This window comes from Megalobrama amblycephala, linkage group LG1 (assembly GCF_018812025.1).
Source record: "Megalobrama amblycephala isolate DHTTF-2021 linkage group LG1, ASM1881202v1, whole genome shotgun sequence".
NCBI lineage: Eukaryota > Metazoa > Chordata > Actinopteri > Cypriniformes > Xenocyprididae > Megalobrama > Megalobrama amblycephala.
The window spans coordinates 45,400,545-45,470,830 of NC_063044.1; the positions used below are offsets into that span (position 1 = coordinate 45,400,545).

General features: G+C 37.0%; 6 protein-coding genes across 12 annotated transcripts in view; 3 read left to right on the forward strand and 3 right to left on the reverse strand.

Annotated features, from left to right (window-relative positions):
- Positions 1-2,200: 2,200 nt before the first annotated feature.
- dus1l (dihydrouridine synthase 1-like (S. cerevisiae)) lies at positions 2,201-15,225 on the forward strand. 3 transcript variants are annotated; one of them, XM_048195647.1, is made up of 14 exons: positions 2,202-2,308; positions 2,632-2,897; positions 3,023-3,131; positions 5,813-5,863; positions 5,945-6,057; positions 6,315-6,397; positions 6,480-6,583; positions 8,610-8,757; positions 11,104-11,200; positions 11,308-11,393; positions 11,591-11,757; positions 13,004-13,041; positions 13,193-13,268; positions 13,951-15,225. In XM_048195647.1, exons 2-14 carry the CDS (start codon positions 2,637-2,639, stop codon positions 14,082-14,084), a joined length of 1,467 nt encoding a protein of 488 aa, XP_048051604.1. In that variant the 5' UTR covers positions 2,202-2,308; positions 2,632-2,636; the 3' UTR covers positions 14,085-15,225. The 3 variants fall into 3 exon arrangements, with proteins under 3 accessions (XP_048051619.1, XP_048051604.1, XP_048051611.1); XM_048195654.1 differs by having other exon boundaries at positions 2,213-2,308; positions 2,656-2,897; XM_048195662.1 differs by lacking the exon at positions 13,951-15,225 and having other exon boundaries at positions 2,201-2,308; positions 13,193-13,273.
- Positions 15,226-15,529: 304 nt separating this feature from the next.
- On the reverse strand, positions 15,530-30,247 carry gps1 (G protein pathway suppressor 1). Of its 2 annotated transcripts, XM_048195623.1 has the most exons (15): positions 30,097-30,245; positions 28,770-28,973; positions 28,432-28,524; positions 27,390-27,571; positions 27,141-27,305; positions 26,917-27,052; positions 20,906-20,983; positions 20,751-20,811; positions 20,512-20,597; positions 20,300-20,394; positions 20,072-20,177; positions 19,872-19,952; positions 18,439-18,576; positions 17,999-18,133; positions 15,530-15,954 (listed from the first exon to the last, which is right to left on the reverse strand). In XM_048195623.1, the coding sequence occupies exons 1-15, from the start codon at positions 30,127-30,129 to the stop codon at positions 15,880-15,882; spliced, it is 1,668 nt and encodes a 555-aa protein (XP_048051580.1). In that variant the 5' UTR covers positions 30,130-30,245; the 3' UTR covers positions 15,530-15,879. The 2 variants fall into 2 exon arrangements, with proteins under 2 accessions (XP_048051580.1, XP_048051591.1); XM_048195634.1 differs by lacking the exon at positions 28,770-28,973 and having other exon boundaries at positions 30,097-30,247.
- A 1,924-nt stretch (positions 30,248-32,171) lies between these two features.
- On the reverse strand, positions 32,172-38,376 carry rac3a (Rac family small GTPase 3a). Its single transcript, XM_048195676.1, has 6 exons — positions 38,154-38,376; positions 35,017-35,088; positions 34,776-34,893; positions 33,437-33,499; positions 33,172-33,331; positions 32,172-33,016 (listed from the first exon to the last, which is right to left on the reverse strand). The coding sequence occupies exons 1-6, from the start codon at positions 38,186-38,188 to the stop codon at positions 32,886-32,888; spliced, it is 579 nt and encodes a 192-aa protein (XP_048051633.1). The 5' UTR covers positions 38,189-38,376; the 3' UTR covers positions 32,172-32,885.
- Positions 38,377-39,662: 1,286 nt separating this feature from the next.
- On the reverse strand, positions 39,663-50,168 carry prkar1aa (protein kinase, cAMP-dependent, regulatory, type I, alpha (tissue specific extinguisher 1) a). The gene is made up of 11 exons (XM_048195689.1): positions 50,022-50,168; positions 47,871-48,058; positions 47,606-47,773; positions 47,397-47,488; positions 47,241-47,302; positions 47,113-47,159; positions 46,181-46,339; positions 45,952-46,012; positions 45,312-45,433; positions 43,722-43,803; positions 39,663-42,789 (listed from the first exon to the last, which is right to left on the reverse strand). Exons 2-11 carry the CDS (start codon positions 48,042-48,044, stop codon positions 42,617-42,619), a joined length of 1,140 nt encoding a protein of 379 aa, XP_048051646.1. The 5' UTR covers positions 48,045-48,058; positions 50,022-50,168; the 3' UTR covers positions 39,663-42,616.
- A 2,184-nt stretch (positions 50,169-52,352) lies between these two features.
- On the forward strand, positions 52,353-57,122 carry zgc:86896 (uncharacterized protein LOC415190 homolog). Its single transcript, XM_048195703.1, has 10 exons — positions 52,353-52,508; positions 52,943-53,023; positions 53,300-53,404; positions 54,912-55,134; positions 55,245-55,352; positions 55,448-55,654; positions 55,853-55,928; positions 56,179-56,372; positions 56,495-56,585; positions 56,713-57,122. Exons 2-10 carry the CDS (start codon positions 52,960-52,962, stop codon positions 56,716-56,718), a joined length of 1,074 nt encoding a protein of 357 aa, XP_048051660.1. The 5' UTR covers positions 52,353-52,508; positions 52,943-52,959; the 3' UTR covers positions 56,719-57,122.
- A 1,422-nt stretch (positions 57,123-58,544) lies between these two features.
- The window catches only part of wipi1 (WD repeat domain, phosphoinositide interacting 1), a 12,537-nt gene continuing 795 nt past the window's right edge, over positions 58,545-70,286 (forward strand). Inside the window, exons 1-12 of one of the 4 annotated variants that reach the window (XM_048195712.1) lie at positions 58,545-58,903; positions 60,130-60,212; positions 61,682-61,851; positions 62,026-62,122; positions 62,226-62,323; positions 62,469-62,561; positions 64,792-64,862; positions 65,005-65,112; positions 65,221-65,385; positions 65,480-65,587; positions 67,656-67,786; positions 67,866-67,966. In XM_048195712.1, the coding sequence (XP_048051669.1) occupies positions 58,830-58,903; positions 60,130-60,212; positions 61,682-61,851; positions 62,026-62,122; positions 62,226-62,323; positions 62,469-62,561; positions 64,792-64,862; positions 65,005-65,112; positions 65,221-65,385; positions 65,480-65,587; positions 67,656-67,786; positions 67,866-67,966 (1,299 nt within the window). In that variant the 5' untranslated portion in view covers positions 58,545-58,829. The remainder of the gene's footprint in view (positions 58,904-60,129; positions 60,213-61,681; positions 61,852-62,025; positions 62,123-62,225; positions 62,324-62,468; positions 62,562-64,791; positions 64,863-65,004; positions 65,113-65,220; positions 65,386-65,479; positions 65,588-67,655; positions 67,787-67,865; positions 67,967-70,286) is intronic. The other 3 variants (XM_048195722.1, XM_048195716.1, XM_048195732.1) reach the window with 3 other exon arrangements.

Here is a 70,286-nt window from a genome sequence, read left to right on the forward strand (position 1 = left end):
AAACCAAACCGTTTCTAATTGTCGCAAATATTGATAACTCACACGACATGAAATACACAAGCAAAGCATCATTGTGCAGATGTGTTCTGAAAGAAACAAGTAGTTGTGCATGAACATATTATGATATTTCATAACAAAGAAAGCATACAATTGTACAAGCTGAATATATTGACATATTTACTTGATTATTTAAAATTAACACCTAATATGACCCAATATGAAGCCTATGTAAGAACAAATATAAATGCAGTAACATTTATTTAAATGACAGATTCTATTTAATAGCCGTATTTTAGTCCAAATGTAAGCTTTATGTAATTCATATTTCTTAAAGTGATGTTTCGAGATGCTGTACAATGTGACAAGCTGTCCAAATGTGTTTTTCATAATTACAAAACAACCAATATAAACACACAGTTATGTTTTCTTGGCAGTTAGTCTTGAAAAACAACTTTTCTCAGTATTTTGAGCCCTCTTTCTGAAGCCTGATCATTTTCGAAGATAACGCCCACAGAAGCTGGTGTTGTATTCAGTGGAGTATGATTGGTCAGAGCACAGCCAATGCTAGAGGCTGAATAGGTGAGAGTCACATGACTGAATTACTCAGCTTTCCATTGCATGTGTGGAGTCACGTTGAGAGCAATGCGCCAGGAAAGCCTGTGAACGCCCACTCTAACAGCCAAACCAGATTTCTAAAAGAGCTCTAGCTCCAACACACCGTATTACTGCAGTGATAAACAGCACTTTATAAGAATACAAAAAAACTTCCATAACAAAGAGTGTGTGTTCTTTTGCAGCTACTTGATTAACTGGTATTTTCACCATTGATGTGTCAACACAAAGGTCCTAAAACATGATGAATTGCCTGCTTGTTGATATTGTATTAATAAAAAAGAGAAGTGTCACAATAACAGACAGTCTATATTAATGGACAGCCACAAAAGCAACACCCCTCAACGTGCTTCTTAATATATGATGTATTCACCTCAGTACAAAGAGATTGATTACAGAACAACTGCTCTTAAAGACCAAAGGTATGATAGAAAAATACATATTTTTAAATGGAATGAAAAGGAATAATTTTGCCCCTTTTTATATAATGTCTTATGTATTTTATATTAACTTCAGTCTTATTTTGCTATTATTTAATGAACGTGTAGGCCTGCAGTAGAGCTGCAATTTTAGTTCATGTGTATCTCACAAATGAACCTAAAAATTGTGACTGAAGCAGTCAAAGTTGTATTCCTCCCTACTTATGCAAAAATGTTTGTTGCAGGACTTACAGCCCTTATGAAAATTAACCATGATTTTCTAATAGTAAAACCATGTTTTTTGGTAGTCATATTGACTACCATTTGTATAACCACAACAAAACCATATTAAACTATAGTTTCTGCAGCAAAACCATGGTTATTCGTGGTTACCATGGAATAACTACAAGAATCATGTTTTTTTGGTTTTATTCGCAGTAAAACCATGGTTATTTTTCGTAAGGGAAGTGTTTAGCTGTTTTTGCAGCCAGATATTGTCGTAGGGGAAAATTACATCCAATTTTATGCTATCATAGAGAACTGTATTTTTTTGAAGGATTCAATTCTAGAAAATGTAAAATATTTTGGAGAAATTTTATTTTATATATTAAAAAAATGCTGAGATGGAATACTTTAGTGCAATAGTTAATATAATAAATAGTATAACATAAACCTTTTGTAATGCTTTCCTTATGTATCTTCTTAAGTCATGGTTGTATTGTTAAATAACTAATGGTGAATTCATGTCAAATTAAAATGAAATCTAAAACACCAAACCAAACTCAACATTCAGCTTACAAAGGAAAACACACTGGACATATGGAGCGTATCCCTGTAATATTATTTGGTTTACATTGACATCTAGTGGTCGATTATGGTGCAGACCTAAATGTATTATTTCACTGACAATCTTTAAATAATAGTAGAATGAAAAAAACAGATTTTAAGGTTGTACATTCTTGATTGCCTTACTGAATCCCTCTCCATTAACCCCTGAATCCCTCTCCATCAAATTATGGATATGCCGTATATACGAACACGATCATATACAAAAAATGTGTCTATACATTAGAAAGATGACATGACTGATTTTTACATTTCAACGAAAAAAACATAATTTACAATCCACAACAAGCTACGTATTCCGTGTTTATATTGTGCACGGAATAAATCGATAAGTTTATTGTTTCCTCACGGATGTATTTCAGCGCGACACACACACACAACAGTTCATGTGCCGCACAGAGCTGCAGTCTGTAGCTGGACCATAAGCTACTGTAAGTATTCTGCTCTCATCAGGCTGTTTTAAAACAATGACAACTAACGACAGCTCGTAGTTAACATCATCTCGGGCAATGTGTTTGACTTTCATACGCATTATCTTCAGATGAATAGCACAAATCATTGGGTGGTCTCAGTCTCTTAGTTTCTTTTGCTCAAACACATTTCAAAATGTTAGTAAAGAATTCATTGACAGATCTTCTAATACTATTGTGTTATGTTAATGTTCTCTCAGGACGTACAGTTAAGCTAATTGCTATGCTAATAAAGATATGCAAGTGAATAGCATCCATATCTGTTATCTTATGATTTAATGTAGTCATTATGATCGCATCCCATGAAGGCAGCATGGCGAAACCTCGTGGGTTCGAGTTCTGGAGGAGCACTCTGAAGGGCGCGCGCTACGTGGTCGCGCCTATGGTGGACCAGAGCGAGCTCGCGTGGAGGCTGCTGAGCCGCAGACATGGCGCAGAGCTCTGCTACACGCCCATGCTGCACGCTCAGGTCTTCGTCAGAGATGCCAACTACCGCCGCGAGAACCTCTACAGCGACGTCAGCCAGGAGGACCGACCCCTCATCACACAGGTGGGTCTCTGTCCTGTTTGGCATCAGTGAACATCATCCTCAATGAGGTTACAGAGAGGATTGTGTTCATATAGTTTGTGAATTATTCACTAGAGTATCACTTTTGTGTCGGTGTCTCCATACAGTTCTGTGCCAATGATCCTGAGGTGTTTATCCAGGCAGCTCTACTTGCCCAGGATTACTGTGATGCCATCGATCTGAATCTGGGTTGCCCTCAGATGATTGCAAAAAGAGGTACCAAAACTCAGCTGACAACTCATTTCTGTTGTATGCATGCAAGATATGCACTATCTTTCAAAAGTTTTTTTTTTTTTTTTTTTGATCAAATGTAACAATGAAGACATTTAGGATGAATTCAGGTTGGTTGGGACACTTTTTGCCACTGAGATGACTGGGCAAAAGTGTCCCAATCAACCTGAATTCACCCTTATATCTTGCAAAAGATTTCTATTTCAAATCAGTCTTTAGGTTCATCAAAGAATCCTGAAAGAAATGCATCATAAAAATATTAAGCAGGCACTGTTTTCAACATTGATGATAATAACATGTTTCTGAGCACTGAATCATCTTATCAGAGTGATTTCTGAAGGATCATGTGACACTGAAGACTGGAGTAATGATAAGGAAAATTCAGCTTTGCCATCACAGGAGTAAATTACATTTTAAAATTAGGGCTGTCAAAATAACGCGTTAATTTCGATTAATTAATCTGAGAAAAATAACGCGTTAAAAAAAATAACACAGATTAATCCATTCCGTATTGACATTTGAACCTGGAGCTCTCTTCTTCTTCAAAGTAAGCACCATCTTTGCACTCTCTCTACCTCACACATAATAATCTAAATCAACTGACACAATGCTAAAAGTTCGTAAGACCCAATCCATGTTTCACGAGGAGCATTCGGAGAATGTTTTTCCTGAATAACTGTTGGGTGTGAGGAGCCGTGCCGAGGCACAACCCACATAAAGATTATAATTCCACAAATAATTGCAATTGCAGGTTTCAAACAGAGATGGTGACTAAAAGGCAAATCTTACGGATAGCAGCTTTAAAACAATCACACAGTCATGTCCTTCATACTAGTAGAGTTCAAAAGTTTTAAAGCCAAATGAAAAAAAGAATTCTTATAGCGGTTGTATCTGGACCTTGGGGTGTGGAAACGTTGACCAGATGGGAATAGTCTGAATTCTGGATAGAGCACAGGAGAAGGGTCCAAATCATTTTACTTGCCTTGTTGATCAAATGCGTTGATGAGGTTAAAGGGTTAGTTCACCCAAAAATGAACATTCTGTCATTAATTACTCGCCCTCATGTCGTTCCACACCCGTAAGACCTTTGTTCATCTTCCGAACACAAATTAAGAAATTTTTGATAAAATCCAAGAGGTTTTTTATCTCCCATAGAAAGCAACGAAATTACCAAATTCAAGGTCACAAAATTTGACATGGTTAAAAGACTTAACGTGACTGCAGTGGTTCAACCTTAATTTTATGAAGTGACGAGAATACTTTTTGTTCAAAAAAAAAAAAAAACGACTTAATTCAGCAATATTTTCTCTTCTGATAGATTGTTTTTTTTACAAGATGTAATATAAGTCCTAGGTGTCCCCTGAATGTGTCTGTGAAGTTTCAGCTCAAAATACCCCATAGATTTTTTTTTTATTAATTTTTTTAGCTGCCTATTTTGGGGCATCATTAACTATGCACTGATTTTTTCAGCGCGCCGCCCCTTTAAGCGCTCTCTCTGCCCCACGAGCTCTCGGCTATATATACATCGCATAAACAAAGTTAATATAACCCTCAAATGGATCTTTACAAGATGTTCGTCATGCATGCTGTAATTCGAATTATGTAAGTAAAGTATTTTATTTAGATGGTTACGTTTGATTCTGTGTGAGTTTGAGGCTATGCTCCGTGGCTAAAGCTAACATTACACACTGTTGGAGAGATTTATAAAGAATGAAGTTGTTTATGAATTATACAGACTGCAAGTGTTTAAAAATGAAAATAGCAACGACTCTCGTCTCCGTGAATACAGTAAGAAACGATGGTAACTTTAACCACATTTAACAGTACATTAGCAACATGCTAATGAAACATTTAGAAAGACAATTTACAAATATCACTAAAAATATCATGCTATCATGGATCATGTCAGTTATTATTGCTCCATCTGCCATTTTTCGCTGTTGTTCTTGCTTGCTTACCTTGTCTGTGCACAGATCCAGCCGTTAATACTGCCTTTCCTTGTCTAATGCGTCGAATGGGCTGGCATTATGCAAATATTGGGGTCATACATATTAATGATCCCGACTGTTACGTAACAGTCGGTGTTATGTTGAGATCCGAGTGTTTTCCGGAAGTCTTTCAAACAAATGAGATTTACATAAGAAGGAGGAAGCAATGGGGTTTGAAACTCAATGTATGTCTTTTCCATGTACTGAACTCTTGTTATTCAACTATGCCGAGGAAAATTCAAATTCTGATTCTAGGGCACCTTTAAGGTTGAACCACTGTAATCACGTTGATCATTTTAACGATGTCTTTTGTACCTTTCTGGACCTTGAATGTGGTAATTACGTTGCTCCCTAAGTGTGGTTTAGAAACCTCTCAGATTTCATCAAAAATATCTTAATTTGTGTTCTGAAGATGAATGAAGGTCTTACAGGTTAGGAACGACATGAGGGTGAGTAATTTAATGAAAGAAAATTCATTTTTGGGTGAACTAACCCTTTAAGAGATTTCTTTCAAAAACATTAATAACCCCAAACCTTTGAATGGTAGTGTTTCATCATGAAATGATCCTGACAGTATTTGCTCAAGGAACAAATTTCTTTTGTTTACTAAATTCACTGAAATTTTAGCAGAATGCATCCCTGTAATTAATAATTTTAATGTTTTTGAATCTCTCCTAGGCCATTATGGTGTGTTTCTTCAAGATGAGTGGGACCTTCTTGAGAAAATGAGTAAGTGGTTTCATTTTAATAGCTCAGCAAATGCGAATCATGTAGGGAATATGTATCTTATTTGGGTGCTGTTGTTTACAGTTAAATTGGCTGATGAAAAACTCTCCGTGCCCATTACTTGCAAAATCCGGGTCTTCCCAGAGATCGAGAAAACAGTGAAGTATGCAAAAATGCTGGAAAAGGCTGGATGCCAGGTAAAGTGTTCCATATACCAGATACTTTTATCTAAAGTGACGCCTAGAAGGGTAGTGCATATGGAGTAACCTGGGATTACATGCCTTTCTGAGGAGCCCACTGGTGGATGGGGATCTCTTGGGTCTCTCTAACCTGGAATTGATCAGTCAACATGTGTTACCAGCTGTAACCACAACATTACCAAAAATCTCAATGTAATGCCATTTCATATTTTCTTGAACCAGCTTCTGATGGTTTGGTATCTATTTTTTGACAGCTCCTCACAGTTCATGGGAGAACCAAAGATCAAAAAGGGGCTTCAACAGGCATTGCAAGCTGGAAGCATATCAAAGCTGTACGGTAAGGGATACAACACTTGCTGCTGGCGCTAACTATTCTTAGTGTTTTGTCCTGATGATTAGCTTTTATTATACTCCTGAAGGGAGGCTGTAAACATTCCTGTTTTCGCCAACGGAAACATCCAGCACCTGAGTGATGTTCAGCGCTGCATGGAGGAGACTGGAGTACAAGGTGTCATGAGTGCAGGTAATACAAAGAGAAGATTCATAAACGTACTTGTACAGAAAGACTCCAGGGTATCCGCAGGGCATTAAAAAGCATTAAAAGTCGTTAAATGGATTTTGCGAAAATTAAGGCCTTAAATAGCATTAAAAAGTATTAAATTTTATTCCTATAGGCATTCATTTTTTTAGATAGTTTCGAAGGAAAATAATACCAGTTTATATTAATTATGAAGGCTATATTCAATAACTTTGATTTGCAAAATATGTACATTGGTGTGATACACACACGGAACCAGTTTGGTAATTGCCTCCGGCCGGTGCAAAATTGCCGTAACGGCGTTTTGGACAGCGGCTGCATCAGTGTTGCCAACTTAGCGTCTTTTCAGGCCCCTTTTGCGACGACTTTTCCAAGAAAGCGCATTGTGACGAATATACTTGTTAACCTGATCTAGCTTCCGAGACCCCCCGATACTGCCGCACAAGCGCGAGATCTTGCTTTCCTGCCGCAGGCGTACCTGCGTCTGCTCTGTTCAGTGAGTGGCTGAGAGGAGCAGCACATTCAGTTGAGGATGTGTGCTCTGTCAGAGAACAAATAAAATAGATACTATTGCTTCTAACCTGAGTCATCATTTTATGAGTACATATTGCCAAAATCACAGCAAATGTCTTTATCTTATGTGTATGGTGATTTTGTCAGATAATAAATCAGGATTTTAGAGCTGGTTTAACATGTCAGGGCTCGACACTAACGCTTGTCAATTAGTCCGGGATAAGTGTATTTTTTGAAGGGGCAAGTGAAAGAGAATTTTACTTGCCCGGCCGGACAAGGACCTGGTTAAAATGTCAATACAAAAAAAAAAAAAAAAAAAAAACGCGAGAATGACTGATTTTATTACATTTAGTTTAAGTGGTGATCCATAATGTAGGCTACTGACGATAACAAGGTTGCGCTGTTGAGGCTTACACAGCATCTCAAGGAGAAATGGAAACATGAGTGAAGCACACACAAATAGAAGTTTTTATAACTTGATACAGGTAAGCAAAATCACATGACCAAGAATGCTGTTTTCCTAAATAGGCTACCGTCACGATTAAAAACATGACAAGATTTCATACAACTGTTCAGTTAACAAATAGTTAATATTAAGTCACTTACATTTTAGAAGCAACATTGACTGTTTTTGTTCTATTTTAGCAGCAAAAATAGTTTCAAACAAAGATCACAGCAGAACCATAGCGTAACACTCAGCCTTGTTTTCATTACTGAATGATTAAGCGTTTTGAATGAATCGGTTAAATCAAAGATTAAATGACCCATTCATAAATAACTGCCTCATTCTTGAATGAATCAGCCATTGGAATGAATCGTTTAAATGAATGACTCACTTATTAAGACGCTTACTTGACGCCACCTACTGGTGGTTTAGTATAATTTTTTAAAAGTATCATTTCCCCCCAACATTTCTTACAATCCCATAACATTATTTAATGCAGTTGTAATTTTTTTTATTGTAAATTATTTAATTTGATTGGTAATAGCCCTTAGTGTCTTATTCTAATTAAATTTATTGATCAAATTTAATAATTTAAAATGAAAGATGAATCATACTTTTTACATTAATCGTACAAGTGAATGAAAAGGCTTAATTTCGAGCCCTGTATGTAGTCTTAATGGGCCGCGTTTCAGTCACCGTTTCATATTGTCTGACAACTAAAACAGAAAAATATATAGATGAAACAGTTTTATGGGGAATTTGGCTGTATTAAAATATATCTTGTGAGCAAAAAGGGTAGCACCAGAGAAGCAAACAAATGTAAAGGGCTGACACTTGACAGAATGTGAATGCAACAATGACATGATGAATATTCTAATTGCCTTATGACGTCATCTATCAACATTTACCGACATATATATGGCATTAAAAATGTAAAATTGGCATTAAAAAGGCATTAAATTAGATTTGATGAAACCTGTCGAAACCCTGGACTCATACTTTTATATATTGTATTTTATCAGTAATATAAAAATGGACACATTCCATTCACAGAAGGGAATCTCCACAATCCTGCCCTGTTTGAAGGCCGTAGTCCACCTGTGTGGGAGATGGCTGAGGAGTACCTGGATGTTGTGGAGAAACACCCACCCTGCAGTCTGTCTTACGTCCGTGCCCACATCTTCAAACTATGGCACCACACGTATGTTCCTTCACATTTGACTTTTGACACAACGATATTGTGCTGTGGCTTGAGATTTTCATCTCTTAGAATGGAGAGAGCTCATTAAATACACTACTGTTCAAATGTTTTATTAAGTAAGGTTACATTAAAATTATCAAAAGTGACCTTAAACAAAAGTTACAAAAGTTTTCTATTAAATAATCAAATATCCTGAAAAAAGTGTCAGTTTCAGAAAAATATTAAGCAGCACAACTATTTTCAGTTTTGATCAAAATGTTTCTTGAGCATCAAATCATCATATTAGAATGATTTCTGAAGAATCATGTGACACTGAAGACTGGAGTAATGATGCTGAAAATTCAGCTTCACAGAAACAAATGAGTTATTAGCGGTTGAAGCACCAAAGGTGCTGGAACCCTATTGTGTTTGCAATGTTGTTTTTCTTCTTGAAGTGAGACATTTTGAAATTGGCTCATTTTGGATTTCATGAGAGCTACACATTCCAAAAAAGTTGGGACAGGTAGCAATAAGAGGCCGGAAAAGTTAAATGTACACATAAGGAACACCTGGAGGACCAATTTGCAACTTATTAGGTCAATTGGCAACATGATTGGGTATAAAAAGAGCCTCTCAGAGAGGCAGTGTCTCTCAGAAATCAAGATGGGCAGAGGATCACCAATTCCCCCAATGCTGCGGCGAAAAATATTGGAGCAATATCAGAAAGGAGTTTCTAAGAGAAAAATTGCAAAGAGTTTGAAGTTATCTTCATCTACAGTGCATAATATCATCCAAAGATTCAGAGAATCTGGAACAATCTCTGTGCGTAAGGGTCAAGGCCGGAAAACCATACTGGATGCCCGTGATCTTCGGGCCCTTAGACGGCACTGCATCACATACAGGAATGCTACTGTAATGGAAATCACAACAGGGGCTCAGGAATACTTCCAGAAAACATTGTCGGTGAACACAATACACCGTGCCATTCGCCGTTGCTGACTAAAACTCTGTAAGTCAAAACAGAAGCCATATCTAAACATGATCCAGAAGTGCAGGCATTTTCTCTGGGCCAAGGCTCATTTAAAATGGACTGTGGCAAAGTGGAAAACTGTTCTGTGGTCAGACGAATCAAAATTTGAAGTTCTTTTTGGAAAACTGGGACGCCATGTCATCCGGACTAAAGAGGACAAGGACAACCCAAGTTGTTATCAGCGCTCAGTTCAGAAGCCTGCATCTCTGATGGTATGGGGTTGCATGAGTGCGTGTGGCATGGGCAGCTTACACATCTGGAAAGGCACCATCAATGCTGAAAGGTATATCCAAGTTCTAGAACAACATATGCTCCCATCCAGACGTCGTCTCTTTCAGGGAAGACCTTGCGTTTTCCAACATGACAATGCCAGACCACATACTGCATCAATTACAACATCATGGCTGCGTAGAAGAAGGATCCGGGTACTGAAATGACCAGCCTGCAGTCCGGATCTTTCACCCATAGAAAACATTTGGCACATCATAAAGAGGAAGATGCGACAAAGAAGACCTAAGACAGTTGAGCAACTAGAAGCCTGTATTAGACAGGAATGGGACAACGTTCCTATTCCTAAACTTGAGCAACTTGTCTCCTCAGTCCCCAGACAATTGCAGACTATTATGAAAAGAAGAGGGGATGCCACACAGTGGTAAACATGGCCTTGTCCCAACTTTTTTGAGATGTGTTGATGCCATGAAATTTAAAATCAACTTATTTTTCCCTTAAAATTATACATTTTCTCAGTTTAAACATTTGATATGTCATCTATGTTGTATTCTGCATAAAATATTGAAATTTGAAACTTCCACATCATTGCATTCTGTTTTTATTCATAATTTGTACAGTGTCCCAACTTTTTTGGAATCGGGTTTGTACATTTTAAGAACAAAAGGGGCCTTAAGATAAATGCTTCAGATAAAAATAAGGTTTTTAGCTGCAAATGATATCTTCTCATTGATTTGTTATTGTCCTGTGACAATCCCATGACATGCAATTCATCTAAATTTAAATGTTGAATATGAGTCCACACATACATTATGGTCAAACCTTAACATTCACTGAAGATTCATGATGGATTTTGCTGTAAAAACCACATAAGATACATTTCAGTTGAATATCCACATGGGCCATTAGTGCTTGGACCTCAGTGATTGCTGCTGTATTTTTAAATCGTAATAATATTTCACAATCTCTGTTTTGACTATATTTTTGATCAAATAAATGCAGCCTTGATGTGAGCATTAAAGAGTTCTTTCAAAAACATTTTAAAAAACTAACTGATCCCAAACCTGTGGTCACTTCTGTAATAATAAGTATGTATTTGTTTACAACAGCCTACAGATACATCAAGACCTGAGGGAGGATTTAGCCAAAGCGAAGAATGTAGCTGGGATTGTGGAGGTCAACAGACAACTGAAACAACGTTGCCAGGTAAAGGAACATTGTTGATCAGTTTTAGTCTATCTTTATTCCAAGACAGAAAGATTTACATTAGGCTTATGATAGAGCAAGATGACTTATTGCTTTTTACTGTTAAGGAGGAGATGGCTAAAGATGAATCAGAATGGAATCAGACTGGACTTCCCTTTCCTCACTGGATCTGTCAACCCTACGTCAGACCACCGTGAGCATGCGTTTTCTGATCTTGTGTGACACCATCATAGTCATAGTACTTCTGTGTGTTCTCAGAACAGTATAATATTAATCATAACTCTCACTGAATGGCCCAAAGTTCAAGGACGTTAATTTCTGTTCATAAAGTAGTTTGAATATAGCAGTGCATATGCTGGAACTTGTATGTGAGGATGGTATATTTTGCAGGCCCAAGGATCCAAACACTGAAAATGGGCAGAAAGCACTGGAAATGAAAGCTGTAAGTGTGAAGAGGGCACTGGAGGACAGTGATGGAACCAACGACTCCCTCTCCAAGAACAAGCAGAAGAAGAAAGCCCGTAACCCCCATAAGAACTTCTGTCCAGAACTGAAACGTAAGACCAAACCTTTTCGCAATGTTTTCTAAAGCCTGTAGACCTGATTGGGGTGCGTTCACACTTGTCATGTTTGGTTCGATTAAAACGAACCCTGGTGCGATTGCTCGGTTAGTGCGGTTCATTTGAACATATGTGAACGCTGCCATCCGAACAAGCAGATAGAGACCGCTGAAAAGATGGGTCTCGGTCCGCTTCCAAACGAACTCTGGTGCGGTTCGAATGATATATGAATGCAACACGGACCAAAGACATGTAACCGAACCAAAAACAGGAAGACGAGACCCTAAAAAGGACAGAATCCTCACGCATGTCGGTTTTTCTTGTCGTAGTCGAGAGTTTGCTCATCACAGGCATCAGACGCGCATCTCCACGCAGCAGATCATTTGTGTGTGTGACGGATGGATTCCCGCTGCTTTACACATTTACACATTTTATAAGCTCTTCACAAGTTCCCAGCTGGCCAAAATACCATCACATGCAGGCTACGCACACACACAACAAGCACATTTACCTCAGAAAACAGCACTGTTTTGGATGTTCGGTAAGTTCCGTCTCAAAATAGGCAATACGTCATAAAATCCGACCAATCACGTTATGAATGTATCCCTATGCCTTAAGGTTCGGTATCTTTTGGTTCGGTGATAAAATTGCCAATCTGAACGCTAACCGGACCAGGACTAAATGTTTTTTTTTCTTCTTTGGTCCGGACCAAACGAACCAAACGAACTGAACTACAAGTGTGAACGCACCTTTAGTGACATTGATGGTGCAGTGCACATTATTGTAACCTACTAATTTCTTTTTCTACCTTTTTTTCGGAAAGAAGTCTTTTATGCTCACCAAGGCTGTATTTGTTTGATTATAAATACAAAAAAACAGTAATATTGTAAAATATTACTATTATTCCTGTGATGCCAAGCTGAATTTTGATGATCCTTCAGAAATCATTGTAATATTATGATTTGCTGCTCAAGAAACATTTCCTATTGATACATACATACATTTTTTTTTTTTCAGGATTCTTTTAATAGAAAGTTCAATAGAACAGCATTTATTTTATTGTAACATTAATGTCTTCACTGTCACATTTGATGAATTGAATTTCATTCAGAAATAAAAACAATACTGACTCCAAACTCTTGAATGGTAGTGGATTATGACTGAGATATCAGCTAGTTTTTTTTTTTTTTTTTTTAATTAAGGTCAAATAACATACCTTCGCTTCCTTGTCTTTGTTCTGCAGCAAAATACATCAAGTGTGAGCAATGTGGCAACCCTAAAGTAAGACACTTGATTATCTTTTAACTGTTATTTTAAGTTTTAGTGTACTCATTTTCATAGTGTTTTACAGAAACATTTTTATGTGCTTTTTAAAAAATCTTAAAATCACAAATTTACACAAGGGGAATTTGTTATTTCGCTCCTTCAACAGGGGAATAAATGTGTCTTCAACTTGTGTCGTGGCTGCTGCAAGAGGAAAGCTTTCAAGGAAGTGGCTGATTGTCCTGGTTAGTATATCAACCAGCTGTTTCACTGTGCATCAACCACAAAATGACTTGTGAAGCTACTGCAAGTAATACTGATCAAGTTGCTCATTGCACAACTATGAAATTAAGTTAGTTTTGAGATGTTTCGTGATTTAATACTATAAAAAATGGTGCATTATGTATTAACCCTGCTAAAATATAATTGTGTAAATATTGAGTCTAATACTTAAAGGGTTAGTTCACCCAAAAATGAAAATGATGTCATTAATGACTCACCCTCATGTCGTTCCAAACCCGTAAGACCTTCGTTCATCTTCAGAACACAGTTTAAGATATTTTAGATTTAGTCCGAGAGCTTTCTGTCCCTCCATTGAAAGTGTTTGTACGGTATACTGTCCATGTCCAGAAAGGTAATAAAAACATCATCAAAGTAGTCCATGTGACATCAGTGGGTTAGTTAGAAGTTTTTGAAGCATCGAAAATACATTTTGGTCCAAAAATAACAAAAACTACGACTTTATTCAGCATTGTCTTCTCTTCCGGAATCCTTTCCATTGAATTGACTAACCCTTTAATGTAACTTTCTCGTAAAACTAATTTTAACTGTAAATGTTTAAAATTAATTTTTATCATGATATAGTACAATCTAGGTAAGTTCTTCCACTTCTACAAGACTAACTTTGTGTCCATTGTTGGGTTTCAGGCCATGGATTGAGATTCAAAACCAAGGCTTTGAGACAGTGTAACTCCGATACAGGTGGTGGGCTGACAAACGGGAAACCCAACAGTCAGACAGTTTCCACTGCAGTCCATGATCCAGGCCATCCCCTGACCTAAAGGAGGCTTGTCCTGGATATGGGCAACAGTGACATCTGAAGACTCATTGAACTGATTTACCACTTACCATTGGGAAGTTGCTGCACTGAATTGGAAGCTCAAGACTGCAGTTGTGGCCAAACCTGGTTATTCTCTCTTAATATGTAATTTGAATCGTTTTTGCACTGATGGAATTGTGGATGTAGATGACGCCAAATTAATTTAACATTCAAAGAAACAGACAGAGAAAAAAAAAAGTTAAGCTCAAGGTACATCTGCTGTTGAGGCATCCTCAGTGCTGCTGTTACTTATGCTAATCAGTCTCTTTAATGATGCACCATTTTCCGGACTGCTGCTGGGTGAATAGATCCATATTCTTATAATGAGACTGCTTATTAGAATAGAGTGTTTTGATGATCACTGGGAACGTGATGTATGAAGCAGCCACTCTGAACGCACAATCCTGTACTGCTACCTGCTCGGCCAAGATAAAAGGCCAGATCTTCTATCTCGGGACATTTTGTGGAAATACACTGATGGACATCTTCATGCAAACATTATTTGAACTTTGCATTTTTACTTTATTGTCTTCCGAAATTAAAGATTCAACAGATTTGTATGTTGCAACAACAGAGAATCAACAACTTTTAATGCGTTTTTACATTTTTTGGAGCATGTATATAAGTTCACTTTTACTCAGAGAACTCAAACTACTTTCCTTTGCTGCCGTGATCATGTATGATCACACATTTTGACATTCATTTTAGAGGTGAGGACAGTTACACTACAAATTCTCATTCAGATGCCTTACCCTATTTGCTATCATTGTGTTGCCATCTTATTTTCTGTTATTTCAAGAAAGAATGCAGTTCTAATACAACTCAAGTTCAACAATGACATTTTCTCTTTTTATTATTATAGCCAAACAAAATGCTTATTTTTCCACAAAGTACTTCAGATCATCAGGACTCAACTCAGTGCCTTATCCTAAAGAATGTGGGTCAGTTCTTTGAATGAAACCCATACTGTCCATAAATGTAAATGTGTTTACAGAGCTGTGGTTATTCTGTGTGGATGGAGGGTTTTTTGCTTATCAGTTTCTTAAAGTATTGTTCAAACGGTTTGGAAATTTTGGTCAAATAAATTTTGAAGTTGTAAAAGATGTAGTTGCCCTTCTCCCTTTCTAATAATATGACCACCCCCCCCCCCAAAAAAAAGTTTCTGTGTATAGTTTATTCAAAGCCATAAAACCGAGTAAAGTCTTTGTTTAATGTCACTGACCAGCTCATGATGATTCCCTGGAGTAACAATCAGAACACAATAAAAGAGATAACTAAATGTTATTAAACAGATGAGGCTGAAATCTAAAGAGTGTAAAAGTCAGCGTAATTGCATTTCCATCTGTAACACCAGCACCTAAATCTGACCAGAAATGGATGGAGAAAGAGCCTTTCCAGGTTGAAGCATCTTTTTGAATGTATGTTTATTTTAAAAGCATGTTTTGTGATGAGGTTTCTCAATGTGTAATCAAGGTTTTGTCACAAGATACAGAGGAAAGTGCATCCTTTACAAAGAACAACAGGCCAGTACAGCTTAAGTGCCGCGTTTCTCTTTTTATCTATTTTTCCTTTTCATTTGAGCAACAGGGTGTGCTTGTCTTTAATACAGACAACAGATATCTTCTTCCCAACTTAAATAAAGTCTTTAGATTGTGATTTTTCTCTCTTCAGCAGGGAAATAATTGATTTCTAAACAGGGGCCTAAGATGCGGCAGTGGCCCCGTGTACTTTCCTTGGAGAGGCATCTGGTCGAGTCTTCACATGTTGGTGCTCATTCGTGTTTGGCTGTTGGCAGGTGTGAGCTCCCCTTGACTGCCTTCTCTTGGAGGGGACTGCGAAAGGAATTAGAGGGATCGGTGAGAAGCATCACGTGGAGCGAGAATAACAGACTGAGAAGGAAACGCATGCTGATGTTCATGAAGAATGAGAGGGTGACCGAGAGGAATGAAGACTAGGGGTGAATGTTTCTGTGTCTCTGATTATTTTAGCTCCTTTTTTGGGAACAGAACCTCAAGAGACCTGAAGAGAGCTCACAGTTATTCTGTTCATACTACAGGAACTTGCATGTAGTTGAACAACTGAATGCTAGACAGGTAATAGGGCAATAACGGGCTAGAGGACTCATTTAAAAGGAATATTCCAGGTTCACTACAATTTAAAGCTCAATCAACAGCATTTGTGACAATGATGATAAAAAAGACTCTTGAAGGCACTTACAGTGGAGGTAAAGGGGGCCAATTTTAACAACAGAAATGTAAAGCTTTTTTTTTTTTTTTGTCAGACAAACCTTGGCAACAAAACTGTATATACACTACCATTCAAAAGTTTGGGGTCGGTAAGATTTTTACATTTTTTGTAACAAGTCTCTTAGTCTCACCAAGGCTGTAAAAACAGTAATATTGTGAAATATGATCACAATTTAAAATAACTGTCTATTTTAATATATAATTATAAAATGTAATTTATTCCTATGATGCAAAGCTGGATTTTCAGCATTACTCTAGTCTTTAGTGTCATATGATCCTTCAGAAACCATTCTAAAACACTGCCCAGCCAAAAAAAAAAAAAAAAAAGAGTAGCTGTTTGGATTTATATAGGTAAAGAGTCTATGATTGGATCATTATTGCTGTGATTATGATGTTTCTAGCATGTTATTTGTGACCCTGGACCACAAAACCAGTCATAAGGGTCAATTTTTTGAAATTGAGATTTATACATCATCTGAAAGCTGATCTGCTTTCCATTGATGTATGGTTTGTTAGGATAGGACAATATTTGTTCGAGGTACAACTATTTAAACATCTGGAATCTGAGGGTGCAAAAAATAAAAAATAAAAATATTGAGAAAAATCGCTCTAAGTTGTGAAGTCCTTAGCAATGCATATCCACTCACAAAAATACATTTGATATATTTACAGTAGGAAATTTACAAAATATCTTCATGGAACATGATCTTAATATCCTAATGATTTTTGGCATAAAAGAAAAATCTATAATTTTGACCCATACAATTTTATTTTTGGCTATAATTGCTACAAATATACCCATGCGACTTACGACTGGTTTTGTGGTCCAGGGTCACACATGTTTGGCAACAGTTCTTCTAACCCTAAATTGATGGAGTGTGTAGCTTTTTATTTCTTAAACTACCATGTAAGAAGACACATCATGACCATATTCCAGGATGACAATATCAAGATTCATCATGCTCAAATTGTGAAAGAATGATTCAGAGAGTATGAAAAATCATTTTCACACATGAATTGGCACCTCTGAGCCTTAATTTCATTGAAAATCTTTGGGATGTACTGGAGGAGACTTTACAGAGTGCTCGACTCTTGCATTGTCAATACAAAGTCTTGTGCAAAAAATTGATGCACCTCTTGATGGAAATAACCTCACATTTATTTCCATCAAGAGGTGCATTATTTTTTGCTCAAGATCTTGTACTGACAATGCAAGTGCCATTTCACAAAAAAGGCAATTTTTTCATACTAAAATCACCTTAATGCATACTGTCTACTTCTTGTGATTATACTTTTGAAACAGTGAGCATTTTAACATTTATATGGATTGGTCCCAATCATTTCTGTAAGTTGTAAGTGCCTCACTGTAACCCTGATTTCTGCTTTGTTTAAAGAAAAGGAGGAACAAAAACACTGTTGACTGAATTTAATTAAAATTGAACCTGGAATATTCCTTTAACCTTTGCTTACCACAACAGAGCTCAAGCCGATCACTTACTGCCTTAGAATTACAGAGGAGCGTAAGTGCTCGGAGATACTCATGCTGAAGGGACGGGGAAGGAGATGGTCAGGGGATGTGAGGTGAAGAGCAGAGCAGAGCGAGGACACATTACCCTGGGGACCCTGTTACCTTGACGTGTATCTGATTACGAAGCACAGCTGCCCGCAGGATCATGGCTTTCGCTCGTCTCTGGAACTCTTTGCCCATCTGTAGAGACTTCTCAAAAGTTGTGCTTCTCTGATCCACGTCCCTGGCATACAAGATCTACAAACATGGAGATAACATTTTTTAATTCACAGGTGTAACTCATGTGGCAAAGTTCTAATGCATTTTAATTACCAAAAGCTGTTTCTAAAAACAGTCCCTAAGTTACCTTGTTTTAGCCAAAATAATTTAGCATGTTTCATTCAAGGTCAAGCTCAATGACAAAGTGAGAAAAATGGCTGTCAAAATGGTATTGATAAAAAAAAACATGTTTTTCTGGTGTATTTTATATTAGCAACAAGCAACGGGAACATTGTTCCAGAAGAGGAAGTATCAGAGTGACAGATGAAAGAACGCAGCCCTGCCTTGCTGTGGGAGTCGATACGAGCATTGATCAGGCCCTCCAGGATCAGCTGGGTCAGTTCATCCTCCAGATCTGCCACTGTGGTATTAAAGGCCACGGCCATTTTGTTCATGTCTGCTGACACATAGGGGCTAAAGTACTGCCCACAGGAAATAAAAGACAAAATTCATCAATTAGTCATGCAAGTGCAAATATCAGGATTCCTACAAATTTTCCATTTCAAAATTCCATACTTTTCCAGACACAAATTTCCAAACCTCTGCAGATTTTTCAGACCATGTTTAACATTAATGATTCATACAGCATTGTATCTGGTATATATATAGTATAATCAACTGTAAATATTTTCTGTTTTATTCATTTGGCTTACATGGTGAGAAAAAATAAACAAAACACTTTGATTAGCAAAGTTCAAAAGAGACTCGCTTTTTAGACATTCTTAATATTATATTTCAGAAAACTGAATAGGGGAAACAAATATTTTTCCATACTCCTTTGTTTTTTCTATACTTTTCCAGACCAGGAAATTACTCAAATTCCATATACTTTTCTAAACTGCATAAGAACTCTAAAATATTATCTTATGACCATACCATGTTCTACTTTAACTCAAATTCTGCATTTCAAATCAATATAACTATGCCAAGCAAGGATCAAAAACAGGGATGACCTGCAAACTTAAACATTTCGATTTGAGAGATATACTGAACACTGCAGGGTGTGTGTGTGTGTGTGTGTGTGTGTGTGTTTTTGTGACATCAGGACACAAATTTGTATAATGACATGGGTATGACAAAGGTATTACAAGGAGAGGGTGACTTATGAGGACATTACCCCATGTCCCCATTTTTCAAAAGGCTTATAAATCATACAGAATGAGTTTTTTTGAGAAAGTAAAAATGTGCACGGTTTCCTGTGATGGGTAGGTTTAGGAGTAGGGGTAGTGTAGGGGGGATAGAAAATACGGTTTGTACAGTATAAAAACCATTACGCCTATGGAATGTACCCACAATTCACAAAAACGTGTGTGTGTGTGTGTGTTTTTTTTCATTGGGAGGGGAGGGGATTTAACTATAAAGTTAAACAGTTTTGTTGAAATTGCCAGGTCTGAAAACTACACAAATGATTAATGTTTCCACTATCTGTCATTGTTTTCCAGCTATTATTGCAATAATAAAATGAAAACAAATTTAAAAATTTTCATTTTTATGAAAAAAGAAACATTGTTTTTTTCTTAATCACCACATTTCTACAACAAAAACAACCAAATGACCCATAAGGACAAAATGTAGGGCAATAGCTTTTTCATTACAAAAAAAAGTTTCACACAATCTTGTATCAAAGAGAAACAAACATTAAAATCAAATTAAGCAGAAGTCAAGTTGAGCATCTAAATCAAATGCATAAACCAAAACCTCATATCCCTTTACATACCTGTATGAGGGCTCTGTTCCTGATTTGTGTGTACAGTGTTCTTACATGAGGGGCCAGATACATGTCTAGGAGGAGATTATCCTATAAAACAGTGATAAAACACTTATTAAATCACAATAAACTAAAATGACATCAAAAACAAATCAGTGTCTTGAAATTCTCTAAATCAAAACCTAGCAATCGCACAATGTCAAACTTACCTTCATTTCATCCAGCATTTTCAGACAAGATGCATACTTTGACTCGTAAAACTTGAAGATAATATCACGGACTTGTGGTTCCAACTCTAAAAATAATTTAAAGGAGCTAGAAAATAAAAGATAAGTAAAATGAAATAAGTGATTTTTTTTTTTTTTCACACATGTAACCAGAAACAAAATAACTCTCATTAAGGCACCTAGCATGAACATGCTAAGAAAAAGGTTCACCTGCTTGAGATGACATTTCGCTGCAGTTCCTGTCTGTCAAATGTAGCCAGGGCACAAAGCCCCCCGTACACCGCTACATTACTGGGGGAAAGTAGCTAGAGAGCAAATAGAGCATCTCATTACCAATTGTAGGAAAACACAGCATCTTATTCTGGTAACATTACTAGAAATATCTGCTGTAGCATTAGAACAGGGCTAAGGATGACACCAACCTCAGGGAAGTCGCAGTGGTCAAAGGAGGCTTGCAGGAAGCACTTAGCAGCCGGTTTATACTTTCTTGAGGCAAGTTCTGCTAATCCTAATGTGACCAAAGAGAGATGATGATGATGATATCAAATCACATGCCCAATTAAAAATGTTACTAAAAGAAATGACTGATTACTGATTATATACTCACACACAAATAATACAAATACACTTAATATACTTGAAATACAAATAATGTACTTGCCTGCAGCACATTTTAGTTTGGTTAGAACAGATTGGTTTTGACTATCTCTCTCTCCTCGTTGCTAGATTGCAGAGACAAACAAAAATGAAAATTTTAGAGTAATTTTCTATTGTTATCTCACAGGAGAGTAAAGCAGAATGGAAGGTTGCTCCTACCTCTGCTATCTCTGGAGTGGATTCAGCCTTGCTGACGTAGCTAAGTACATGGGACCAGTTTTGGAGGTAAACGCTAACCTATAAAATAGTCAAGTTGTTAGAGATTGCCTGAATTTTTAAGCTATAAGCATCAAAAAGATTCACAACTGTGAAACAGAAACTTCTATAAGCAGGCAAAAATTGTAGATTTTATGCATGAAAGTTATCATTAAGCAGAAATAAAAAAAACTGTATACCCTTTCATAATACATAATATCCAGGGCCTAAAATTAACACTCGCCAAGCGCCAAATGAGAGTAATCGGGGCAGGCGAGTATATGAAACGATGTCAATCGCCAGTTTACCGGTAACAATTTTATGAATCCTAACAATGCAATGTTATGAGAACATAATTGTGAACTAATGTGAATGACGCTCACAACAGTTGACAGGTCAGCACTGCATCGTCACAAAAGTTTAAACCTTGCCAAGCTAGTCTAGCTGGTCGCAAGAAGACGCGTAGATGAACTCAATTTGTTACTCGCACACAGTGTGGAAAGTTTTCTGTATTTCCAACATTTACTAACACGCACAAATACTGAACTGAGTTCTCTTTCACATCTTGTGCTTGAACTGACAAATTCACACAAAATTATGTTAAAAAATGCCCGTCTCATTAAGTATTCTAGTAAGCTGGCTTAAGTAAATGTAAACAGTAGAAAAAGACAACTCGTGTAACAGTATCAGTATATTGAATCCGTGCATTAGCGCTTAAAGTGACAGTAGCCTAACATTCCTGCTGCTGTCTGTTTTTAATGTCTTTTCTACAAATGCATTTTCGGTAAATGATATGATCACAGATCATAACCTACATGTGTAGACTAGGTAAACCCAGCCTGATCTGCGGGTGATTTGATTTCGCCCGGCAACTCAGTCTCGAGACCCGTACATTCATTTCTACTGCGTCTGTTACACTTTTGCGGGAACCAATCACAGACTGGCTTATCCACCTTGCTCGCTTTTGGCGGGTATAACACGATGACGATAGAGAAGCGACGGCAAGCACGGCCGTCAATCCAATTCCTTTTAACCTCTCGACGATGCTGAATGACTTCTTTAGTTTAGCAACAAATCGCTCGAGTGGGTGTAAATACCACTCACTTTCATGTTTTTTTTGCAATACAAACTAAACCTGTCTGGAGTTTTCACGTCGCTCTGCAAAGTACGTCACCCGGATCGTTGATCTGATTGGTTGAAGGACTATCCAATTGCGTGAATAATGCTCGTTGATCACACCTCTTGTGCAGTAGAAAACATATACAGACTCTCCAGACCAATGTTCAATTTTAAATTGAGCTTGGTCTGGTGATAGCCAGACAACTACATGTGCTGTGTTTGACAGAAACCTGGCTAATAACCAGATTATTACATTACTTTAAATGAGTCTACCCCGCCAAGATTTCTGTTAAAAATATGAACCTCATCTGAAAGGCAAAGGGGGAGGTGTGGCTTTAATTTAAAGTAATATTTCCATTATTACTCAGAGGTTTCAAGTATAATTCTTTTGAAGTGATGGTGCTTTATGTAACATTATCTAGTTTAAGTGATAAACCCTGTTTGATATTTATACTGGCTACTATATAAAGGACACCAGGCCATTCTGATTTTCTATTGGAATTAGAACTATCACTTCTACCACTAAAGACTGCTTTATAAATAATCTTCCTGATCAGTTTCTACTCCTTGGCATATCAGATAGCTTAGAAGAAATCGATGTTGCAACAGTAACTACTGGCTCTCTCTTTTTCAGCACTTTAGACTCAGCTGCTCCTTTGCACTTAAAGAAGATTAAGGAAAATAGTCAAACACTGTGATATAATGAGCACACTCGGGCCCTTAAGAGAGCAGCCCAAAAAATTAAGTGCAGCTGGAAGAAAACATAACTAGAGGTATTTCGCATTAAGTGGAAGGAAAGTGTTATTGCATACAGAAAGGCGTTAAAAAAAAAATTGATCTGCTTACTTTTCGACTTTCTTAGAAGAGAACAAACACAACCCTAGGTATTTATTTGATGCAGCGGCAAAATTAACGTGAAATAAATCTTCAACTTCAGACATTTCCAAACAGCACAGCAGTAATGACTTCATGAATTTCTTTACTTGCAAGATTGATACTATTAAAAAGAAAATTATCACCAAGCAACCATCTACTACAGTATTGCATCAGACGCCGTGCTACAGACCCCCTGAGGAACAATTCCATTCAGTCTTTGCAATAAGAGGAAGAATTGTCTAAACTTGGCAAATCATCAAAAACGTATGTTAGACCCTATATCGACTAAGCTACTGAAAGAGATGCTTCCAGAACTCATAGATCCTCTTCTTAAAGGTGCCATAGAATTGAAAATTGAATTTATCTTGGCATAGTTAAATAATTAGAGATCTGTACATGGATATGACATACAGTGAGTCTCAAACACCATTGTTTCCTCCTTCTTATGTAAATTTGATTTGTGCAAAAGACCTCTGAATAACAGGCGAATCTCAACATAACTGTTACGCAACAGTCGGGATCATTAATATGTACGCCCCCAATATTTGCATATGCCAGCCCACTTTCAAGGCATTAGATAAGCCAGTATTAACGTCTGGAGCTGCACAGCTGGATCAACAGACTTTATGCAGGTAAGCAAGCAAGAACAACAGCGAAAAATGGCAGATGGAGCAATAATAACTGACATGATCCATGATAACATGATATTTTTAGTGATATTTGTAAATTGTCTTTCTAAATGTTTCGTTAGCATGTTGCTAATGTACTGTTAAATGTGGTTAAAGTTACCATCGTTTATTACTGTATTCACGGAGACCAAAGCCATGTCGTTATTTTCATTATTAAACGCTTGCAGTCTGTATAATTCATAAATGCATCTTCGTTCTTTATAAATCTCTCCAACAGTGTGTAATGTTAGCTTTAGCCACGGATTCAGAATCAAATGTAAACATCCAAATAAATACTATACATAATCGGGTATGCTATATGACGAACACTTTGTAAAGATCCATTTTGAGGGTTATATTAGCTGTGTGAACTTTGTTTATGCAATGTATTATAGACTTGCGAACTTGGGGGCGGGGAGCGCAAGCATTTAAAGGGGAAGCGCGCTGAATCGGCGCATATTTAATGATGCCCCAAAATAGGCAGTTAAAAAAAATGAATAAAAAAAAATAATCTATGGGGTATTTTGAGCTGAAACTGAAACACCTTAGACTTATATTACATCTTGTGAAATAGTGTTCTAGGGCACCTTTAATATTATTAATTTAGGATATGTACCAAAAAATTTTAAGCTGGCCGTTATTAAACCTCTTGATCCTAGAAAAAACAACTTGATCCTAGAGAATTAGTTAATAACAGACCGATCTCAAACCTACCTTTTCTGTCAAAAATACTTGAAAAGACAGTATCATCACAACTATGTTCCTTTTTAGAAAAAAAAAAAGTATCTACAAGGATTTCCCATCAGGATTTAGACCATATCATAGTACTGAGAGTGCTCTCATTAGCTATAAATGATTTGCTCTTATCCGATCGTGGTTGTATCTCTCCATTGTTGTTACTGAATCTTAGTGCTGCATTTGATATTATCAACCACAACATTCAAAATAGACTTGAAAATTACGTTGGCATAAGTGGAACTGTATGGAGCCCCATACATGACATGCAAGAAAAGAAATTTAATCGTGCGCACGACTTACTAATTCGTTCCCTCAATTTACTAAATCGTGCACACGATTTAGCCTACTATTTTTTTTGCTGCATGTCATGTCCGGGGCTCCATAGAATTGCAATGGCATGGTTCAAATCACACTTATCTGACCGTAACCAATTTGTAGCAGTAAATGAAGAGGTATCGATCACAAGTTCAGTATTGAGTACCGCAAGGCTCAGTACTAGGACAGTTGCTTTTCACCCTGTACATGCTAACCCTGGGAGATATCATTAGGAAGCATGGCTTTAGTTTTCACTGTTAGACTGATCATACTCAGCTCTATATTTCTTCACGCCCTGATGAAACATACCAATTCAAGGCTAGATTATTGTAATGCTCTACTGGGTGGTTATCCTACACGATTAATAAACAATCTCCAGCTGGTCCAATATGCAGCAGCTAGAGTTCTTACTAGAACCAGGAAGTATGACCATATTAGCCCAGTTCTGTCAATACTGCATTGGCTCCCTATTAAACATCACATACATTTTAAAATCTTGCTAATTACTTACAAAGCACTAAATGGTTCAGCTCCTCAGTACTTAAGCGAACTCTTAACGCATTATTGTCCTTCATGTTTATTGTGATCTCAAAATTCTGGGCAGTTGATAATACCCAGAATATCAAAATCAATTGCAGGTGGTAGATCCTTTGCCTATTTAGCACCCAAACTCTGAAACAATCTTCCTAGCCTTGTTCAGGAAGCTGTCACACTCTGTCAGTTTAGATCTAAACTAAAATCACATCTCTTTAACCTGGCATACACATAACACATTATCAATTTCTATTATTCAAATCAGTTAAATGATTGTTAGGCTATATAAGTTGGGTCAACCAGAACCAGGAACACTTCCTATAACACCCGATGTACTTGTTACATCGTAAGAAGAATGGCATCTACACTATATTTGTCTGTCTGTCTGTCTTATCCTTATCCCGAGGTTACCGTAGTCAGCAGGATCCGGTCCATATCCAGATCAGATGGTGGACCTGCACCTAGACACGACCACAACACAGCCCTGAATGTCAGCAGAGACCGTGTCTACTAGACAATCCCCTGTGAAGGCCTTGCCGAAACGACAGCCATCGGCACAGATCCTCAGCCACAAGACCACAAGAACCAGACAAGTCCTCCGCACAGACCACTATGGACAGCTTCGGCTCCATACCGGCATGATGAATCCAATCTTCAAGCAAAAAGGAACTGGATGAATATCTGAAAGCTACCAATCCTGATCTGAATTCTGACTTGTGATGAAGCCTGAATCATAATCACACAGTGTTCGTTCGTTGGCCAGAGGAGAACTGACCACCCCCCTGATTGAGCCTGGATTCTCCCAAGGTTTTTTTCTCCATTCTGTCACCTGATGGAGTTTGGGTTCCTTGCCACTGTTGCCTCTGGCTTGCTAAGTTGGGGAGACTTAATATTCAACAATATTATTGATCTGACTGTACTGACACTGTTGTATGAGAACTGAACTGAGCTGGACGATGACTTTTTTTTTGTGCAGAACTGCTTAATAGATTAAATGAACTAATTTAATAATTGATGATCTTTACAATGGAACCAAATCAACACAGAAATGAATTCAGCTGAACAGCCAAAATGCATAATTTTCCTGTTATCACTGTAAAGCTGCTTTGAAACAATCTGTATTGTATAAAGCACTACATAAATAAAGGTGACTTGACTTGAACAACAACAGACAAAAAAAAAAAACAAAAAAAATCTCACTGCTCTTGACTGAATAACTTTTGTAACTTAAGGATTAATCTATATTTCATTTATACAGTGAAGACTATGCAGTATTATTTTACATTTGATTTCTTTATTCAATTTCTATGCCTGAAAACTACTGTTATACCTACCTGAAAAACCTGAAAAGCACTGTTGATTTCATTTGTATCATTGTTCTGCTATATTTATTTGTGCTATTGCTTGTAATTTGATTATTTGTTCTAATTATTTTTACGGATTGTTAACTTGTCTTTAATAATGCTTTAAGTTTAAATTAGTTAGGGTAGTAGTTTTAGCTGTGGTATGATAATTGGAATATAGAATTGTGAATTTTCACTGGTATCCAAAATTTTGGTGTCATTACTGCCCGTTTTTGCAAAAACAGTTTTATGGCCAGTAAAAAATATTTATGGCTGGTAAAAGTAACCATCCACTGGCAGGTGTGGCAAAAAGTTAACTTTAGGCCCTGTGTGTATCATTAAGCACACCAGGTGATGGCCAGGGAAGACGATATGTCCATACCTTGATTACATTAAGACACATGTTGATGACATGCTTGGCGCTAGTGCAGTAGTCTCTGGCTCGGGAGTAGCATTTCAGGGCATTGCTGAGATCTCCACAGTCAAGATAGTGATCTCCAAGGTCATCATGACCCCTCCTGAACACAAGCAAGAGATATTCAGATCTAAAATAGCCAAGGCACAGCATCACAGTCAATACTAAAAAGAGAGTAAGTCTGGCCTTGCCTTATGCTTTCTTTGATGGAGTTTCCCTTGTAATTCTTAAGGTCGGTATCCAGCTTCTCCAGTTTGAGCAGGGCTTTTTTCCTGGTGGATTCTGCCCAGGCTGTGTCAAGAGGAGGGGGTTCAACTGCTCCCTCCGGTACTGCATCAGGGACACCTTGCACGTCCCTGTGTTGACAAATATTTTAAGTACAATCTTAGTCAAAGCCATGCATGTTATGTTATAAATGTTAGAGATGAAACTGGAATTGCCTGGTGGCTTCAGTGAGTTTGCGATGGATTTCTTCGTAGACATCAACATTAAAGGTTCTTTGGACAAAGGACAGGGCCATCTTCAGTGCTTCCACTCGTAGCTGGGGGCAGTGGTCTGCAATAAACTGCAGCCTCTCAATCCTCATCAGTCCACTGTAGCTAGAGGCATACTGCTCAAGATCCTGTACAGAAAAAGAAAAAAGAAAAAACAGCTCTCAGTGTCCATCCAAGTCCCAAAAAAAGTAGGGATACAAACTATATCGACACCATTAATTACTGTTTTTTGAACAATATAGGTGATGCTCATTTCCACAATTTTTCCATTTAAATTAAGTGAACATTAGGTAAGTACAAAGGTAAAGCAGTATTGTGACTGTTGAAACTAAAACTACTAAAGTAAAACTAAAATTGTCGTTGTTAATTGAAATAAAGCTAAATATAAATATTAGATGAAAAGCTTAAAAAACAACAAACTATAGCTGAAATAAAAATTAATTAAAGCTAAATAGAAATATTAAAAATAATTTAAAAAACAATACGACATATAAATGTAAAAAAATGACAAAAGCACATTTTAAACAAATTAAAATAATCAGAAAATAAAAGCAAAATAAACATATTTATAAAAAATATTACAGTATAAATAATACTAAAATAACACTGGGGTAAAGTAAATCTTTAATAAAAGTAATAATTTAATGTCAAATGTAATATTTAGCAAATAATATTTCATTTTTAAAATATAATGCTGTGATGCCTAATTCCTCAAGTGTGTGTGTGTGTGTGTGTGTGTTTTTTTAATACAAATATTATAGAAATTTTATATCAGTGCATCTCTCTTCTGTGACTCAGAAAATGATCAAAACACCAAAAGAACTTAGATGCTGAAGGATACTTTGTTACAAATAATTTAACAACAAGGATAATGCTTTAGAAAAGTCAACAACTTATGGAAGCAAGTACACAATTGTATAGACAGTTAAACACCTCAAATGGTACTCAATTGATACAAGACTCCACCAATCATATAGACTCAACATACCAAAGTCGGGTTTTCCACAACATAGTTGGTGTCAGGCGCATTCTGCTGGTCTTCCTGAGGGTCAGCATCTATCTGCATGGGCTCTACAGACCCCTGTTAACACAGAAAGCATTACATTACACACTGCACTAGAGAAATGTGTAGGCGACATAAACAAAATTGGGCCAACAAAAAGTCCTAATGAGCATGTGTAATATATATTAAGATCCGAGGAACATTTTGCCCTTACCACCAAACCAATCTTGCGTGGAAACAAAAACACAATATCACAACACTGAGTATCAGCTCCCAGGCTTTCAGATGGCTTCACATCCTGCCTGCCTACATTGAGTGGTTACCTCCAGATAGTATGACGAGGAGCTCAAGCAGTACACACTGAATTGTGTGGTTAACTCCATGAACGGGTCATACGCGCTTCTTTGACAGAAGTAGTTCAGCTCTTCCCATGAGGATGAGGCTGATCTGTCTGGCAAATACAAGCTTTCCCTGATCCTGCCCTGAACCTGCTCTGCAGCATCTCTCCGATCTGACTGTAAACTCTCCTGCAAGAAGGTGCATGCTTATAAAGTCACACTGGGGCGACAAAAACAAGTCAAAGATGTTGAAATTAATACATAAATATAAACCAACCAAGTGGGGCAATGTTTGACCTCTAGAAGGGAGGGTGGAAAGAAATTCATTAGAACAATTACATCTGTAAACACTGGCTTAACCACCAAAAACATTGAGATGAAGATGAAATTCATCTTCCTAGTCAATTATTTTTTTGTTTCCAATTACTGATTCTTCAAAATACCATTATTCCCCCCTCCCGAATAAGCAGTTACATCATTCACCACATGCACTTTACTACACCCAACATTTTTAAGATTACATTACACCACATAACGAGGCCTGGTCTGTCATTTTTGATAAACTACATTATAAAGCACAGTTTCATAATGACAGTCTAATATAGCTGAATGCGTCTAGTGTTTCTAAAATGGAAACACCACTTAAATTATGAGCAGCTCCACAGTGTTTAATTATTTTGGCAATGTGGACTAGATCAGGTTTAAATGGAAATATTCAATGCTCTATATTCATCTCTGCAAGCAAATGATGAAGGCTGTCTCAAAACCTAGTGTGCTGCCTACCTAGACAGTATTTTACAGCATCATATATAAGTGCTGCACATCTAAACAATGACTAAACTGCTTTCTAGGCAGGCAGCAGACTATGTTTTGAGACACAGCCGGAATTTCAAGCACACTGGCTAGTTGATACATAACAGACAGCTTGCTAACGAGATAGCTTGCTAAATACACTTAGCCGGCTAAAGAAAGTTTCTACCCAAGTGTTTCACAAACAACCCCAAGAAAGCCAACTGGGCCGCTTCGGGTGTAAACCAAAACAGCTCTGTTGGCTGTATTCGCTATCGAAATTACATTAGTCTAGCTCTTCGGGCGGATAGTCGCGCGCTGCCGCTAAACTTGAGAAGTGCCTGTCGCGTCCTGAGGGCCGCTCTGACTTACGAGCTCATGCTAGACGAGCTAACAGCTTACAACGGCTGCCAGAGGTGAGGAATTAACACTGTAAACATAGGTGCTTCCACTTGGTACGCTTCTTCTACCCACTCTCGCGGCGTGGAAGATGGCGATAAAGCATTTAAAGGCGCTAATTTACCTGAAAGTTAAAGACCTGCACGGGTAGTGGCATCTCCTCCTCCTCTGCAGAAACAGAGCACACAAACACATCCGGGGCATGAGAGTGCGCGTGGTCGACGTCTTGCAGCGCGGAGACGTCACTACCTTGAGTCTTGATTTGAAATATTAATACAGCAGAAAAACATATTTACTCTTTCTAACATGATTGGCTGGTTTTATATTGAACCTTGGGACAGCCCTAAAATACATTACAAAAAACACCCTGACCCACATAGCCTCCAAAAGCACAAAACATAAACAAAATTTTTTTTAAAAAAGTTGAAATTACTGTAAACAGTAGACTGTATTCAGTTTGTGAAAATATTAAATACAGGTAAAAGATGTTAAAAATAATTGTGTATAGTTTTGATTATATGTTATCATCATTGTTTTATTTTTGTAAAGTCATAATTTTGTTAAAAAATATCTCTTTGATATTTGCAATGGTTACTATTTTTCATAGTGTGGTTTTGGTGAGTTGTATTAAAACCAGTTAGGGTCAGTTTGACCCACATATAGTGTGTGGAATGAACAAAAAAATTAAAAACAAAATCATACAAAAATGTATTGTCCCCATTTTTTAATTAATATATAATAACAAGTGAGATTTTGACCACTGAACTAGGAAATGTCCCTGCTTTCTATTTTATAAATCTGGTCACCTTAGTTTAAGTGTTGGTTAAAGGATTAGTTCACTTTCAAATTTAATTTTCCTGATAATTCACTCACCCCCATGTCATCCAAGATGTCCATGTCCTTCTTTCTTCAGTCGAAAAGGAATTAAGGTTTTTGATGAAAACATTCCATCTCCATATAGTGGACTTCAATTGAGCCCAAACGGTTGAAGGTCAAAATTACAGTTTACAGCAATCCCAGACGAGGAATAAGGGTCTTATGTAGAGAAACCATCACTCATTTTCTAAAAAAAATTTAAATTTTATACATTTTAACCATAGACACTTGTCTTGAAGCAGTGTAGACGCTTAGCAGTGTAGATGCTACTAAGTGTATTACTGCCCTCCACAGGTCAAAGTTTGAACTAAATTGTCATATACAATATGCTAGTGCAAGTATATAACAATTTACTTCAAACTTTAACCTGTGGAGGGCAGTAATACACTTAGCAGTGTCTACACTGCTGGAATTCAAATAGAGAAGAAGAAGAGAGCTAGTTCAAGATGAGCATTTATGGTTAAAATGTATAAAATTGTAATTTTTTTTTTTTAGAAAATGAGCGATGGTTTCTCCAAGACTCTTATTTCTCATCTGGGATCATGTAGAACGCTTTGAAGCTGCTTTAATTTTGACCTTCAACCATCTGGAGTCCACTGAAGTCCACTATATGGAGAAAAATCTTGGAATGTTTTCATCAAAAACCTTCATTTCTTTCCAACTGAAGAAAGAAAGACATGAACATCTTGGATTACATGGGGGTGAGTAAATTATCAGGAAACTTTAATTTAAAAGTGAACTAATCCTTTAAGTCTGGTTATGTAAGGGATGTTGTACAGTCAGCCGATCGATCTTATATTCCCCTAGAGGGGTTTATTTTGATATAATGAACGTTGGCTGTACATTATCTCGATTGTTATATAGTTACTTATCAAATGAATAAAAAGACCACAGCCACAACCCCATGCCTTCAAAATTATGTCACACTCATACTGGTTTATTTTATGGCAAGAACTGAAAGGGGACTGAAATTATGTATGTGCCAGTGGTTTAATTTTCAGTCATTAGTTCAATAAAAACAAAAACGCCTAATGCTAATGCATACTAACAAAACATAAATGCTCAAATGGCACACATTTTTATCTGAAAATTAAAATATTAATCTTTTATAGGTAAAAGAACATTTCAAAGAATTATCTGAACACTGAATATCTGACATTTTAGCCCTGCACAGAAATCAGAAATGGTGTTTCAAACATCAAAATGTATAGGAAAATGTTTAGCAAAAATATTAGACAAAACAACAACTTTTAAACAAGATTTACAGCCTACACAAAATGATTTTGCAAGCTGCAATGTGTAGTCCAGTAAACATTACAGCCAACTGTGGGTACAGTTTATTTTATATAGTTTTAGTTTTATTAACAGTATCTTATAAGCAAACACATATTTCAGTGTGTAATATTTCTGTCATTGTTTAACAAATCATCACATACAGTACATTCACAGTAAAACACAGGTACAGTATGAAATGTTTAACAGGCAATAAAAGCTGAAAGTAAAATACTTTCTAAAAAAAAAATAAAAAATGTATTTACTGTCACCCCTCAAGTGAGAGCACTGACTATGGCCACACATTTAAGTCGCAAAAGCTATTCACAATATCTTCTGACACATTCACAGATCCCAAAAGGGGAAAGTACCTGCAGATAAAATATGAATAGCCACAATTTCCACACAAAAAGCTCTGAAAAAAGTAACATTTGTTGCAACAGGGCAAAACTTTACAGTTAGCTATGCTTGCTCTTCAGTAACTAATTACTCATTCTGATAGACATGCCATGGCCTTATGTCATTCTCTTCCAACATATTTCCATATTAAACCAACAATTTAAGGCAAAGTTTAATAATAACAAAGCAAATTTGGCATATTTTTGTTGATATATCTGTTACATCAGATATAGATACCATGGACATATAGGTCTCTGTAGTTCATCACCTCACAAGATGGATTTATCTGTTCATAACAGCAGAGCTGAAGAGGAAGAACCTGCTGCTTACATGGCATATCAGTGAAGGAATTAGTTGTGGTGATCCTCAAAATACAGTACACTTCTTGCCCCTCTTCTTTACAGGTGGAGGGCACAGAACAGCACGGATGGCCTCATCAAACACGGTTTTTAAACCCCGCTGAGTAAGAGCAGAGCACTCCAGATACTTAACAGCACCTACAAAGCCAAAGAATCCAATCAGCCAACTATACATGATACAAAGTCAGTAGTGAAACATCATTATAGCACCATTAAACAGTTCTACGTGAGTTTTTTTTTTTTTTGCACATATACCAAGTACATATACCATATACCCAGGAAATCATTCCTACCAATTTCTCTAGCCATGGCAAGTCCTTGCGGGTAAGTGATTGGAGCTAGCTTCTTATCCCGTAGACGTTCAATCGTGTCTTTGTCATCCCGCAGATCAAGTTTAGTGCCCACAAGTATGATGGGGGTGTTTGGACAGTGATGGCGGACCTCAGGGTACCACTACAAAAAGAAATTTGGTTAACACAAGGCACCTAACACCTTACGGATCTTGTTAAGGGATCAAAATGTCTGTGAAATATTTCATATTCGTAGGTGGATACTAACCTTTGCTCTTACGTTCTCAAAGGAAGCAGGGCTCACCAGTGAGAAGCAAATTAAAAAAACATCCTGCAGAAAGACAAAAGGAAGCACTTTGTAAAAATCAATGTCATCAATTATTAATTTCAGATTACATTGCACTATTTAATGCATGTATGCATATGCAAGTATGTTAGGAAAATATATATATTTTTAACAACTTTTTATTAAATCATTTGAAGAAAACACTAAAAATCTCTTCTGCTCATCAAGGCTGCATTCAATTGATCGAAAATACAGTACAAACTGTAATATTGTGAAATATTATTACAATTTAAAATATGTGTTTTATATTTTAATTTAATTTAATTTAAAATGTAATTTATTCTTGTGAATTTCATTATCAGTGTTGAAAAATAATGCATTACAATTTCAAAGGAACAGCATTTATTTGAAATAGAAATCTTTGTTTGCATTATAAATGTCTTTAAAGGGATAGTTCACCCAGAAATGAAAATTTGATGTTTATCTGCTTACCCCCAGCGCATCCAAGATGTTGGTGACTTTGTTTCTTCAGTAGAACACAAATGATGATTTTTAACTCTAACCGTTGCCGTCTGCCAGTCGTATAATGCATTGCAATGGTAACAAAATCTATGAGAGTAAAAACGTAATCTTTTAGTTTTAAGTCAGTTTGTTTGTGCATGTTTTGTCCGTTGACACCCATTATATGGCTGACAGACGGCAACGGTTGGAGTTAAAAATCATCATTTGTGTTCTACTGAAGAAACAAAGTCACCTACAACTTGGATGCCCTGGGGATAAGCAGATAAACATCAAATTTTCATTTTTGGGTGAACTATCCCTTTAATGTCACTTTTGATCATTTTAATGTCTTAAAAAAATCGTATTAGTCAAAAACTTTTGAGCAGTAATGTACATTTTCATAGTAATGGACAGAGGAAAGGTGGGAGACTCATATTTTCCAAAACCATTGTATATATTTGAACAAAGAAAGTACTCAATTGGCTACATGCCCAAATCCCTCCCCAATGCTCAAAGAAATATGTACATCCAAACAAAGCTAGTCTGTACCAAAACTTAATAAATTATTGGTTATATTTACAAAGCAAAGAACAGGCAGAGCATGAGTCTAAAAACATGATGAAACAACAAAATAATTTCTATAATTTCTGCTTAAGAACAAAAATTATGATTGCAGTCCCAGTAATTAGTAAAAGAAAAATTAAATATCATAACTAAAAAAAAGTGTCAAAATTTTTTTCACTAAAATAAATAAATAAATGCAAGAGCTAAACTAGATGATAACTCACAATTACAGCCAATAACAGAGATATTTTAGTACCGTTTGAGGGTATGAGAGTGGTCTAAGGCGATCATAGTCCTCCTGTCCTGCTGTATCCCAGAGGCCTAAGTTGACAGGTTTACCATCCACCATAACATTGGCAGAGTAGTTGTCAAACCTGATGGTCACACACAGATTTTTCACAACATTTCAGAAATACTGTACATCCACAGAAGTAAACTGACACACATGGGCAGCACACAGGAATAATTCCCAGTTCAAGGTATCAAACTGTACTCACACTGTGGGAATATACTCTCCCGGGAAGGCATTAGTGGTGTAGCTGATGAGCAGACATGTCTTACCCACGGCACTGAAATACAAAAGATGCTAAGTGTGACTGCAGTACTCAAGGCAAGTCAAGTGAGTTTCGTTATATGTAGAGACATACAAAGGAACGAAATGTCGTGCCTCACAGGACCACGGTGCTACATAAATAAATGCACATAGCCTATATTAAAAGAGGTCATCTAAATAAACATATAAACATGTACTCTGAATGGTCATACTGAGGCTTCAAGGACTGCACATTCATGGCACATCAAGGAAACAACTGTGAAAAGCAGGCAGAAAGTCCTTTAGTTAGTCATCCAGACGTCACGATCACTCCTGGGCTCGATGGCATGCTGGCAGCTGCTCTTTAACAGTGCTGTTTTCAAATGAACTGTCCCACCGGATGAGGAGTGAATGCAGGGTGACAGCTTCTTGTCATGAAATACACACACTGCACTGCATGCACTTACATACAAAGAGGAGTATAGAGCCTAGACAGGAAATGCAGTGGCGGGTGACACTGAATAAGGGAAAGTGATAAAAATTAGGAGAAACAGAGAGGAAACATGATAATAAAAGGGAGGGGAAAAAAGAAGAGAACATGCCGAAATAGCAAGTATGTTTGAATGCTGAGAAGCCCCAAATTTGTACTTTGATCAGTAGGCTGTGAAATGTGGTCGCATATGGCAAATGACAGAAAGCATGTACCATGAGAATGGGACTAAACCTTAAATGGTTGCATGATCAGCTGAATCAATGAAACAGAAAAGAAACTTTGAATTAAGCACATGCATTTAACCAATACCATGACATAAATCCATAGTATACTAGAGATGATAAACAGTTTCACCCATATATTTTCTTTTCTATCAGTTCTTTAATATAACTATTTATAACAATATCACCCAACAATAGCATGGCAGGGAAGTTAATTTAACATTTTGTAATTATTCATCATTTTATAGAACATCTATTCATAGTTATGAATTGTTACAGAAATGCTTGACACAGCATTTTAAGCTAAAAATGCATAATGCATGTTACATTCTACTGTTGTAGTCTAACAATTTTATCTTTATTCTTTCAAAATAAAGCAAAATATGCAAAACCTGATGTTTAGTGGTTATATGACACTTAAAGAGTTAGTTCACCCAAAAATGAGAATAATGTCATTTATTACTCACCCTCATGTCGTTCCACACCCGTAAGACCTTCGTTCATCTTCAGAACACAAATTAAGATATTTTAGTTGAAATCCGATGGCTCAGTGAGGCCTCCATAGCCAGCAATGACATTTCCTCTCTCAAGATCCATTAATGTACTAAAAACATATTTAAATCAGTTCATGTGAGTACAGTGGCTCAATATTAATATTATAAAGCGATGAGAATATTTTTGGTGCACCAAAAAAACAAAATAACGACTTATATAGTGATGGCCGATTTCAAAACACTGCTTCATGAAGCATCGGAGCATAATGAATCTTTTGTGTCGAATCATGATTCAGATCATGTGTCAAACTGCCAAACTGCTGAAATCACGTGACTTTGGCGCTCCGAACAGTTGATTCGACACGCTGATTCATTTGTGCTCTGAAGCTTCATGAAGCAGTGTTTTGAAATCGGCCATCACTTAATAAGTCATTATTTTGGGGGGCTTTTTGGCACTCCAAAAATATTGTCGTTGCTTTAGAATATTAATATTGAACCCCTGTACTCACATGAACTGATTTAAATATGTTTTTAGTACATTAATGGATCTTGAGAGAGGAAATGTCATTGCTGGCTATGGAGGCCTCACTGAGCCATCGGATTTCAACAAAAATATCTTCATTTGTGTTCTGAAGATGAACAAAGGTCTTACGGGTGTGGAACGGCATGAGGGTGAGGAATAAATGACAGAATTTTCATTTTTGGGTGAACTAACCCTTTAAAGGATTAGTATATTACTGCCCTCCACAGGTCAAAGTTTGAACTAATTGTTATATACTTGCACTAGCATATTGTATATGGCAATTTAGTTCAAACTTTGACCTGTGGAGGGCAGTAATACACTTAGCAGTGTCTACACTGCTGGAATTCAAATAGAGAAGAAGAAGAGAGCTAGTTCAAGATGAGCATTTATGGTTAAAACGTATATAATTTTTTATTTATTTTTTTAGAAAATGAGCGATGGTTTCTCTAGATAAGACATTATTTATCGTCTGGGATTGTGTAGAATGCTTTGAAGCTGCACTGAAACTGTAATTTTGACTTTCAATCGTTTGGGCTCCATTGAAGTCCACTATAAGGAGAAAAATCCTGGAATGTTTTCATCAAAAACCTTAATTTCTTTTCGACTGAAGAAAGAAGGACATGAACATCTTGGATGACATGGGGGTGAGTAAATTATCAGGAAAATTTAATTTGAAAGTGAACATCCTTTAAATGTTAAAAATAACCGGTATGGGTAATGTTAAAAAGCATGTCACTTGATCTCTACCAGATATCAATTGCAATGCAGCTATTTGTGTGAGGATTATCAACAAATGCGATTTTATGATGTGAAATTTGCTCTCTGACTGAAAATAAAGAAAGGAAGACAAAAATATTTATGCAAAGGCTAATGATAAAGTTCAGCCTCACGAGTAAGTAGCCTATGTGATTTAGGGGAGGGGATCATTTCCACCGGAGCTCTAGTGATGTAGGTGTAAAACATGACATCATTACACAGCGATTCCAGCGGACACGCGCATCATTTACACGGCACGAGATCCGTTTGTTACATTTGAAGCATGGTTTACATCATACATTGTCATACTACTTTAATGTGGAAAAACATTCACTGAAAAACAGAAAGCACAAAATTGAACAAGCCTGAGCATATATTTAACAAAACGGCCACCCACCAAAGAGAGCATATGTGTTCATTACAATCTCATTTAAAGCGATAGTCATAACACACAATAATATTTATAATTATAAAATGATCAATTCTGTCTGAGCAGAATCCACTCAACCGCGGAGCCAACCCACAATCCCCAGCTCCTCGCAACAATTGCTTTTCTCCAAAAGAAACCTCCGAACAAACACAATCAATTTTAGCATTTATTCTTCAACATCTTACCCGTCGCCGACAACAACACACTTGATGGCTTGCATTTGCAGTGCACTAGTAGTATCCGACGAGCGAGGAATCTGTAGAAATAGCCTGAAATGTGATGTTGAGGTGCCTGTGGGCTGGTACAATCGCTGTTCAGCTGCAGCAGCAGCAGCGGTCGGGGGGATTTCACGAGACTTCCGAAAAAACACGAACAGAAGGTTCGTACTCTTTCGGAAGTCTCGTGAGGAGCCCGTCTGCCCGTTTCTGCCCATTCATTTTAATAGTAGGACGCGTCTGTGACAATATTAGCCTTATAGATGAAGTAAACACTTCACATTTTAAATTAAAATCTTAAAAAAAACGTTTACATCTTAAAAGAAACAAGAAATAGTGGATGAAAATGAGATTTGTAAAACAGTGACAGGGTTAAGAGAACAACTGTCATTCCAGAGGCAGGTGGAAAGACAGTTGCTGTGTTGGGTTGGGTTGGAGAGAGAGCGGGGTGGGGCAAAATGACAGACATCTCTGGGAATATGCCGTTAATCCTCATGACTACAAATATTTTGGGAAGGGTTGAAATAAAAGTCCTCAATATACATACAGTAGCCTACATCCATTTTAACAATGGGATGCAGTAGCCTATGTCATCTAGATTGACATTTCTGTCATAGAATTCTATGAAATAGCCTCTTACATGATTTCATTTTGTAAAAGAGAAATTTAATGCTGTAATTTCCCCGTTACATTGGTCCAGTAGGATCAATTAAATGTATTTGATGTCAAAATATGTAATAAATTATACATTGTGGGATTTAAAGGGTTAGTTCAACCAAAAATGAAAATAATGTCATTTATTACTCACCCTCATGTCATTCCACACCCGTAAGACCTTCGTTCATCTTCAGAACACAAATTAAGATATTTTTGTTGAAATCCGATGGCTCAGTGAGGCCTGCATAGGGAGCAATGACATTTCCTCTCTCAAGATCCATTAATGTACTAAAAACATATTTAAATCAGTTCATGTGAGTACAGTGGTTCAATAATAATATTATAAAGCGACGAGAATATTTTTGGTGCGCCAAAAAAAACCCAAAATAACGAATTATATAGTGATGGCCGATTTCAAAACGCTGCTTCAGGAAGCTTCAAAGCATAATGAATCAGCGTGTCGAATCAGCTGTTCGGAGCGCCAAAGTCACGTGATTTCAGCAATATAGTCATTGCTCCCTATGGAGGCCTCACGGAGCCATTGGATTTCAACAAAAATATCTTAATTTGTGTTTCGAAGATTAACGAAGGTCTTACGGGTGTGGAACGGCATGAGGGCGAGTAATAAATGACATTATTCTCATTTTTGGGTGAACTAACCCTTTAAGTAGTGTTCTCTGTTGAAAAAAAACAGCATATGCTGGTTTTTTCATCAGGGTTAATATATTTGAATCTGTAGTCCTTGAGAGACATACTGCAGAAATACATCCGAAATACTTCTCATATATGAAAACAGCACAGGAAACACAAGACTCTTACATATTCAAGAATTAATCATTTTATTGCTTGACCTGCCATTGGGACAATCTATACCAAAAGGTTTACAACTTGAGCACATCCAATGAAATCAAACCGTATAGTTATACAAAAAGAATAATAGAAAAATGGTCCCTCGACATTTTACAGCTCTCTGTGTTGAGGGCTTAAACTGAAGAATGGGTGCATGGGAGTCTCTAACGCCCTGATGGCAAAGCTTATGAGCAAATATCAATTCCTGTGTACATACTAGAACACAATTTTACTGAAAACTCCAGAAGAAAACACCATTGGCAGTCACAACCAGGGAATGAAAAGCAAGCTACAAAAAAAAGGGGGGGAAGAGGGAGCTAATACAAACACATTTCCAGTGTACCACTGAAAGATCTTCAAGAAATAGTACTGAAGTTGTAAAAAAAAAAAAAAAATCATAATAAAAGGTAAGCAGAAAATTTGCAGTGGAACAAAATCATTTAATCCACTCATAAAGGGAAATACAACAGACATCAATGATGCATTTTACAGAAATCAGGGGAAAGATTTATGGTTACTTTTTGTCATTTGTCATCAAATGAAGTTAAATAAACAGACCAATGCATATATGAGCATTTACAAGTAGACTATTCAGCAATTCTTTGCCTATCATTGGGTGTCACAGTTAAACATTGAGGACTCATATTAATAATATATAATTTCAACATGTTCATTTATCCAACCCCATCATAAGGCATAAACCACTCATTGAAAAGACAGTGGAACGGTTAATCAAAAGGCTATTTGTAATCCCCTGTAATTAAGGGTGCAAATTCTGTGTTTTTAAAGCTACAGCACCAAGATTTGACTGATTCTAGAGTCTACTCTGGAGGGGCAGAAATCTGTGAATGTCAGAAAACATCTTATTTTCCTACACACCTGCACTGACATGCTGTAAGGCTCTCAAATCAAGTGTCAGAGTAAAACGAAAAAAAAAAAAAAAAACTCCCATGTGGTCAGTAGGACAGAGTCAGATATCGAGGATAAAAACACACTAAATATAGGGTATCTTTCTTTAATTAACATAGTAATTTTGGGACAGTTCTGTGCAAACTCTTAATTACTGGAGCTTTAAGTCTGAATAAATTACACTGCTAAGAGGATACGGATATACAGATGAAATAAAACATTGCAGTTTACAAATAATACAGATGACAAGCATAGAATATATATGAATATATTAGGTGGAAAAGAACTACAAGACAATGTCTATTGGCTTTGCATTATGAAAGTAAAGAAATCAGGCACTTTTCAAAACCCAAATTTGCTTTCAATAACATGAGTCTGTTGTACAAATGAGCTGGATATCTGTATAATTACATAACACAAGCAGTGTTTCCAAATAATACAAGAGTATCTCTGTGCGATAACAATTAAAATCTACCTTCAGCAACTGTTAACACTATTGTACCACCCAGTAAAACACAACTCAGAGAACTCTCAAGAACAATATCTGATAGGAGATTAAGGTGGTGGCAGTAGTGGATCTATTTCCAAACATTTGATGGATCCCAACCCTAATGGCATAGAGACACCATGAACTCAACACAAGTGGCAAATACTGTCCCTGTTTTAAGACTTCGATTTAACTATATAGGTAAGGCGAATAATCTAAAAATCGACACTGATTATTTGAAAACAATTTTTCTTAGACCTGCCCTGTTTATCAACCACATTGCTTCAGTTAAAAAAAAAAAAAAAAGAAGACATTTGGGATTTCGAAGCAGTTCACATACACTCATTGAGAAAGAAAACCTATTGGGATCTCAGCGGGTCAAGGAGGTCACCTAGTAGTCACTTCCTGTTGAGGAGGATCCTCATATACTCAACAAAGCTTCAGATTTCATTAACCATTACATTTCTGTAACTCTTCTTAACATTTAAACAAAACAAACAAATATAACCTCTTTTCTGTATTTATATCCGCCATAAACACAATGCTGAATAAAATAAGATTACTTCACCTTTGGTGGGGGAAACAAACAAATTAAAGCATTTGCAGCATGTGGCATTTCAGAAGGGAGAAAATGTGAAACAAAACAAACAAAATAAAAAAAACTAACTTTAAAAGGAGATTTGACTAATCCTAGTCTACTCTACATAAGAGTCCAGAGCAAGCTTTTGTGTATAGCATTAAGGATGAAAGGACAACAAAATGTCTATCAGAAAGTGAAAAAAAGCCCAATGCAATAGGATCAAATGCCACAATGAAAAACAGCAGGCGCATATAAAGTGTTTTTTATATATATACGTATATATAGATATCAAACTGTGCAAAAAAATATGGTTATGGTCATTTACTTCTAATATATAATCTTTTACATACACTATATATGTGCAGCTATAACAATAAAAGAGAAAAAGCTGATCACCATGATAAACACGGTGGCATTTTAACTTCAGTACCCCCAAGAAAACAATATAACACACATGGATTTATGCCTTTGGCTTCCCTGTATTCAAACGCTTGAAATGACGAGGGAAAACTGAATCTAAAACTTGATGGCTCAATTAAGATACATCCTTATATACTGAGTAAATACACTACATGAGTATATCAGTCCGGCCACTGTTTTCCTTTCATTCTAAACACTGTTATACAGAAACATGAAGCAATTTGGATGCAAGAGAAAATCCCGATAGACCTTGTTATTTCAACATCTGTTCACGTGACAGGCATCTGTGGCACAATGATTGGCTCGTTTCTCAGGCAAAACTAACAATCAGCCTTATGGTAAATCTAGGATGGATACAAATGCGACATGGTACGGCACAAATCGAAAAAAAAAAAAAAAAAAACAGAGATAAAGAGAACACTGAAGTGAATGGGCACCTGGGTGTTGGAAACCGCGTAAAGAAAAGTAAGAAAATAAAGCAAATTTGCATTGGTGGACCCTGCAATTAAGGAGGAAAGAGCCTAGTGCGCCTCAGACCGACAGAGACACAAAGCTGTTGTACTGCTGTATGTTCCTCTTCAGGATATCTGAGCAGGGACCGAGCACACGTTCGAACCTGGGACGGTCAAGTTTTACGCACTTCAGAGGGCCGCGAGCGACCACGGTGGCGGCACGAGGCCGGTTCATTAGCAGAGCGATCTCACCTGATGAAACACATGGAGGGAAATCAGAAAAAAGCCACAGAGAAACAAACACATTAAAGGATTAGTTCACTTTCAAATAAAATTTTCCTGATAATTTACTCACCCCCATGTCATCTGTCGATGTCTTTCTTTCTTCAGTTGAAAAGAAATTAAGGTTTTTGATGAAAACATTCCAGGATTTTTCTCCTTATAGTGGACTTCAATGGCCTCCAAACAGTTGAAGGTCAAAATTACAGTTTCAGTGCAGCTTCAAAGAGCTTTAAACGATACCATACGATGAATAAGGGTCTTATCTGGCGAAACGATCTGACATGTATATGCTTTATATAAACAAATGATCGCCTTCCAAGTGCTTCCGCCAAAACCGCACTTTGGTATTCTTCAAAAAGCTTATGCTGTATGTCCTACACCTTCCCTATTCTACTTACAGAACAAACGTAGCACCAGTTCCATTTTTTCCTTAGGTAGAATAGGGAAGGTGTAGGACATACAGCGTAAGCTTTTTGAAGAATACGAAAATGCGGTTTTGGTGGAAGCACTTGGAAGGCGATCATTTGTTTATATTAAGCATATACTTTTTTTTTTTTTTTTCAAAAATGAGCGATGGTTTCTCTAGATAAGACCCTTATTCCTCGTCTGGTATCATTTAAAGCCCTTTGAAGCTGCACTGAAACTGTCATTTTGACCTTCAACCGTTTGGAGGCCATTGAAGTCCACTATAAGGAGAAAAATCCTGGAAGGTTTTCATCAAAAACCTTAATTTCTTTTCAACTGAAGAAAGAAGGACAATTATCAGGAAAATTTTATTTGAAAGTGAACTAATCCTTTAAGGTGTACTAATGGACGTCTATACATGGAGTCAATATGTAATTACATTAACAAAGGGATTTCTGGAATACGATTCTCCAGAGAGTAAAGAGAAACGCATTTACCGAAGTAGTCAGATGGTGCGAGTCTTCCGACCTCCACAAATTCCTCATTCTCCGACCGCCGCTGCAGGACTGCTGCCGAGCCCTGAGGACACAAGTCTAAATCAATACATCTGTTCTCCCATGACGTCTCTCTGAGGTTTTAGGGCTACATTTATTCTCAGATTATGTAATAAATATGAAACGTGCATATAGGCGTGTCCAGTACTGCGGAGATGACAAGTCAGCATTGTCGACTTGCAAAACACGCAAAGCACTAGTTTATCAATAAGTTATTAAAATATTCAAAATATTCAAAATATCTCGTTCTGTTTTTTCACGCTACATGCTGCTACAAGCTTTATGCATCTGTTTGAATGGTGATTAGGCTATGTATTACATTGTTAGGCTCATTGTTATGATTTATATGGTTTATTGATATAAACGCTCAATTAGTCGACTAATTGTTTGAATGAACGACTACTAGTCGACTAGAAAAATCTTTAGTCGAGGGAACCCTAATTTTTCTATATATCCTAATCATTTGTTAACATGTATTCATTACTTCAAATCAGCTCATTGTTTCTGCCTTAAATTAAAGGTCCCGTTTTTCGTGTTTTTTTGAAGCTTTGATTGTGTTTATAGTGTGCAATATAACATGTGTTCATGTTTCGCGTGTAAAAAAACACAGTATTTTTCACACCGTTTTTTTTATCTGTATACCGCTGTTTCCACTGTCATAAAAACGGGCTGATGACTTCCTTGTTCTATGAAGTCCCTCCTTCAGAAATACGTAACGAGTTCTGATTGTGCCAGCGGTTCCTGTGTTGTGATTCGACAGCATCTTGCCCGGAAAGGTCACGCCTCTTACCATAACGTGGAGATGCACGCGCTCAGTGTTATTGTAAACATGTCTTTAATTTTACCCTATCAATTTGAGCCGGAATCAGACCCGGTGATTGGACTGCGGAATGAAAATAACAGCGTTTCGACGACATGGCGACAAACACACTCTACAAACGCAACTCTTGTGTATTCCTGTGGGCGGAGGTTAGTCAAAAAACTGTTTTAGTGACGTCATTAAAGAAGGAAGTAGAGGGATGTAGTCCAAACTGGCCGTTCGATGTAGGCGACTTCTGTTAAATAAAATATCTCGCTTGGCATTGAACTTTGAGCTTTAAAATTTTACAGATTTTATTTATACTCTAACAACAACATTACACACTAACTAAAGTTTGAAACATGGGATCACGAAGAACGGGACCTTTAATACATTGTTTAAAATTAAAAGATTGTTTGCCAACTGCGTGGTTTGTATTTGTACATTTACATGAACTTGAACAGGGTCACCTCTGATACCAGATCACTCTAAATTGTAATGTTGACATGCATTTTCTTTAAAGCTGCTTTGAAACAATATGTATTGTCAAAAGAGCTATACAAATAAATGTGAATTGAGCTGAATTAAACACTTTCTACAACAATTTCATCATTACTTACTTGTGTTTGTAACTATGCATAAATGTGGAGATCAAAGAAGTATGCACTTTAATTAACAAACACTTGTTGATGAGAACAATGTAAAAAAAGAGTGGATTTAAGAAGGAAATCTACCTCAAGGATAATGAAAAACTCATCTCCTGGTTGACCCTGCACAACAATCTTCTGGCCATCTTCAAACTGGACTGTCTCGAGGGCGTCAGCAACCGTCAACCGTTCCCATTTATCCAGAGACTCTGCTCACAGGATGTTAGCATGTCATCATTGGGCACTTCACAAGATTTGCTTATAGGCATTATTAAAGGGATAGTTCACCAAAAAATGAAAATCCTGTCATCATTTACTCACCGTCAAGTTGTTCTAAACCAGCATGAGTTTTCTACAGAAAGGAAGATATTTTGAAGAATGCGTGCAACTAAACAGCTGCGGGTCCCCATTTGACTTCCATAGTATAAAAAAAATACTATGGAAGTCAATGGGGAATAAATCTGTTTGGTTACCAACACTCTTCAAAAATATCTTCTTTTGTGATCAACAGAACAAAGAAAATCATACGGATTTGGAATGAGATGAAGGTGAGTAAATGATGACAGAATTTTCATTTTTGGGTGAACTATCCATTTACACTGCATTATACTGCCATAAAAAGCAAATGCTATGTTTGTTGTTGTTTTTTTTTTTTTTTTTTTTACACAGTTTACTACAAAAACAAGCCTGCAAATATACATAACAAAAAGAAATTCATCAAACTCACCCAAAATGGAAACCTTGCTAAGGAATTCCTCATACATTTTTCTCTTTCTTAGAGTACTTCCCTAAACACAGAAAAAAGGAGAAAGAAAATTAAGGCCATTTCTTAAAATACAAGTCTGGTATTCAAAATAATAATAATAATAATAAAACAACAATGATAAACAATGATAAAATGGGGGGCACATACATAATAACATGGCATGCAAAAATCAGTTAAATAGTGTACCAACCATGAGTATTCTCCTGTAGCTGTCTCTGTCAATTCCCCATAGCTTGACATTGGTCTTTGCTCTGACAGTGGCTGCTCTGGGCGTGCCGTAGATTAAAGCCAGCTCACCAAAACTGCCACCCTCTCCAATACTGGTCACCCACTCATTGTTGACGTACACCTATCAAAAACAACAGTACTTATGAGTATCTCAGTCATTATCATTTCAAATGTTAAAGTGCCCCTGATATGCTATTTTAAAGGATCCTAATTTTGTCTTGGAGGTCTCCTACAATAGCATCAAAGGTAAAACTCCCTTTAATTTTCTCATAACATACATTGCACATCACCTCATTTCTCAAAGAGTCTGAAAACGGTTTGTTCGAAAATTCAGTCTCTCTAAACCCTCAGAAACTAAACACCATTACCATATCTGAATTTCAGCTCCGGAGGATTCCTCAGCGCTTGTATACACAGAGATACGAACAGTAACAATAGTGTCGGTCACTTCCCCTCATCCTTTTGAAGTGCATGCAAAGTAGATTCGCATCATAGAAAACAGCGTCTTCTCGACACGTCGACAACACAAACCAAACTCTTCCAGGCTTCAGCTACAGTGTTCGTAGAAGTAGACATAGGCAGGCATTATCCAAATTTATTACACTGTTACGTTGGTTTGTAACAGGAAGTGAGACTAGAATTGCTGATGACTTGTTTTGGCAGTTCAGAATCAAATCTTTCATTTAATAACTTTTGTTGTGCACTTTGATCTTTAAAATTTTGAAAACCTTTTACACTCACAAACAGCTGCAAGATATAAACAGTCACTGCATGAAAGGTAATATTTGAAAAAGCATAAAAGGGGCACTTTAAAAACTCTATCAAAGTCAAAAAAAACATGTATGTATTATTATATTACATCCTGATTCATCGTCAATTTGGAATTGAACTTACATCCATTTCACCTTGATCAATAACATAAAAATTGTCACCCTCATCCCCTGAAATAAGAAACACAATACATTAGTCTAATTATTTTTTCCATTTTTACACATTCATCTTCTCCTCAAAAGAAGCCTAACCTTGTTGAATGACAGTCTCTCCTGCAATGTAGGTGACTGAGAACATAGCGTCAAATATGTCACTGTGAAGAGTAAAATAAGTCGTTTTCAATAAATGAAATACTTTATTAGTTATAATGAATAATTCCATCTACTTTTCAAAACAAAATGTGTTACCTTCTTTCATTGTCATCAAGATGGGCAAAAAGCACATTCTTTTCAATCGCTTTAGCCAGGGCAGCCATCGTTTTATAGTCTTTAGGAATAACCTATGAATTGAGAGCAAGTTTTCTAAGTAAACAGCAAGCAACTGCAGTGAAAGCAGAATTCAGTATGCCAATAATATGTCACGGTGTTAAAATAATGACATATAAGAAGCTAGTTACCTTTCTAACATAAGAAGCTGCATCTTCCTCAGTGTAGACCTCTGCGCTGATGGCACCGCGGCGCCGTCGACCCTTAACCACAGGATTCATGGGAGGAGAGACCTCATCTTCTCGGGAGTCTGAGCGAGAGCTTGACTTCTGCTGGCTGCTGATCTGTTTAGCTTCCTCCTGATAGATATAAACTTTGTTCATTGCACTGAAACTCACTTTTCAAGAGTAAAGAAGCCTAAGCCTATGTGGTTTGACTCCAAAGAAAATGACTAACCTTCTCAAGCCTCTCGAAGCACTCTTTGAGGAAAAGCATTGGCCTTTCAGGCCTGACAGTGCACAGCTGCACAATGCATTCCTTCAGCAGTTGCTGGATGTTGTGCTTCTGCACGTAGCGCTCACACTCCCGCAAGCTCCTCTCTTCTTCGCTGCTCGTACTGCTGGACGCCATGGTGACCTGCTGACCTGCAACATGCAATTCACATCAGCTTATGAAACTCAAGGAATCTGGAGAAAATCCAGTCCTTAGCTAAATTTCATTAGACCAACTAGCTGCAGTGAAATGTGAAGATTTGACGACAGCCACGCCTCTTAAGAGTAGAGTGTAATACTGTAAGTTAAATTCACTCATTTCATTGTGAAGACCGCATGAACCAGAAGTTGTAATCAACTTCACTATTGTGACATGTAGAGGGCGCGGCTTGATTTTAGCACCCCTCTTCACCACCTCGAGCTTGCATCCGACTGACACTTTGGAGGGAAGTGGTTAAAGGATGTTCTGCCAATGCCGTCAAACTAACGTCATCAGAGAAGTAACGTCATTCCAGGGGGAAGCAAATTCTTTGATTTTGACTAAAGACTATGAAAGCAAACTATTTTTTTTTTTCTGTGCATTAACTTGCTTTGTTTTGTACATATTAATTATTCACCACAAGACTAGTAATGTGCACTGACAAATAGGGTAAATTTTACATTACATGCAGACTTTAAATACCAAAAGAAATCAAGATTCAATAAAATATTTTGTATTGTTGAATCTTTCAGACCAAATTGTTATGGAAATTCTTGAAATTAGGTGTCCGATATATTTGTATGCTAAAGGTATGAGCCACATGCAGTTTTGGATTTTATTTGGGTTGTTGATGTGACAAAAATATTTGGGGGTGTTAAAGTTTTAGAAATATTTCACTGTTCATTTTTGTTGATTTTTAATAATAATAAAAAGAAAACATGTTGATATTGTTTGTATCAAAATTAAACTTTTCTTCTTCAACACATTCAAAGTTAAATAAAAATACTTTCATGCAATACCAGAGGAGGTAATAATCATCATTCATCTTAAAATGGTATAATTTACAATGGTAGAATTGAAAGGATGACAGCAAAGTTTGTCTCATATTTATTGAAACTGTCCAACAAGTCAAAGAAAAAAAAAATACTGTTATTCATAATTTCATATTTAAAAAAATATCATTATAAGAAAATAAGTGTTTAACAATGAAGATAAATCTCTCTCATGCTATTTGTAAGCTTATATTATTAAGTTTTTTTTCCTTAATTTTTATTATGTCACACCATAGGACACATTTATGGTACAGTTCAGTAAAAATGTTCAAAAAAAAAACTGTGAAAGAACTGATAAGGTTAGTGACCCCTTAAATTTTCTCAAACATAGAAACTGTTTAAAAGATTACGATTTTATTCACTTACATGGCTTATCCTGGCCTAACAATTAACACTGTAAAGTTCCCTTATATTTCCAGGTCTTCCTTGACCGTGGGAATCTTCTGGATAAGAAAAGCACACAGACGTGACCTCGAGTCGTGCTCATAACCTAACAAAAACAAACTGCCAGAGCTAATATACAGACATGTTGCCGCAAACCAATTCAACACTAAACACTTTCAAACGAGGTGCTGTCAAAGTGAAACGGTTAACATGGCTCCCATACGAACATGCCACATATCTAAACTAGATGATCTAGTAAATCAGTCAGCTATTTCTCTCAGCTACCATGTAATTTATAAGACACTGTTGCATTTTGGCAGGCATGCCGATGCCCCTGGTCCCAGCCGGGGTGCCTGAGCTCATAAAATGCGCAGTTCGCATCCCCACAGGCATTTTCACAATAAAACGCTATTCGGTCATGTGAACATAACATTATTTTAGTGCAGGAAACACATGCCTATGCAAGTACACGCTATTCAGCGCGTGTTTAAGCGTTAAGCAGCGTAAACCTGCTGCCTCTTCCAGCTCTGTGTTATCTGTAACCAGTTTTGTCAAGCAGCAAAATACGCCATCTTGCAAGCTACATGATCACAACAACGGAAGCCGACGGCATTACAGTAACCTCTCTACGAGCCTGTCAGCTCACACATCGATATCAGCAAACGTTACAGCGAAGACCCCTGCCGTTAAACACTCATACCTGAGACGCTTCGATGAATTTGTCGACGTGTTTTACTCCGTTTACACAGGCTTTCCCACAGTCCTTGGATGGATGGATGCCTCACCGGAAAAGGTTATGACCAATCACAAACAACGATTGACGTCAATGCGCCTCGATCTGAGAAGCCCGTTGCTCCTGACAACCTTAAAGGGCAAGGGCTTGTTTTTGTGTTTCGAGGAGATCGAGGTTATCAGCCAGCTAATTTATTACATTCTGCTGCACATGATGTTTACATCTTATTTTACAGTCCTCCGGCAGTGACATTCAAATACAAAAGGACAGTATGTTTAAGCCCGTGTGTTTAACAGAGACCCTGTGTGATCTGGATCTGATGACAGCTGAAAAGGTTAATGAGTCTGTACGTAGACCCAAGCCTAGTGTTGTCCTTATTGAACCAGGATCATAACCAACACTGACATTGAGGGGACACTTCCCTTTAATATTCAGATTAGCTCGACCATGTGCATCTGAATAGTGTTACATTACTTCACCAGCTATCACTGGTAATGAGGTCCTTAATCAAAATGAAACATTATATAGCTAAACATTTACTTTTGTTAATTTACTAGATACTATCCAAAGTGACTTACAACAAAATGATGATATAAGCATAAGCAAATACTTCAAGATAGAAGTAGTGCAAAGTAATTTAAAGGGATAGTTCACCCAAAAAAATTAAAACTGCAATTATTTACTCACCCTCATGATGACTGTCTTTCTTTAGCGGAACATAAAGGATATTTTGAAGAGTTCTGGTGACCATTGACTTCTATTGTATGGAATAAAAAATAATAATAATAAAAAAAAATCTCAAAATAAATTTATGTTCTACAGAAGAAAGAAATAGTGAGTAAATTATGACAGAATTTTATTTTTGAGTGAACTATCCATTACTTAATAAGCATTTTTTCACTTTAAATTATTAAAAAACAATATCAGTATCTCTAAACAAACAACAAAAACGATTTTCCTTTTGGTTAAAGGTGCAATATGTAATATTTTCTGTCTGCTAGAAGTCGCTAGAGGCCTATTCAAAACAAAGGTGTAGCTTGATGACGCCAAGTTTAAGTGAGGAATCTTGGGACATGTGGTCTTCACCTCAACGGCCGGTGGAAAAGAATCGGGAAGAAATCATGTTCATGATGCGATTATTAACGTTATTGTAGTATGAAGCAGAGCAGGACTGAGTGTTGTTGGAGCTGAACGAGGCCGCTGGAGCGATTGCGCAACACACGCCTCACAAGCAGCAGAACTTTTATTATGCCACAGTCGCCGGCGCCGCTTCTGCTTTTCCGGTCATGAGTATGAGGTAACGCAGATCTGTTTATCATATTAGATACATTTGAGTGTGTTGAACATTATGTTATAACGTTACTCTGTGCATTTGCTCGGCGGCTGCTGTGAGACACTGTTGCACACTGCAGTAAGATAGATTGATTTTAGAATATCATATTAATAAATGCTGGATGGTTTGTGTTGATAAATGGCATGCAATTAATTTTAAAATGTATTGTATGATGGAGAAAATTCTGTATTACTAAAAGCTGCATCTGATTATGCTATGTTAGCTACTTCACAAAACAGTGTTTTTCTCTGAGGCATGGTAAATATATCAAAACAGATGTTCCCTTGTCTATTAAAATGTGTAATATATTAAATGGTTTCTGCAAAATAAAACCAGAAACCGAGGGTAACGCGGGTATGACGCAGTTGACAGGCGACTCCTCACACGTCCCGGAGCCTTGGTTAAAATGGCAATTTTCTCACGATTTACAAATAGTTGGAAACATTTGGGATATTGTAAGTACTCAAGTGAACAAAATATATAACACTGACCTAGTGGTTTTTGGATATTTTACTGCAAAAATATTATATATTGCACCTTTAAAGTCTAAATGGAAGTTGCGATTGTCTTTTCTTCCCTGTTGTGCCATATATATGAGTGAAACAGCTTCTCAAACAAGAAAAAATGTTGTGCGGACTTGATTTTGTCTATCAGGAATTGATTGGATCGTTGGATGGTTGCTGTTGCTGTGATGTCATGTGAGTGACAGGTTGCCCCGCCCTCACGCCAGTAAACACATCATCAGAGAAGAGAAGACATGTTGCTACAAGAGGGAGGGGAAATTATTTTGATTAAAGATTTTGAGGGCACATGAATAAAAAAAAAAAAGGTGCACAATAAATCATTTATAATAAAAATTCCATAAAAAATAGGAATTGTCAATTTTGATTTCATGGGGACTTTAATCATGAGGATAAGATTGTACAGGCCAGGTGCCTATATCAGAACATAAAGACACACCCTCTCTTATCTCCTCCCAGCTGCCTGTGTAGCCCTTCCTGCCACTGCTCAATCTCATTCGTGTCGACTGCCCAGAGTCCACGAACATATCCTTCCAAAAGCTCTCCCGCACAAGGATAGAGGATATATCACTGTCTAGCAAAAGAGAGGAAGAGATAAAGGTGAGGGCATAGTCAATTTTCCAAAGTCAGGTAGGGTTATGTTGTTTGCTGTGCAAATCTGCAATCACTGCTCAGTCATACCAATGTACCACAACTTAACTGGCATTTTTAATGGGAATTGGATAGAGAAGGATGGCTCTTTTCCAGTACAGAACACTGTAACATGTTTGTAAAATTCATTTAAATCAGCTGCGATTGTGGAAATGTTGTGTTTTGGTAATGATACTTTATCTTGGAAAATGTGAATATAGTAACAATGTACCATCTGAATGAATATGTTGAAAATAACTAGGCTCACCGAGGAGAAATTGTAAGATTTTGAAAAATTAAGATTTGGGTGGAGTACTCCAAACTAACAACACTCTGTCTTCCTTTTTTAGTCACATTCATTTTCATGATTGCATACTCTTTCTAACACCTGTGGTACATTCCAGGGTCTCCCTGTTGAAACATGTCCCTCTATAGCTTTGGATTGGAGCCTCTGTCCTGTCATGCCTGGAGCAAAGACCGAACACGTAAGCAGTAGTTGAGCTACATTTCAATATAAATTTCATCCCTTCAGGCTCTTAATGTTGTAGCCTGCAGTTCCATTGTGATCCATTAAAATCTACTTAGAGGAATATCAAATTGTCTTTGGGAGAAAAGCATGCACTTCTCCATTCGTAGGCATCATTTTGCTATGAACTTACTGTAATATTGTTGCTTTATACATGGATTTTTGTCCACAAGAATAACCGTTTTTCAGGTTTATTTCATGTGTATAAAAATCCTAATAATATTGTTTTTCTTAGAAATTGCCATTAGCCCCAACAGCAATGAGGTGCACATTTACCAAAAGAAAGAAAAGGAATGGATTAAGATTCATGAACTGACAGAGCACAGTGGGCGAATCACAGGTAAGACAAAAGAGAATAGCTGCCACATTAGTCATTAACCCACCAATACTGTGAAACTGACCCATAAAACAAACATTATCTCAGCGCTCCAATAAACGGCACGAACTCAACCAGTGTAAAAGTGCAAGACTATGTTTGAGTTCTGTGCTAACTGACATTCATTGAAGTTGCAATGAAACGGAAGTAGTGACAAATCTTTTCTTCCATATGTACATGTACATCCCATTGAAATGTAGGATGCAGTGGATTGTAAGAAAGGGGCGTGGTTTAAGACATTTGGATTAAAGGGGTCACATAATGCCACATTTACAAGATGTAAAATAAGTCTCTGATGTCCCCAGAGTGTGTATGTGAAGTTTTAGCTCAAAATACCCCACAGATCATTTTTTATAGCATGTTAAATTTGTCAGAGGGTGAGCAAAAACGCTTCGTTTTTGTGTGTGTCCCTTTAAATGCAAATGAGCTGCTGCTCCCAAGAAGGGGGTGGAGTTTCAAGAGCTCATGTTAGCAGCAGGCAGACTCACTGAAAATGTCAGAAACTGTTCAGCCTTTTATGTTCAAACCGGAGTCAGACAATGATGGAGAGGAGAGGAAGTGACAACATGTAGAATGCAACAGGACGCTTAGTTGATGAATTTATGTAGCTGATGTGGAGTTAACTATCTTAAAGTCATTGATTATCATATTCTGTCATGATAATCTATAAATCACTCATGTGGGAACTGTTGTAAGATCCTACAGGGCTAGAGAATATATGATGCATTAAGATAGATGAAGACAGGTATAGTTTATTTTCATTAAGGTTATAACTTATGTTGTCATCTTGCTTTTATGACATGCTATAGCATTTGTGTTACATACTGTAATGCAGTAACATGGCCTCACCCCTTTGTTGCGTGTTCCTGGGGGCAGGGTTCATGTAAATTTTAGGGTTAGTGATGTCACCAACCCGGGAAGAAGCTCGTTGTAGTCCCTACCAGCCGTTTGTTGTAGTCCTTAAACAGATTTCCTTCTTTAAAATAAAATTTCTCCCTTTGCAGATGTTGTTTGTGCTCAGACAGCAACATTACACACTAACTAAAGTTAAAAAAGTGAAATCATAATCAACCACCCCTTTAAAAATGACAAGGTCAAAACAATTTTTAAAAAATGAAAAGGTGGAGGTGAAGGGATGCCAAAGCAGTTGATGTTGGTGTAACCCCTCCTGTTCAAACCGCCAACTCTAAGCGGGACTCGAACCCAGGTCCGCCAGCATGGGAGTAAGGCTCTCTACGGTCTCTAGCATCAGTCGCTAGAGCGCCTCTTGAGTTCAGGGGAGTGAGGTTTACACGCACAGCTCTTACTAGCCTACGTCTGTTACACCGGAGCAAGTTGAGCTTAGGCAGTTAATTAAAAGATTAGATGGGTTCACTCCTCCCAAAATTATGTTTAGGAACTTGACTAAATTCAAATCTATCAAATCTTCCAATAATACATGAACATAACTAACAGTTGATTTAATTTTTAGGGATTGATTGGGCCCCAGAGTCCAACCGTATAGTGACATGTGCCTCAGATAGGAATGCCTATGTGTGGACACTTAAGGATGGGGTTTGGAAGCCGACACTGGTGCTGGTTCGCATCAATCGAGCTGCCACATGTGTCAAGTGGTCACCTCTTGAGAACAAGTTTGCCCTTGGAAGTGGAGCCAAACTTATTTCAGTGTGCTACTTTGAAAAAGAAAATGACTGGTGAGACTTGCTTCTATAATATCTTTTATCTCGATGACTATTGTGCATTATCTCCTATGAAGCTTTACCAAGCTCTCTTGTACAATCTCTGTTCATGATTGACTCTATAGGTGGCTGAGTAAGCATATCAAGAAACCCATTAACTCCACCGTTCTGAGTCTAGACTGGCATCCCAACAACATGCTGCTGGCAGCTGGCTCTGCTGACCTCAACTGCAGGTTTGAATATTCTGACTAATGATGCTGCACAATATTTCCATTTTTTCTTTGGTAACAGAGTTTTTTTTTTGTTGTTGTTGTTGTTGTTGTCATAGAATTTTTTCTGCATATATCAAGGACATTGAGGACAGGCCGGGACCAACACCATGGGGATCCAAAATGCCCTTTGGGGAGTTGCTTCTGGAGTATAAAGAGTGCGGTGGCTGGGTGCACAGTGTCTGTTTCTCGCCATCTGGTGACGCTCTAGCCTGGGTTAGCCACAACAGCGCCATCAGTGTAGCAGACGCCTCAAAGGGAAAAGAGTAATACCAACATTTACGTATAACAATTAGCTTAGTAAAACTCAATTCATATACACAGAAAGTAAAAGCAAACTAAAATAATTTGATGATAAATATCCTTGAATTATGCATCTATTAAAAGCGCTGCCTGCAAGTAATAATATGCACAGCATGACCTTTAGTAGACATTGGCCACATATGAAATTTTGTGCATTGCAGGGTCACTCAGCTGACAACAGGACATCTTCCATTGCTGAGCATACTGTATGTCAGTGAGACTGAGATTGTAGCTGCGGTAAGACGTTGATAATAATAATAAATGTTTCTTGAGCATCAAATCATCATATTAGAATGATTTCTGAAGGATCATGTGACACTGAAGACTGGAGTAATGACTGCTTTTACCATCACAGGAATACATTTCATTTTAAAACATATTTAAATATACATCACTTATTTTAAGTTGTAATAAAATTTCACAATATTGCTGTTTTTACTGTATTTTTGATCTAATTATATTATTTTGTGTGTGTGGTGGATCTTAGGGCCACGACTGTTGCCCTTATCAGTTCTCATACAAGGGTCCTGGATGCTTGGAATTTGTGAAGAAAGTGGATATTCCCAAGCAGAGCTCCAAGGGCAACATGTCTGCCATGCAGCATTTCCGTAATCTGGACAAAAAAGCGATTACTGAAGAGGAAGACACTGACTTGGGCAGTCTGCATCAGAACAGCATCACGTAATATAAGGCTTGACTTCTGCATGCACACAAGATTTGAATCTGTTTCAGCACCTTTTGCGTTATGTTACAATTTTAGCGAAATGTAATTGCACTTTGCTAAGACTTTGTTTCTACTATAGCCAACTATGTATTCTGGAAGGGCTGAAGGCCAAGGTGGTGAAATTCAGCAGTGTGGCTTTAGATGGTGCCATGGTTGTCTGGGATTTCAAGGTGTGGTATTGTCATGAAACAACTTGTGAACCATTTTAATATTACTGTTTAACTCTATATTGTCTAAGCAGTTGCCGTTCTGTACTTAAATTAATAATGACTTTTCCTCTTTTATGTTATTTTTTAGCACTGAAACACCATGGGATCTGAAGAGAGTAGACAACAATAATAATCTGGGACCATCTTTTTTATTTGTTTGTTTGTTTGTTTACTCAGAAACTTTTTTTTTTGTATTAAAATAGTTACAATGCAAATTATTGACATTATTATGATGTACTGTGGTGGGAAGGCTGATCCTAAACTTGTGATATGCAATAGTTTTTGTGCTGTATTAACTCATCATCATTCAGCATCATTTAGCACCAAAAAGAGAATGAACCCTACATGAAATGACTATCATAAATGCACATTTATGTGCATTATATTCTAATTGCGCTGCTAATGTAAGAAAAAACACAGAATCTGCATTTTTGTGTGTGTTTGTGTGTGTGTTTTTAAATACAAAAATCACTATTAAAGGATTAGTTCACTTTCAAATTAAAATTTCCTGATAATTTACTCACCCTCATGTCATCCAAGATGTTCATGTCCTTCTTTCTTCAGTCAAAAAGAAATTAAGGTTTTTGATGAAAACATTCCAGGATTTTTCTCCTTATAGTGGACTTCAATGGCGGTTGAAGGTCAAAATTACAGTTTCAGTGCAGCTTCAAAGCCTTCTACGTGATCCCAGACAAGAAATAAGGGTATTATCTAGAGAAACCATTGCTCATTTTCTAAAAAAAAAAAAAACATTTTATACGTTTTAACCATAAATGCTCATCTTGAACTAGCTCTCTTCTTCTTCTTCTCTATTAGAATTCCAGCAGTGTAGACACTGATTAGCGTATTACTGCCATCCACAGGTCAAAGTATGAACTAATTATTATATACTTGCACTAGCATATTGTATATGACAATTTAGTTCAAACTTTGACCTGTGGAGGGCAGTAATACACATAGCACTACACTACACTTTTTTTAGAAAATGAGCGATGGTTTCTCTAGATAAGAGCCTTATTCCTCGTCTGGGATCGTGTAGAAGGCTTTGAAGCTGTACTGAAACTGTAATTTTGACCTTCAGTTGTTTGGAGGCCATTGAAGTCCACTATATGGAGAAAAATCCTGGAATGTTTTCATCAAAAACCTTAATTTCTTTTCGATTGAAGAAAGAAGGACATGAACATTTTGGATGACATGGGGGTGAGTAAATTATCAGTAAATTTAATTTGAAAGTGAACTAATCCTTTAAAAACGTTGGGTGATTTTGTCTTTTTGTTGTAACACTTGCTGCAGCACCTCCAACCGCTGCAAAAGTTTGTTAGATGCAAATGACTACTATGCAAATAAATGATAAACTGATGAGAACCGAGGATTTGACTCATGGGGCAAACAGTAAGTTTATTAGCAGAAATATTTGACATGTTAATGACATATGTTTTATGTATTTTTTATTTGCTGATCAACAAACTGAACTGGAACCGAACACATGACATTTCAATAAACACCATTTTTGATCAAATTTAATCGAGAAAACAAAGTAGACAAACAGCAACATATGACAAAATGTGGGTTCGCTTGAATGTTTTTGAGCATATAATAATGTAATATACCAGGCCAGGATGTCAAGAATCACGTGATGGCGTTTATGAACTGTTCGAAAGAAATGAGTCGCGCTTCCTAAGAATAGTAAATATTGTTCAAAGCAGGGCAGGAATAAAAAGCTGTGAGCGACACTCCATAGATGTATTCGTGAAAATGTTTATGTGTTTAAATTCTCTGAAAAATGTAATACTGCAAAGCCAAGCCACTCCCCATTTTGACTTAATTCCGCACTTACAGCCAATCAGCGTCTCTCTTAGTTGACTCGACCAATCAGCGCTCAGCCGGACGACAACACAGCTCATTTTCCTTCAATCGCTAGTATGTGATGTTGATGTGACGCAACAACTATCAGCTGGGTTTGTTTTGCTTCATTCCCTATGCTCCGCTTGAAGTCGTAAATGTACAAGAACTTGCGTTTTAATCCATTAATGTGAGGCAGAACAATAGCTGAAGCGTTGGAGTAATTTCGTCTTCCACTTTATTCGGACCTTCCCATTTTTCTTCAGTAGGTCTACGCTTTGCCACTATCTTTCCAAGAGGTCCAACCGATCCCAGGCCTCCGATCCAGGGCGGAGGGAGGGAAGGAGGTCGTTGGGAATCGGGATGGAGACCGCGGAGGGAGCCGGCGGTCCTGGCGGGCCGGGGCCGTGCTGCGTCTCCTTCAACCAGGACTCCACGTAAGCGCGCGCTCACATCTGCAGATCAGTCTTGCATCAGCTGCCGAATCCGATATTAACAGCGATTTACCTCACAAGAGGGAATGTCACCCCTGCCTAAAGGATTGTTCGCTGTTTATTGTCTGTTTTGATTATTGCACATCTATAACAAGCCATATCCACTATGTTATAGCAGTGTTTTTACATGCACGATATGATAGATGAGCTTATGTTTGTTTCAGTACTGTTTTTTCAATTGTTGTTCAATGTTTTTTTTTTTTAAGCAGAAATACTTTAAATGGGATTGAACTAATAAACAAAACACAACAACAATACGCTAATATTTATAGATTGGATATGGTTATATGAATCCAGTACATGTTTTTATAGAGGAGAAACTGAATGTTTGTCTTGCCCTAGTTCATGTTTTCTCAGAAGTAGAGCAGAATTTGCAGGATTGTGTGATTCTATTGATCAGTCCACAGTCTCCTGACAAGATGACCCACTCATGTCCTCTTTTCTAGTGGTTGATCACACTGGTTTCTTGTCTTAAAAGTCAAGCACAGCTAATCAAAGACAAAACATGATACTATTGAGAGTCAGTTGATCTGAAATATCGCTCCTTTGAGATTAAAGTCGGCGGTCTCTCTTGGGGCAAAACATATTTGTATTAGAATAATCTGAATTTTGTTATTAATTTGTGTGTATATATATATATATATATATATATATATATATATATATATATATATATATATATATATTAGTCACAGTGGTAATTACCAACATATGTCAGACGCATTCCTGCTGTAAACACAAGGTTTGTTTTGGGTTTCAGCAGTGTGGTCATTGATGGCGGAGACATATTTATGTTCTGCTGTAAAGGTAGAAAAGGACATGCTAAGCACAGGATCTGACATGAACAGCTTTTTCTAGAGGAATGAAGGGCCTGCCAAACAGATGTGGCCTTTCTTTCCTGAAAAAAATAGATCCCAGTACATGCAACAGACCTAAACTCTTCTGTTTTTGTGAAAGCCAAATGATTACACTCAACCTTTGTTAAGAATAACAACAAAATGTTTCTATCTTGAGTCAGAACCTGTGTTGTATTAGGATTTTAAAAGGGCTTTACTTGCCACTTAAAAAGTAAGCGGAAGTGTTGGCCATTGCATCTGTGTTTCCCTTCATTATATGTTGCATCAGCTTTTTGATATTTGATACAGCATCAGGTCTTTTTGTTTTTCCAGGTCTTTGGCTGTGGGCACCAAAACTGGATACAAACTATTCTCCGTGACCTCTGTGGACAAACTGGACTGCATTCATGAGAGTAGTGAGACAATTTCCCATTCTTTTTTGTGTAAATTTTAGATAAATGGCACGTATGGTTGTTTGTCAAACTACAGTGCAATGGGAGGAAACATCATGTGTCATATAACGTAGTTATCATTGGGTGTAGTCACTTTCTAACGAGTCACTTAACAAATAAATTGAAAATGCCATCTCATTTCCTTGGTTTTTTGTTGAGGAAGATAAGAGAATATATCTGACTTTGAAAACATTTTGGAGAAAGTTTAAAACATGAATGTGACCTGTGGTTGCATTGCCAGCATTGATGTTGTGATAATCTCGAGGGTGTAAAGTTGTCCTTGTCTGTTTTGATGGGGTCAGAATGGCTTGTTGGTTTATGTTACATGGTGAAAATGCCTTAAGTGTTAGAGATTGTATCTGCAGTCAGCAACAAAGGTTTCTAGCAGGTAAAAAGCTAAATACAGAGAAACAGCCTGTTTTGCTGATGAGTGTAACATAAAAGGTAAACTTGGAAAATCATAGGGTCAAAATATATGTACAATAACGTAATGGTAAAAAAAATAGTCTAAATAAAATTTAAAAAAAAAGGAAATTTTGAAGTGCGAATCAAAAAATGAAAATAATTAGCTCAGCCTCATATCATTGACAACCTGTATATTTTTATTTCTTTGGAACAAAATGTCCATGTTGTTCTAATTCAAACATCAAAATTGGGATATTTTTTCTGTCAAGCTGCAAAAAAAAAAAAGTGTACATAATGACTGAGTTTAAATGTTATATTTAAAGGCACAATATGTGATTTTTCACCACTAGAGGTCACTTATTCAAAACAAAGGCGTAGCTTGATGACGCCGTGAATGAGCGTGTAAATCATGGGCGTTGTCGTCTTCAGCTCCACAGCTGAAAAGGAAAAGGAATCCGACAGACAGAAATCATGTTCATGGATTAGCTAATGTGTTAAAGTTTTACTAACGTTACAGTGGTATGAAGCAGAACGGGTCGAGAGCCATGGGCTGGAGCGAATGCTAATGATAGACACCTGCGATAATGCAATAATCTAGATCGATATTAATAAAACTGGAAATCGAAGGTAGGTCGCATATGACGTTGTTGACAAGCGACGCAATGACACGGTCCATGTCCTGGTTAAAATTGCAAATTTCTTTGGATTTAAACATTGTCGGAATTATTTGGGATACTGTACAAAAGTCAACAAAATAAATGAATAAAATAAATAAAAACATTGTTCTAGTGATTTTGTATATTTTAATCCAAAAATCCTACATATTGTGCCTTTAAACAATGATTTAATGAGTAATTGACAGCATTTTCATTTTGGATGTTATTTCCCCTTTAAATGTTGCTCATTCTTAAAATAAATGAGGCTTTTGAAATGACCACAAAGTGCATGTTCCTCAACTACATGTGTTTGTGTTTGGCCTTTTTATTTGATGTTGCAGCTAATGTGTCCTTTTCTCTTCTCCCCTTCAGCAGAAACTCCAGACGTGTATATCGTGGAAAGGCTTTTCTCCAGCAGCCTGGTTGTGGTGGTGAGTCAGTCCATGCCACGTCGCATGAATGTCTACCACTTCAAAAAGGGCACAGAGATTTGCAACTACAGCTACTCGAACAACATTCTTGCAGTGCGTCTCAACAGACAGGTAAACACAGCACAGCTGTGCTGCAGCAAGGCACCTGCCACTTATCATTTATACAGCCTCTGGACAAGATGAATGCTTGTCTGTGCTCTTTCCTAGTTGAAAATGTGGAAATGAGCATGTTTGTTAGTGAATATGTAATTTGTTTTTTTGTGTGTGTGTGTGTTTTCGTGGCAGAGACTGGTTGTCTGTCTGGAAGAATCCATCTATATCCACAATATAAAAGACATGAAACTCCTGAAAACCCTTCTCAACACACCATCCAACCCATCAGGTAAGAAGAAAGTTAATCCAGTTAATCTAGAAATATAATATTTAACTGTCTGTTTAAATCTGTATAAATATTAAAATATGAACCCACCCATGTGTTTCTGTAGGTCTCTGTGCTCTCTCCATCAACCATTCCAACTCTTTCCTGGCATATCCAGGCAGTGACACCATCGGAGAAATTATTGTCTATGATGCCAACAATCTGGTAAAAATACTGGCCAAGAAACTGCTCATTTTGGCAGTTCCTTTGGTGGAGTTAGTTGCTAGACATGAGACTGATGATGCCTGTTCTTCAGTCCTGATGCACTATATAAATCTTTGTCTTTGTTTGTGTGTCTTTGTCTGCTCAGAGCACTGTGACCATGATTCCAGCTCACGACAGTCCATTGGCCGCCATCACCTTCAGTGCCTCCGGCACCAGACTGGCCAGTGCTTCTGAAAGGGTAAAGATCCACTATTTATATAGAAACACAGCCGGGTGAACCTCACAAAACCGGTCGAGAACACATCTGGGTCAAAAGAAAGAAATAAGAAATTATGGTTACACTTTACAATAAGGTTCCTTTAATGTATTATCTAACATTAAATAAAAACGTGCAATACATTTGTTGCGGTTTTTATTAATCTTTGTTGATGTTAGTTAATAAAACACAACTGCTCATTGTTAGATTATATTAGCTCAGGGCCATTAAAAAATATTAACATACAACTTTTGAGTTTAATAATGTATCAATAAATGAAGAAATTAACATGAACTAAGATTAATAAATGCTGTATACGTATTTTTCATTGTTAGTGCATGTTAAAGGTCCCGTTCTTCGTGATCCCATGTTTCAAACTTTAGTTAGTGTGTAATGTTGTTGTTAGAGTATAAATAAAATCTGTAAAATTTTAAAGCTCAAAGTTCAATGCCAAGCGAGATATTTTATTTAACAGAAGTCGCCTACATCGAACGGCCAGTTTGGACTACATCCCTCTACTTCCTTCTTTAATGACGTCACTAAAACAGTTTTTTGACTAACCTCCGCCCACAGGAATACACAAGAGTTGCGTTTGTAGAGTGTGTTTGTCGCCATGTCGTCGAAACGCTGTTATTTTCATCCCGCAGTCCAATCACCGGGTCTGATTCCGGCTCAAATTGATAGGGTAAAATTAAAGACATGTTTACAATAACACTGAGCGCGTGCATCTCCACGTTATGGTAAGAGGCGTGACCTTTCCGGGCAAGGTTCGCTAAGCTGTTGTCGAATCACAACACAGGAACCGCTGCACAATCAGAACTCGTTACGTATTTCTGAAGGAGGGACTTCATAGAACAAGGAAGTCATCAGCCCGTTTTTATGACAGTGGAAACAGCGGTATACAGATAAGTAAATTATGTGAAAAATACTGTTTTTTTACACGTGAAACATGAACACATGTTATATTGCACACTATAAACACAATCAAAGCTTCAAAAAAAACACGAAAAACGGGACCTTTAACTAATGTGCAAAGTGATGCCGAAATTATATTTTGCCTGTTTTGGGGAGCATTAAGATTTTTTTGCATTTTGACTATTTTCATGTCAGTTAAGCACACCCCACATTGTCATTACCATGAAGCAAAAAGAACTGTTAGTATTGGGTAGTATTGGTTATAGGGCTTTTATGCTGATTTAAATAAACATTATATTATAATATTTATTGTAATTATAATTATAATAATTGTGTATTTTTAAATGTAATATTTAATTATATTTACATTATTGTAATCTTTTTGACTCCAAGACCCCCCATTGTCCACAACAATATTTGACGGTCCCGTTACCTCTCCAGTTGTTTGTGATTTACTGAATACGATTTTTACTCAGAATTTCTACCTGATAAAATATTTTAGAGCTGTGAAGTAAAATGTGCAGACATATAACAGGTCACAGGATGGCAGGAGAATATGATACAAACAGTCTTTAATCCAAAAATGCACAAAACAAGCATGAGAAACTCAGGAAACACAACCACCTAACATCAGCGACACCGAACAAAGAACTGAATGAAGACAGGACTTAAATACACAGGGGAACTAATGAGTTAATTAACTGAAGGACAGGTGAACGGAGTCATTAATCAAATACACTAGGAAACTAGGCCAAATGTCAGGAACAGCACCAAAACACAATGAAACTAAGCCAAAAACAGAGCATAACAGAATATAATCATTACAACAGGGCTGAGAGTGCTGAAAAGTGCTGAACTGTGAAATATACAGAGCCCCTAAAGGGACATGGTGATGGAAAAAAAATGTGAGATGAGGAAAAAATATATTTCAATGCTTTTTGCATTCACTCACAAAAGTTTCTTGGGGGAACTCAAAAGTTGTCTGAGCGAACGCAGTTTCTCGGGGGACGCAAAACATTTGCAAGGGAACGCAAAGGCATTGACATAATTTATCCCTTTAGGTGCTCCATAGAAATGAAATGTCACAATGAAAAACGATTCTAATGTTCCTAAAATATGCTTTGTTATTCTTTAGGCAAAATATAATGTCTTGTTTTCTTGGTGTTATTTTTTCTTTCGATTTACGGGGCGAAATGCAACCCAGATGTGTTTATGTGAGATTCACATAGTCATACCTTATACACAAACGTAGACACGCAGCGCCGAGCATCTGTCCACTTCTTTTCTGCCGTCTCAGGGCACAGTGATTCGAGTCTTCTCCATTCCAGAGGGACTGCGCTTGTTTGAGTTCCGGCGGGGGATGAAAAGGTACAATGATAATGATGATTCAAAGCTCATAATGAGCAATGAAGATACTTTGATCATACTGAAAGAGAGCTGGAGGAGGTTTTGTGTAAACTGAGGTATGTGTGAGTATGCTTTTGACCTTTGTGTGTCCGTGTCACCAAAGGTATGTCAACATCAGCTCCCTTTCCTTCAGCCCGGATGCTCAGTTCCTCTGTGCCTCAAGCAATACAGAGACGGTGCACATTTTCAAGCTTGAACAGCACAGCCCAAGGTATTGAAAATGCTCCTTGCTCCTTGCTATCTCTTTTTTTACTGTCAAATCTAAACTTTTTCAGTGTTTGTGTTTGTGCTCATCCATGTTTTTGTGTGTCTCTTGCAGTGGGGAGGAGGAAGCTCCCTCTTGGTCAACATATGTAGGTAAGATGTTCACAGCAGCCAGTAGCTACCTCCCAGCACAGGTGTCAGGCATGATGAGTCAAGACCGAGCCTTCGCTACCGTCCGTCTCCAGATGATCGGTCAGAAGAATGTCTGTGCCCTGGCAACGTGAGTCCTGCAGTCATTACACAGCAATATAGAATGCGTAACATAGTATTTACTGAGAAAAAAACTCATTCTTGAGTTTCACTTGACCAATCAGAATCCAGAAGCTTCCACGTTTGCTTGTGGCCTCCTCTGATGGGCAGCTATTCATCTATAACATTGACCCTCAAGATGGGGGTGAGTGCACTCTGGTGCAGAAGCACAGGTGAGTCTTCACTCTTTTAAACCAATGAATTATAACTATAAGCTTGTGTGGTAGGTTTTTAAAAATAGTACATAACAAATTAAACATTTCTGTTTTTGTGCTATACATACTTTCCTGCTGGATTCCATTGTAAGTGCTCAGGCAACTGGATGAGTTCAAAAGGCTTCAAACTTTAAAGGATTAGTTCACTTCAGAATTAAAATTCCCTGATAATTTACTCACCCTCATGTCATCCAAGATGTTCATGTCTTTCTCTCTTCAGTGGAAAAGAAAGAAGGTTTTTGATGAAAACATTCCAGGATTTTTCTCCTTATAGTGGACTTCAGTGGAGCCCAAACGGTTGAAGGTCAAAATTACAGTTTCAGTGCAGCTTCAAAGGGCACTACATGCTCTCAGACGAGGAATAAGGGTCTTATCTAGTGAAACGATCAGTCATTTTCTAAAAAAAAAAAAAAAGTATATACTTTTTAATTTATATACGCATTATGTAATCATGTTGGAAAGGTCACACGTGACGTAGGCGGAAGTACCAATCCAGTAGTGAATGTGCAAAGACTAAATCTAACGCCTTTACAAAAAAAGGTAAAAACGATGTCAGATGATTTTGAAGTTGGAGGAGAAAATGAGATCAAAATGAAAGGAGAAATTATTATTTTTTTGGTACCTCCACCCACGTCACGCGTGACCTTTCAACGTGATTACGTAATGCGTGAACCACCGCAGATTAGTCCAAGACCAGCATTTGTGGTTAAGTATATAACTTTAATTTTATTTTTTAAAAATGACTGATCGTTTCACTAGATAAGACCCTTATTCCTCGTCTGGGATCGTGTAGAATGCTTTGAAGCTGCACTGAAACTGTAATTTTGACCTTCAACCGTTTGGTGCCCGTTGAAGTACACTATATGAAGAAAAATCCTGGAATGTTTTCCTCAAAAACCTTAATTTCTTTTCGACTGAAGAAAGAAAGACATAAACATTTTGGATGACATGGGGGTATGAGTGAATTTTCAGGAAATTTGAATTCTGAAGTGAACTAATCCTTTAAATCTGTCCACTAAAAATGATAACAATTGATTGACTAATTCGTTCAGTGACTTTTTCTGCATTTTACATCATCATGCCAGTGGATGGCGACAAGTAACTGTCTTTTTATGCATTATGACTCAAGTGACCCAAGTGATTCATTGAAAAGAATGAACAAAACAAGTTTTATTACAATGTGCATGCCTACAGTTCTACTGAGATACTACAGAAAGAGTGTTTAGTAAAATGCAGCAGTGTTTTTCCCCACAAACGTATAGTTTTGTCAGTTAGCTAAAACTAAAACTAAAATTATTAAATCATTTTGGTCAATTGAAATCTAAAATAAAATTAAAGTAGTTAAAAACTTAAACTTATAAAACTTATTAAAAAATAAGCCTTAGAAACTAAGAAAAGTTGAAAATAGTATTAAAATTACTGAAACTAAATCTTAAATAAAATAAAGCAAAATAGAAATATAAAAAACCTAAAAATGACAATAGCACATAACAAAATATAATGCAAACTGAAAACATAAAAATAAAAGCTAAAAATCTAAATAAATACTATAATAGTGTATAAATAATACTAAAATAACACTGTAAATGACAAAAAGAAATCTAAATAGTCAAATGTGGGTCATAACTTATCAAGATATAACATCAACAACAAAAAATAGGCCTAAATAAATTAATAGTTTCTTAGTTCATTTTAATTATGTGTGGTCAGCAGTAAGTTTTACACATTCATAATTCTTCCACCCCTTTTCTTTTATTGCTGTGAATGATATTGACTCAAATGCCGGACTGAGCAAACGACATGCCCACTCTCGTTCAGTCACTGACTCAGCAAATTCTCGTTCATGAATGAGGTGACCCGATTCATTCAATCCATTTACGAACATGAGGTCAACATATTTTTAAGGCACAGCAGTTTCAAAATTCATGTTTTAGGTATGTCTCTGTGCACTTTATATCATAGGTCAAAACAAAAGTCTCTTTATAAGCACAGACTTTATTTAACTGAAGTCACCTTTAACCCCCAGGCTGTTTGGATCAGATAAAGAGTGGGAGGAGACCGAGAAATCTGAACTCATGGAGCCACCGCAAGCATGCCAGTCATATGCTGCCACTGTGGCCATCCCCACCTCTGGACCGGTTACAGCCACTCTCACAGGTACCATAACACCCTTAAACACACACATTCATTCACATTTGAACTCATTTTCATGATCACCCAACTGTGTTCTTCTCAGGGTACTCAGAGGATGGGGGAGCCAAGAAGGGCGAGGTGATTCCCGAGCACGAGTTCGCAGCAGGGCCGGTGTGTCTGGACGACGAAACGGAATTTCCTCCCGTGAGCATTCGCTAACCACTCCAAGTCAAAGCGCCGGTGTTGTACTCCAAGTGTATGGGGTTGTCTTGTCCCTCTGTCCACAAGCAATCAAATTAAGTGTGATTTATTATTTTTAACCAAACCAACACCAGCCTGTTCAGGTCTGATGATGGAAAGCAGTTCACAATATTGCATTTTACCAGGACCAAATGTTGCTGTTGAATCACATCACAAGCTGAATATGTTGTTTCTTACACAACATAAATGACAAATATCACTTCAGACATTACTTCTTTGAAATATGAAATCATTTAGTATTTATTTCAGTGGTATTACTCTGTATTTGGACTGAAATAATGCTACATTAATGTTAGTATTTAGCCTGAAAAAAAGATGTTAAGTGCAGGGTGAATACAGGCAAAGTGGGACACTTAAAAGTACACTATGTAACTTTTGGCCCTCTAGCAGAGCAAGCAAAACCGCATGCATTTTGCGGAAGAACATTTACGTTTTAGTTGAGTTTTGCGGATGAATATGGTTATCCTACTGCTAATAAAACATTCACTACTAGGCTTAAGAGATATAACCAGTTTAGATGCAAAGGATGTTAGTGAGCTACATATGTCAAATTATCTGTTCAATACAGTACCTTACTCACCTGTTGAGTAATAAAAACACCATCTCTGCGTCGCTTTTACAACATTCCCTCGGTTCTTGCTGAAATCTCCGATATGGACAAGCCAATGTTGATTCTTGTTTTATTACGAGCTGTCGCATTCACTTTTTACCATTAGACTCTCCTCTTTTCAGTGTTTTTTTAAAAGCAGGTGATTCCCCTGAGCTGCTCCATGTCAACTTTACTCTTTCATTGTGACTAACCTTTAACACTCTCACACCATACATGCGACTAAGTAGCTGGAGCAACTTTTCTACGTTTACAAATATGACCGTCCCGTCAGGTCTAAAATATAAACACTTGTAATAGGCTTACCATAGAGAATCAGGACAAAAACACATTTATGAAGAAGGATTGAAGATGTATTGACTCATTTAAATTTTAGTTTTGAACAAAAAAAGTTACATAGTGTACCTTTTAAGCATAAACATTATTACTAAAAAAAATAGCATTTAGTTCATATAAATACTATGTGATTAAATATCATTCAAATGTTTGGGGTCAGTAAGATTTTTTTTTTTTTTTTAAAGAAATTAATACTTTTATTCAGCAAGGATGCATTAAATTAATTAAAAGTGACCATAAATCCATTTATAATGTTATAAAAGATTTCTGTTTTAAATAAATGCTGTTCTTATTAACTTTCTATTTATAAAAAATCCTGGAAAAATGTATCATGGTTTCTATAAAAATATGAACTATTTTCAACATTGATAGTAATGTTCTTGAGCATCAAATCATCATATAAGAATGATTTCTGAAGGATCATCTGACACTGAAAACTGGAGAAATTATTACATTACGTTATAAATAAAATATATTAAAATAGAAAACAGTTATTTTAAATTGTAATAATATTTTACAATAGTACTGTTTTACTGCATTTGTGAACAAATAAATACAGCCTTGGTGAGCAGTAGAAACTTCCTTTAAAAACATTTAAAAAATCTTACAGACTCAAAACTTTTGAACGGTGGTGTACATTTAGCAAATCGAATCCTAATTTTAAAAACAAAGGCAGTGACAAATCATCCAAAAGTGTTTCACTTTATATGTATTCATCTTAGATTTTCTGACATTTTCTGACACTAAACCAGCTTTTGCAGTTTTAGCCTAATCTTGTATACATGGACGTGAGCAGAAGTTAGTTGACTGATTCGTTTGTTTGTGCACAGACAGGACAAAGATATGAATGCATTGAAAGTCATTCATCAATCTCTCTCATTCTGTTTTGATGCTGGGTTCATTCATCACCATTGCTATGTTAGATAACTGTAACTATAAAAACTCTTTTTCTATTTCAGTCTAAATATCATGATGTCAAACACATTTTTGACTATGCACACACACACACACAACATACAGGAGTATTTCAGTTCAAACACACTACTACACCTTATATTCTGAACAAATCTCAATGGATTAATAGGATTTTACTGAAGATATTTTACAATGTGAACGATCTCAAGATCAAGTGGAGATGCTAGAAATAATGCTTTCCATTGATGTAGTGCTCACTTAACTCCACATGGTGGAGCACTTGTAGTTTCCAACAGGCCTTGTTACCGCTAAAACATCCTAACTTGTTTTGATAGATCAGAAACGCTAGTCTTTCAGATAGTTTAATAACGGTCGCTTAAATGGAGGAGCTCAGGACTCTGATGT

Bases quoted from the DNA above. Each gene is read 5' to 3' on its own strand.
- rac3a (XM_048195676.1), bottom strand. From the start codon at position 38,188: ATGCAAGCCATCAAGTGTGTTGTTGTCGGCGACGG. The intron at 35,089-38,153 runs GTAAGATGTTGA...TTTGTATTTCAG, and splicing joins TGTGTTGTTGTCGGCGACGG to TGCCGTGGGTAAGACATGTC. The intron at 33,017-33,171 runs GTAGGAATGATT...TTGGCTTTGTAG, and splicing joins TGCCATGGCTAGAGAAATTG to GTGCTGTTAAGTATCTGGAG.
- prkar1aa (XM_048195689.1), bottom strand. From the start codon at position 48,044: ATGGCGTCCAGCAGTACGAGCAGCGAAGAAGAGAGGAGCTTGCGGGAG. The intron at 47,489-47,605 runs GTAACTAGCTTC...CTCAATTCATAG, and splicing joins CAGCTTCTTATGTTAGAAAG to GTTATTCCTAAAGACTATAA. The intron at 46,340-47,112 runs GTAAGTTCAATT...TGTTTTTGATAG, and splicing joins TTGATCAAGGTGAAATGGAT to GTGTACGTCAACAATGAGTG.
- gps1 (XM_048195623.1), bottom strand. From the start codon at position 30,129: ATGCCACTACCCGTGCAGGTCTTTAACTTTCAG. The intron at 20,984-26,916 runs GTATGGACATAT...ACTATTTTATAG, and splicing joins TGTGTCTTAATGTAATCAAG to GTTAGCGTTTACCTCCAAAA. The intron at 20,812-20,905 runs GTAGGAGCAACC...TCTGCAATCTAG, and splicing joins CCACTCCAGAGATAGCAGAG to CAACGAGGAGAGAGAGATAG.
- dus1l (XM_048195647.1), top strand. From the start codon at position 2,637: ATGATCGCATCCCATGAAGGCAGCATGGCGAAACCTCGTGGGTTCGAG. The intron at 2,898-3,022 runs GTGGGTCTCTGT...GTCTCCATACAG, and splicing joins ACCGACCCCTCATCACACAG to TTCTGTGCCAATGATCCTGA. The intron at 8,758-11,103 runs GTATGTTCCTTC...TGTTTACAACAG, and splicing joins TTCAAACTATGGCACCACAC to CCTACAGATACATCAAGACC.
- zgc:86896 (XM_048195703.1), top strand. From the start codon at position 52,960: ATGTCCCTCTATAGCTTTGGATTGGAGCCTCTGTCCTGTCATGCCTGG. The intron at 55,135-55,244 runs GTGAGACTTGCT...TTGACTCTATAG, and splicing joins TTTGAAAAAGAAAATGACTG to GTGGCTGAGTAAGCATATCA. The intron at 55,929-56,178 runs GTAAGACGTTGA...GGTGGATCTTAG, and splicing joins AGACTGAGATTGTAGCTGCG to GGCCACGACTGTTGCCCTTA.